This window comes from Podarcis gaigeae (genome assembly GCF_964106915.1).
Source record: "Podarcis gaigeae genome assembly, chromosome: 17".
Taxonomy (NCBI): domain Eukaryota; kingdom Metazoa; phylum Chordata; class Lepidosauria; order Squamata; family Lacertidae; genus Podarcis; species Podarcis gaigeae.
In genome coordinates, this window is record NC_139694.1 from 31,211,200 (window position 1) to 31,277,959 (window position 66,760).

The window sequence follows — 66,760 nt, forward strand, 5'->3', positions numbered from 1 at the left end:
CAAGTATAGCCCTCTATTATCTAAAAAAAAAAAGAGAGAAGTCGCTCCAATTCCTTGCTCATTTGGGTTGTCCATTTCTGATTCCCTCCCCACCCCCCAGGTCTGCAGTATGCTTTATACTGAGAGTCCTATACTGCAGGGGGTTGGACTAGATGACTCTTGGGGTCCCAACTCTACAATTCTGTAAGGTGAGGCAACCAGTACTGTATGCAGTATTCCAAGTGGTTGTTGCAACAGAAATTCGTATAACAATATTATGATATTCACATTTTAGTTTTCATCCCCTTTCCTAATAATGATCCACAACATGGAATTCTCCTGTTTCACAGTTGTATCTAAGTATTCCAGTTTGTCTTTATTTTTTAAAAAACACAAAAATCCCTTCCTGAAACAGTAAGATTCCATTGTTCAGAGAAAAATAACAGGCCACCCCAATCTCCGAGTCCAGGGATCTTGGCATGCTTCACACAGGGTCTGTGCTCCCTTTTGGACAATTATTTATTTACGTATATATGCAACTTGAGTCTACATTGGAGGGATTCCCAGCATTCACATCTCAGGAGGCGCTTGATTGCTGGCTACAGAAGCGCAGCACTGGATTCAGCGGCAGCCAAACAGTCCTCTTTGTGTCTCTTCAAAAACAGCTTGAAGAAAACAATTCTGCATCAGCCTACATCATCCAACCTTTTCTTTTCCTCAACCTTTTCTTTTCCTGCCCACTAACACGCATAAGCTGGAGAAACCACTCCTCTCTGTCAATTGATGACTTCCCTGATGCGTTGAAGACTAGGCTTAAGGGCTTATCTCCCCAGGATGCCCAGGTCCAGAAAAACCAGGTTGGCCCACATTTTTACACGGCTGAATAAAATGTCTGTCAGCTCATCTTAATTCTCAAAAGTACTGATCAAACACTGAAATATACTCCGAGTCGAGAGTGGATTTCACGCTCTTTATTCAGCTCATAGTGGTGAGGAGGAATGAAAGTTTCCCCAAAGTATCTTTCAAACACACTAACAGTTACAAAAGCAATTCTTTTTTTAAAAATCGCAATAGCGTTTTAAAAAATAGTAAAAAAAATATAAACATGCAAAAAAGCACTGTGCTACAAAGTCCATTGCTAAGGCCAGCAGGAAAAGTAAAGAGTCTCAGATAACAGACTCAAATCTCTGCCCTGCTCCCCCGGTGGGCAGCTGCTCGCATGGTCTTTTGTCCTGGGGCCTCCACAGAGCTCCTTGTCTTGGTATCATCACAAATTTCTGAATTCAGTGTATCTGAAGAAGTGTGCATGCACACGAAAGCTCATACCAAGAACTAACTTAGTTGGTCTTTAAGGTGCTACTGGAAGGATTTTTTTTTGTTTTTTCATAATAAAACAAACATTCATAAACTTCCGTATACTGGGCTGCCCTCAAATGTCTCCTAAAGGTTGTACTGTATAGTTACTTATCTCCTTGGCTCAGGGGTCACATAACTCCACACCCTCCAATATTTCTTCGATGAAGATAGGAATGTCCTAAGGAAAAGCATGATATTCCGGGATCAAATAAAAAACTGGGACGGCTTCTGTAAATCTGGGACTGTCCCTGGAAAATAAGGACACTTGGAGGGGCTGCTGGGGATCCTCTCCATCTTTCGACATCCTGGCCCAGTCCATTCACAGCCCCAAACCACAGATCAGAGTTCTGCCCCCAGTCCTGTCAGGGGGCATCTTCTTCCAAGTCCATTGGCCCAGACCCCCCTTCTCTCTCTCTCTCTCTCTCTCTCTCTCTCTCTCTCTCTCTCTCTCTGCTTAATCTCAACTTAGCTGAAGCACTTCATGGGACCCAACCAAGGCAACCAAGGTAACCCGCCCATGGACCAATTCAAGGACATTTGAAGTTCATTTTTTATAAATACCATACAGTATTAGATTAATGTCTGGTTAACTAAAACAACAATTTCCGCCTTTTTAAAACTAAGGCTCAGGGGCCGGATCCGGCCCAATTGCCTTCTAAATCTGGATGGTCCGGGAATCAGCGTGTTTTTACTTGAGTAGAACGTGTCCTTTTATTTCAAATGCATCTCTGGGTTATTTGTGGGGCATAGGAAGCTGTTCTTTTTCTCTTTTTTTCAAAATATAGTCCGGCCCTCCACATGGTCTGAGGGACGTGGACCGGCCCCCTGCTGAAAAAGTTTGCTGACCCGATCCACATCCTCCTAGCTATGGGGGCCAAGATGCTGGTCCATCTCTCCCTCTACAGTAAAAGTGGGGCTGAAGGAGTCCCAAATACCTGGCTTACATTTTGCTTGCACCTGGCTACCAATCCAAACAACAACACCAAAAACCTTGCATTTTCACTTGCCAACAGGAAAAGGATATTCAAAAAGGTGGCTCTGTTTGTTCAGTAGCAGCAAATTTACATTGGCCTATTTAGAAAGTATTGTAGCTGGTTGCTGTAATTTTTGTATTTATTATTTTCCTTGTTCTCCACCCCCCCACCCCAAATACCTTATGTGAAATCTTGCCGGGAGAACTTAAACACTTGCCACTTGGGTGGTATTTGGGTTTGTCCCAAATCAAAGTTTTGCTGAACTGAGGATTCTGACATTTTTACTGTGTATTTCCCTGTTTAGGGAAGTTCTTAATGTCTGATGTTTTATTGTGTTTTTAATATTCTGTTGAGAGCTGCCCAGAGTGGCTGGGGAAACTCAGTCAGATGGGCGGGGTATAAATAATAAATTATTATTATATTATGTTATTATTATTTTATAATTCCTTCTTTTAGAATTTTGTTGGCATGGATGGCCCTTGCTAGGGCCTAAAACATGATTCTTCAATTAAGAGGATCAATAATAATCAGTGTTGAATTGTCTTTTAATCATTGTGGTTCTCCCCCCCCCCCCCGCCCATGTTTTCAGCTGTTCTTATTTTTATCTGTAAGCTTTTGTTGGCTTCTCTCCGTGCTGCACAGGTTGGGGCAACCTTTCCCAGGTCAATTTGGGCAGTGTTGCAACTTCCTAGGATGGGGAATTGCTTATAACTCAAACATCTGTCAGAAAAGAAAGAGTGCACTTTTCTGTAGCCTCAAGATGCAAGGATTCCCAGCCCAGACTGCAAACCCATTACCATGAGGAGGGAAAGTGATGCTAAATTGTAGGTCATAGATGTATGTAGGTGCCTACTGTCCAGCTCTCGTGAGATGTGCTGTTCTGCAGAACAGAGAGAGATTGTGAAGTTAAATGAGGACCTGAAGCTTGAGATAAAGAGAGATTTGTGCTTGCCTATGAGACTTGCTTTCTCAAGAACAACCAACCCCAGAGTTCCTTGTGCATAATAGGCTGCATGAAGGAACCATCAGTGAAAGGCTGGTGAAATTGATCCCAGGGGCACAGTAGAAGACAGGGCTGCCGCTTTACAGGCCCAAAATATATGTTAGAGGTCTACTTCACACCCACGCTGGCATGGCATGCTGTAAATGCAGTTCACAGCTGTTTCTGATGAGCTTTCTCATCATTTTCCTCCCAAAAGGTTCATTTGTGTTCTTATTAACAAAAATCAGCAACGTGTGTTATGGGTTTTTTGGGCAACGCCAATAACTGGCAGAAGCCGAAAGAAGTTTCAGTAAGTGAAAATGTTGTTGGAGACTCACGATTTCATTATATCCGTGACCTGGAACATATTCCCACCCGGAGTCTATTCTGGGGTGGCCTCAGGGTATACGAGAAACCTGGCAAGTGGCTTTCTTGTATATTATGAGCTAATATAACACTTCTCAGATTGTATTATCGTAATCGCAGCATTATTTTAGACACACTTTTCTCCCACTTAGCAAAGCAACTTACAATTAAGAAACACAAACAATACTAAAAAAAAACAAGATACAAATATATAAATAAATCAGTTTAATAAAATCATAATAAAACAAAAGACATAGTTTATATGAATTAAATAGGGAACAACGGAGTTTTTCCTACACAGGCATTTAAATCTCTGGCCAAAATTATAAGACAAGTGAAAAAGGCATTCAGTAAAAAAAACAAGGTTGTTCTTGGGATCCCCAGCGTAGCTCCAAGGGCACTACAAGGCCCATTAAGACACCCCCCCCTGCCCCTACCATTTTTTAACAACGAACTAGGGTCTTTTGGCTTAGGGGAGGGTTGGCTGATACATGGAAATGGAAAGCTCCTATAGAAGAGTCCCATATGCACAGAGACTTTGCGCCTGCCCATTAGGGGAAATAGAAAGCCCCGGACATATATTTTTTAGATGTCCTTTTTATGCTGAGATTCGTAGAGACACCATTGACCTTTTGCTGAAGAGGCTCGCCGATCTTTCAGACAAGTCTAAACTTAACGGGACTTTCTCTCCTCTTAGGCAAAGATCACAAGACGACCTGGATGGTAGCCAGATTATGTGCCCAGATCATCCTATAGAATAATATAGCTTACTAGGGAAAAGCTGAAGCCGCCCTTTGGGGCGCCTCAGGGTCAGTTTTTATGGTAGCCCAAATCTCCGTTGTACATGTGTATGTATATATCTCAATTTTAACTCATGAGCTATTGCTGCAATCTGCTCTAATTGTATATCTTTATGAATGCTGTTTTTATTGTTTTTATTTATTATAAATTATCTATCTATCAACATCTCATCCTTCAAAGAGAACAGGGGATGGTTGTGTTAACGTCTTTATGGTGATTCATGTATAAATAATGCTGCGTTTTGTGTTGGGAGAAGCTTTCTGAAAACAAAGATTGTGTGTGTGTGTGTGTGTGTGTGTGTGTGTTTATATATATGAAAAAGCAACAGAAGATGGCAAATAAGTCTTTTGCACAACTGGCAACAACCTAAAGAGGCATATCCTATGTGGAGTATGGCTTCCTACTGTGGAGGAAACTTCTACTGATCTGCTTTAAATTATTCTGAAGATGACCAGCCTGCATTTCAATATGTTGGAGCAGGTGAACTCTGCGGACACAAAAATTGTTGAGCTTTTTTTGGTTGCCATATTTCAAGAGGTAAACATGCAGAACATGTATATATATTTTAAAACCCAAAATCCTGAACAATTGCTTTAAAAAGTATAATCCCCCCTGGATGGGCATGTAGGACCCCAAAAAGAGGATATTTCTGGGAAATCCTGGATATATGGCAACCCTATGCCTAGTGCCACACCTGCATGGCTGGAGGGTTGCTCTCTTCCAGTAGGTGAGGTGGTGGCTGTGATGATCTCAAAACTCTGAGGTTGTCAATTTGGCGCATTAGTGGCACAATGGTCAGTTCAGAGCAGACCAAACAAGTTGCTATGGGCAGCTGCAGAGATTCTACGGGGAGGAGAGCAGTGTGAATGGCAACGAACCACATGGCACGATGAGCATGTTATGTGGGACCAGCTCGCTTCTGAGGGCATAAATACCGATTTTGACAAGCACAGAATCTCCCTTCTTCTCTGAGCCATCCTTCCCTTTCCTCATTGCAATTTGTTGGCTTGGATTTGTCCATTGTACAGGAACATGCCCGCATGTTGCCAGTCCTCTGTGCCAACTTCTCCACAAGAGGCTGTGTGTCTGTTCACCTCCCTCCCTTTTAACTCTTGCAAGTCTGGTTCTGGTCCTGAAAGCCAGGCCAAATCTGCAGCAGCTCCTCTGGCCCGTAGTGATGCACCACCACCACCTTGGAGAACTTGCACTTCTCATACTTGACTTTGTACACGTTGAAGAGATCCAAGGAGCTGTTTGTCATGCTGATGCCCAGCTCATACAGGCAGATTCCCATGAAGGCATCTTCCATGTTAATGACCCTGATGGTCTTTGCTACCTGGTAGATCTTCTTGGCCAGATCCCCAGAGAACACATACCCTGGGCCTGCGCAGTAGGGTGGGTAGGTTTCATTGGGGTACACCTCCTGTGGCACATACCACTTGTTGGCCTTTTCACGCATAGGCTTTGCATTCCTATAGATGTGACCTGTCATGTAGTTCTTCTTGGGTGGCAGGTGAGGCTGCAGCAGGTGGGACACCATGTAGTTCACATTGAGAAAGATGTCACTGTCTGCCTTCACCACGTAGGTGGCATTGGGGCAGAACTTGCTTATCCATTCCATGCCCATCAGAGACTTCAAGGTAAGGTTGTTGTAGGTATCCAGGAAGTCCTGCTGAATAATATCTTTGTGGATGGAACTCTCCTCTTCCAAAAGGTCCTGGAGCAAGTGTCCAAATTTTGGGTGGACACCCGTCAGAAAGAGACGAAGAATGGAAACCCCAGGCACCGAGCTCTCGTTGCCCCATGTCTGCCGGATGGCCTGCCTTGTGGCAAAATCCTGGGGCTCAGTTATCACCAGCAGGATCAAGAAAGGGCTCCTCTCCCAGCATTTCTTAGGCTCATTGAGAAGGAAATTATAATCAGTGGAATAGACAACCTCCAAGGGATGCCGCTTGGCCACTGGTGGTGGTGGTGGTGGGGAAATCAGACCAGAGGGCTTTGTCTCCTTTGTCCTCTCCAGTGCAGATTCCCATTCAAATACCATGGCAGTTTTACGATCGCCTGCGAAATTTGGGCTGCCTTTGAGCTTGATGTCGGGCGGCGAGGAAATCATCACAAGAGACTCCCATTTGTTCTTCGCTACAATTAGGAAAAGTAAAATAGAGCAGAAGAGGACCACAGTGGGCAAATTCTGCAGCTTGGTCACGAGCATCTTCCTGGCACCTTCACCTGCAGACTATGTGGGTGGGGGAGAGATCCTGGCCACCTCTATCCTGTTTCCAAAGGCAACCTGCAAAAGAGAAGCCCAGTAAAAGGGAGATGAATTCTCTCTCTCTCTCTCGTTTGTGTGTGTGTGTGTGTGTGTGTGTGTGTCTGTCTGTGTGTGTGTGTGTGTGTGTGTGCACGCACACAAGGGGAGTTTTGGGGATCAGGCTGGGCGCACATAGAATCAGTCTGCCAACTGCCAACACACTCAAACCCTGCTCATAACACCTGCCTTCTTGCCCTTGCAATCTGTTTCTGGAAGGAAAATATGCACTCTTGGGGATTGGCATTATTCACTCAACCCATCTATTTACAGATGCATTGGAAGCCGAATAAAGTGTTAGATGAGTTTGTGGGTATCAGACTCCTGAATTCCTGGATCCAGTAAATGTTAAACTATAAGCCAGACCTGCTTCCTGATGAGGTAATCACCTGGGTGATGAACCATTAAAGGAAAACAAATGGAAGGGGCTCTGTCTGAGACAGCAAAAGGGTGGGGCGCCTCCCCCAGCTAGAAAGACAAAGTTAAAGTTTGGGGGGACTGTGGTGTGAACTAGAGGGAAAGCTGCAGGCTGGAAAGGCACAGAGGCAGAGCATGATGTTTAATTTCTGCTGGGATCTACAGCTGTGGCTGAAGGAAGGTGAGGAAGCCTCATAAGGCTACATGGCTACAGGAAAACAATAACTTCTTTTCTTTTTTTCACAATAATATTTATTATTTTCCATATATGAACATAACAAAAAAGAAAAAATGAGTGAAACCGAAAAAAGGAAAAAAAGACAAGGAAAAAAGAATATAAAACATACAATACAACAAATCATCACTTGACTAAAACTTAATTAATCAATTAAGATCCATCTTCATAAACATATTATTTGACTTCTTCAAATCTATTCCATCTGAATTTCTTAGTAATTATATATAGCAGTTTCCAATATCATTATTTCATAAACCATATCAGTCATAATCATATTCCCTAACTTTTCATACATTTTCTTATTTATATATTTAATTCCAATTTAATCCTAGGCCTAATTGATTCTTTCAGGTGATTACGTATCTGCAGTGATCATGGAGCCCAAGAAAGTAAAATCTCTCACTGCCTTACATGTTCCCAAATGCTTTAGTTATCAAAGGGAAACGTAGAAGCTAGCAAAGTTGCAAATCAGATTTTGCTTCGGTAGTCTAATTCTCCCCAAACTCCAGGCATCATTTCCTCTGAGTTAGACGATAAAAGCACAATTTCATGTGAGAATAAAGTGATCATCTGGACTTTAATCTTGTATATCAACACTCCAATACTTTACATTGTGTTTTTTTGGTGCTGTTAAGGGTTCAATGGAAAGAATAAATAATAGTGGATAACCTTATTGATTTATTTAATTTCTATACTGCTTTATATTTTTAATAAAAATCTCAAAGTGGTTTACAGCATATTAAATCAATAAATCAATAAAACAACAGCCGGCGATGTTCCTCCGGCCTCATGAGGAGCCTCTTCAGTGGGGCTGGGTGAGTGTGGGCCTCACCCCCTGGGCCAGGTGGAAAGGGCCTTGCAGGGAGCAGCCTTCATGCCTCACAGTGGGCGATGTTCCTCCGGCCTCATGAAGGCAGCCCTCTTTAGGAAAGTTTTTAATGACTGATGTTTCAATGTATTTTTAACCTTCTGATGGAACCCACTCAGAGTGGCTGGAAAAACCCAACCAGATGGGCGGGGTAGATATAATAAATAACAACAACAACAATTTATTTATACCCCGCCCTCCCCAGCCAGGACCAGGCTCAGGGCGGCTAACAACCAATAATAAAATCAAGTTGATTAAAATACAATTTAAAAGATTAAGTTACAACATTAAAACAATTAGGGAGCAATCTCTTCATGGGAGGAGAAAGGAAAAAGAAAGAGGGGGAGGGAATCAAACTGATTCTGAGCCAAAGGTGGATCAACTCTGTCTTACAGGCCCTGCGGAAAGAAATCAGACCCTGCAGGGCCCTGGTCTCATGAGGCAGAGCCTTCCACCAGGCCGGAGCCAGAGTTGAAAAGGCCCTGGCTCTGGTTGAAGCCAATCTAACTTCTTTAGGGCCTGGGACCACTAGGATGTTGCTATTTATGGACCTTAAGGTCCTCCGTGGGGCATACCGGGAGAGGCGGTCTTGTAGGTACGAGGGTCCTAGGCCGTGAAGGGCTTTAAAGGTCAAAAGCAGCACCTTAAATCTGACCCTGCACTCCACCGGGAGCCAGCGCAGTTTGAAAAGCACTGGGTGAATATGCTCCCATGGCAGAGACCCCGTGAGGAGCCTCGCTGCAGCATTCTGCACCCGCTGGAGTTTCTGGGTCAGCTTCAAGGGCAGCCCCGCATAGAGCAAATTACAGTAGTCAAGCCTGGAGGTGACCATCGCATGGATCACTGTTTCCATATTATAATAATAATAATTCACCTGTTCAGTATGGCTGGTGGGCCTCACCCCCTAGACCAGGTGGAAAGGGCCTTGCAGGGAGTGGCCTTCAAGCCTCACAGCTGGGTGATGTTCCTCTGGCCTCATGAAGGCAGCCCTCTTTAGGGACGTTTTTAATGACTGATGTTTTAATGTATTTTTAACCTTCTGTTGGAAACCACTTAGAGTGGCTGGGGAAACCCAGCCAGATGGGCGGTGTAGAAATAATATATTATTATTATTATTATTATTATTATTATTATTATTATTAGCCTCTTTAGTAGGGCTGGGTGAGTCTGGGCCTCACCCCCTGGACAGGTGGAAAGGGCCTTGCAGGGAGCAGCCTTCATACTTATGGCCGGGCGATATTCCTCCGGCCTCATGAAGGCAGCCCTCTTTAGGGAAATTTTTAATGACTGATATTTTAATGTATTTTTAACCTTCTGTTGGAAGCCGCTTAGAGTGGCTGGGGAAACCCAACCAGATAGGCAGGGTAGATATAATAAAAATAAATAAATAAATAAATAAATAAATAAATAAATAAATAAATAATTCACCTCTTCAGTAGGGCTGGTGAGTGTGGGCCTCACCCCCTAGGGCAGGTGGAAAGGGCCTTGTGGGGAGCAGCCTTCATGCCTCACAACCGGGCAATGTTCCTCCGGCCTCGTGAGGAGCCTCTTCAGTAGAACAGAGGAATGGGAGCTCACCCCTTCCTGTGCATTCAATCTGCCAACCTTCTGACTGGCAAGCCCAAGAGGCTCAGTGGTTTAGACCACAGCGCAACGCACATTCCTTTTCTAGACCAGATAGGAACCATCAGCCAGGATTGCCAGGCAAATGCCTTGTGTTGTCTCTATCCCAGAGAAGGTGCCTGCCTCACTTGTTCCTGCAACGTCCCAAAGATGGCTGTGGCATAGCTTCTCCCTGAAATACCCATGTGGACATCCATGAGCATATCTGTCACTGCACTTTTGTTTGAACTGCTGCAATTCAGCAACCTAAACAGAGGAAGATGGAAACATTTTCTTGATTCCCTGTTTAGCATCATTATTTGCTGCTGAAGATGTTGCACGAAGCTTCTCACACGATGGAATATTGCTATAAACACGATGGAATATTGCTGTTGAGCTGTGTGCAATGTATTTTTTAAAATCAAAACTATATTTATTATATTCTCAGCCATTTTGAAGGGCATACTGCCAAAAAGCAGCTTTTTTTTTTGTTTAACTTTAACTAAATCTCTTAGCTTGCATTTGCACCAGCTCTAGTTAGTATTACCCCTTCCCTTTTTCCAGTAAAAGAAAAGGCAAAAGTGTCAAGGTACTCAAAATGCCTGATTTTGGCACTAGGTGTTGCTATGGCATCAGAAGCTGGACTGCTCTACTCCCCTCTTTCCCCCTTTAGGAAAATGCCCTCCATCAACTCACTTCAGTTTGTCTTGGATGCCTACATTTTTTAGCCTTTGCCCCCTCTGCACCAACAAACATGGCCGAGTATGGCCAAATAAAACAAGCACTGTTCTAAAATCAAAGTCCTACAAAGTCCTTGCTGTTCTGGTTTCTGTGATGGCCTGGGATTCGGATGCTGAACCTGAGGAATCCCAGCCTGCACAGGATTCCCTGCCTCCAGAACCAGCTGAGCCGGGGCTGGGGCTTGAGCCTGTAGGGTCCTCACCTGTGCTGGATCCTCAGGTGCAGGTACCAGCTGAGTCTGCTCTGGCTCCTGAGATGATGGAGGACCCATTGCCTGCAGGTGCTCCACTCTCAGCCCCGTCAGGGGAAGCTGAGGTTGCCTCTGGGTCTTGTAACCCTCCAGCCTCTCCTGAGCTGCTGAGGCTCAGGGCAGAGAGGCGGAGGGAACTAAGTTCCCGCAGGAGGAGTGCTCGCCTCCAGGCCAGGAGAGGCGAGTCACCAGAGGATCGGGGCCACCTTGCGCATCAGGACAGATAAAAGCCAGCTAGCCCGAGTCCCAAGTTGCGGGAGCAACGTTGTTAGCAGCCTGTTCCTGACTGCACCCTGTCCTGCCTCTCTGCTGGAGCTCCTGACCTCACCTGACTCCCTGCCTTGGACCCAGCATCAGCTTTGACGGACTGCCTCCATACTGCACCTTCGACCTCGGACTGGACTCGGACCTCGCCTCTCGGTTAGCCCACGGGACCAGCACAGCACAACTTCTGGGATAGCTGCACAGCCTGCATTCGCTCCATAAGACGCACACATAATATAATGTCTCTCTCTCTCTTTTTTTTTTTTTAGGTCTGTCTTGAATCTCCTTCAGATTAGTTTTATTTTTATTTTTTTATAATATTTATTAACAGTTTTTGAATACAATACACAACAACAAAAAATATAACATATATCTTGACATAGTTTCTTGACATCTTTGGACTCCCTCACGTCTCCCGCTCCTGCGTTCCTCACAATAAAGTTTTGCCAGCAATTTATCACCTTGTTTCCAATCTTATTTATCTAGTTTTCCCATGTTGTTTCTCTAATTTTAGATATCCTTTATTCAGATCCTAAAAGTTTAATGTAATCTAATAATTATCCAAAAAAATTTCTTTTCTTAAATCTAACTTATCTTCATAATTCCATCTAAGTTAATGGTGCCAAATTATTTATGATCTAGCAACCTTCTTAACATTCATACAATTTACAGTGTTTTTGTAAATAGATCTTGAATTTCTTCCAATCTTCTTCAACCATCTCCTCTCCCAGGTCTCGGATTCTGCCGGTCATCTCGGCTAGTTCCATATAGTCTATCAGTTGCATCTGCCATTCTTCCAGAGTGGGTAGATCTTGGGTTTTCCAGTGCTTAGCGACGAGTATCCTTGCTGCCGTTGTTGCATACATGAAAAATGTTCGGTCCTTCTTTAACACTCTCTGGACGACAATACCCAGGAGGAAGGCCTCTGGTTTCTTAGGGAAGGTATACTTAAATACAGTGGTGCCTCGCAAGACGAAATTAATTCGTTCCGCAAGTTTTTTCGTCTTGCGAGTTTTTCGTCTTGCGCAGCACGGTTTCCCATAGGAATGCATTAAAAATCAATTAATGCGTTCCTATGGAAACCGCCTTCAGACCAGGTCCGGGACAGTCTGTCCCCCGACCTCTTCTGAAGGCTGGGGGGGGGGGACAAGGGCTTTTCTTCCCACCCCCAGCATTTTAAAAAACCCCGGGGCCAGCATTTAAAAATGCTGGCGGGCGGCAGCGAAGGCAATTTAAAAGCCCCCGGGAAGGCAGGCAGGGGGGACAAAGACCTCTTCTGAAGGCGGGCGGGGGGCGAAAGTCTTTGCTCCCCCCGCCTGCCTTCAAAAGCCGTCCAGGATAGCGGGAAGCGCTTCCCTGCTATCCCGGACTGCTTTTAAAATGCTGGCGGTGGGGAGCAAAGACTTTCGCCCCCCGCCCGCCTTCCTGGACCTCTTCTGAAGGCCGGAGGGGGGGGGAAGGCTTTGCTCCCCATCGCCAGCATTTAAAAGAGGTCCCCGGAGATTTCCCTATGGGCTTTCTTCTTGCGAAGCAAGCCCATAGGGAAATTCGACTTGCGAAGTGCCTCAAAAAACGGAAAACCCTTTCGTCTTGCGGGTTTTTCGTCTTGCGAGGCATTCGTCTTGCGGGGCACCACTGTTCCTTTTTCAGCTCATTATATATCATTTCCCAGAAAGCCTTCACTCTAGGGCAAGTCCACCAGAGGTGAAAAAACGTTCCTTCGCTTACTTTACAATTCCAGCATTTATTATCGGACAAATGGTATATTTTTGCGAGTTTGACTGGGGTCATGTACCATCTATATATCATTTTCATAACATTTTCTTTCAAAGCATTACATGCAGTGATTTCAGCCCAGTAGTCCACAACCTTTCCCAGTCCTCAAACATAATATTATACCCAATGTCCTGTGCCCACTTTATCATAGCCAATTTTACCATTTCATCTTGTGTATTCCATTTTAGCAGCAAGTTATACATTCTTGAAAGTACCTTGGTCTTAGGCTCTAACAATTCCGTTTCTAACTTCGATTTTTCCACCTGGAATCCTAACTTTTTGTCAAGTTTAAAAACTTCCTTAATCTGAGCATAGTGTAGCCAATCTCGCACTTTATCTTTCATTTTCTCCAAACTCTGCAATTTCCAATTGTCTCCATCTTTTTCTAATATTTCACAATATTTCGGCCAGTTGGCCTCCATATTGAGTCTTTTTCGGGCCTTAGCTTCCAACATAATATAATGTCTCTTAACTCTTGAGTTGTTTCTTAATTGTTTCATTTGATTATTTGAATTTTCTTTGTACTGGTTCTTTAATCTCAATCTCCTTGTATTTGTATTGTTACTTTGCACTGTACCTTTAAACTCAAACTCCCTGTTATTAGCATCACCTGGAGTTGGCTTTAGATGTTTCTCAAAAAATATTGTTAGTTACAGTGACTACATTATTACATGAGCACTGCTCCACAGCGTTTGATATTTTCACTCACGTATATTCATTAGAAATAAGATGGGGTATGTACTCTTTTTCATTACTGTTTGTATTACATTTTATAATTTTTGTAAAGTGATATGTCATGCAGGTCATAGTCTGTAAAATTTTATTTTCAGTTTATGAAACAATTCTATATTCTCCCACCACGCTGACAAAGATCTACGAAACAGCAGTCAGTATCTGGAATCTCTGTTCAGTGTTGGACATTATATTTGCTGAATACACAAAGATTCACAGCTTATCTTTCATAATACAAAGTTTGGTACCTCGCTTCATTTAAAGATTTTCAGAGACTTTGAGACTGAGATTGCATTTTTAAGTTGTTATTGTTTGAAGGAATGCTATAAAGATTGTCTATGAAGTATGCATGTGGTCATCGTGTTGCCTAAACATTGTTGACGTTCTCTTTTGCATGACAGGGGTTTGTTTGGATACTACACTTGGCCTAGGGGGCAGGGCCCAGACTCACCCAGCCCCACTGAAGAGGCTCCTCATGAGGCCGGAGGAACATCGCTGGGCTATTGTTCTCTCTTTCCCTCAAACCCTTAACAGCATCAATAAAACACAATGTAAAGTTTTGGAGTGTTGATATACAAGGTTAAAGTCCACACGATCACTTTCTTCCCACATGACATTGCGCTTTTATTGTTTAACCCAGAGGAAATGATGCCTGAAGTTTGGGGAGAATTAGACTAATGAAGCAAAATCTGATTGGCAACTTAGCTAGCTTCAACATTTCCCTTTGATAACTAAAGTATTTGGGAACATGTAATTGTAAGGAAAATAAATTTTGTTCTCTTGCTCTGGCAGGGCAAACAGAAAATGAAAACTAGGGGGAATCTAAATCTCTCATGCCTTGGATGCATCACCACAGTGAAGATGTCAATTCTTGCAAGGTTTCTTCCTTTTTATTCCAAGTTTTACCAATTGTGGTTGCTCCTCAGTGACAGGGTCCAATTCAGAAGTACCCTCAAGCTGTAGACCGGCTCCTTCCAGCAGTTTATAAAAATTATGCATAGCATAGAGAAAGCAGATTCAGAAAGCCTTTTCTCCCTCTAATAACTCTTGAACTTGTGGACATTCAGTGAAGCTGAATGTTGGAAGATTTAGGACAGATAAAAGTACTTCTTCACTTCAAACTATGGAACTCTCACCCCATTATGAGGCAGGACTCGTAACTGCTTCCTTTTTCATTAAGGGTATTCCGAGGCCAAATATAGCCTATGTAGCCTGACAATGAGAACAAGTACAGGAGGTTGTTGACATTTCTTCCAGCAATCTTAATTCCAGTTTGGGATTCATCCAGTCATGCATGACAGGGGTTTGTTTGGATACTACACTTGGCCTAGGGGGCAGGGCCCAGACTCACCCAGCCCCACTGAAGAGGCTCCTCATGAGGCCGGAGGAACATCACCCGGCTATTGTTTTATTGTTTATCTACCATTATATATTCAGGAAGCAAGAACAAATGTTTTATATTTTTATTGCCTTGGATGTGGTGTCTGCATAATAAACCTCACATTGGTAAACCAATGTGTTCTGGTCTGGAAGAATTATATGTTTAAATTAATCACATCTTACTTCATCTCACATTAGTGTTTTTATTCTTTCAGCCAAGCCACAGAGAAAGTGTACCCTAACTCTTGTGGGGGTGACTAGAGGTTGAAAACTGGCAGAAACCATACCCTCCAACATAATTTTACTATTTATACCCCACAAAAAACCTTCAGCTCTTTGTTCCGGAAAGTGGTTAATTGATTTTTAGTGTGCTTCAAGGTAGGGTTGGTTCCAGCTGAATCCTCATACAACCCATTTTTACCAAGTGACCTCTGAGGTGCCAGAGCACTTAGAGAAATACCCTCCAAAGGTCTCTAAGAATGCTGCAGTGTTTTGCAGACAAGTACGGATTCAAAAAATAATTGAGAAAGGTATGCAGAATAGGCCTGGGGGTGTGACGGATGAGCCCCACTGCATTTCAAGCCAGAATAAGCCCTAAATGAGGGGGAAGGGATTTGGTTCACAACAAACCTCTTATGAAGTAATTTGTTGTTTAGTCGTGTCCGACTCTTCGTGACCCCCTGGACCAGAGCACGCCAGGCACTCCTGTCTTCCACTGCCTCCCGCAGCTTGGTCAAACTCATGCTGGTAGCTTCGAGAACCTTTGGCTCTCCCCACCCCCCCACTCCGTTCCTTTTGCTGCAGCGCCATCAGTGAGACGCAGGATCCCGGGACACCCCAATGCTCCTCTTGGGGTTTTGGGGTAGGCGTATCACCCTCACACTCTTCTCCTTCACTCCACAAAGCCGAATCTGACATAGATGTCAGATTTGTGGTCCGCCTGCCATGTTGCAGAGACCTGGAAGTGGGAGGTTTTTTAATGTTTAAAGGTAAAGGGACCCCTGACCATTAGGTCCAGTCATGGCTGACTCTGGGGTTGCGACGCTCATCTCGCTTTATTGGCCGAGGGAGCCGGCATACAGCTTCCAGGTCATGTGGCCAGCATGACGAAGCTGCTTCTGGCAAACCAGAGCAGAGCATGGGAACGCCGTTTACCTTCCCTCCGGAGCGGTACCTATTTATCTACTTGTACTTTGACGTGCTTTCGAACTGCTAGAGTTAGGTGCTTCAATGGTCCTGGAAAAAAGACTCTCCTGGAAGCAGAGTCCCTGCTCCCTCCCCTCTGTGTTAGCTGGATGACGTAGGCGTTGTCTCTTCCCCTTGTGCCACACCCTCCCAGGGAAAGGTAAATTGCAGCTGAGAAAGGCAGGTGGCAACCTTGAGTGAACAGCACTTCGGGCAGGTAAGTGCTCACCTGAGATGCAGCAAAAAGCACCTCAGAAGAGAATGGGAGAGGGGTAGAAAGGCCCTCAAGGAGGGAGAGAACAAATACCTGGAGCACTGAATGAGATTTCCTTTGAAATTGATGATGGCAAAGCAGAGCAGGCTTGTATTTATTTAACCATTTGCTTGGTCACCAAAGGTGACCAGGAGATGTATGCAGGTGAGTGAGCTGGGGGCTGCTGGGGGCTGAGCACTCTGTCTCTCATATGGCAGCCCCTTGTGTTTTTATACTGTCTCTGGAGGAGACCTAGTCTAAGGTTGCCATATTTCAAACAGTGAAAATCAGGACACAAAAGTTGCTAAAGTGGCTTTGGGGGGGCGGCAGTTGTTGAATTTTTGGGGGCGGGGGCAGCTGCTGAGTTTTTGTTGAGGGGAAGTTGTTTGTTGAGCTTTTTGGCAAAATTGCAAAAAAGAAAGAAAAAAGACGTGGAACCACTAGAAACAAGCGCAGGTGTGCCTGGACCATTTCTCCATATTCAGCAGAAAGCTGTTGCTTCTTCTGGTGCAGAAGCAGAAAAGGCAAATCAGCTCATTCTGTACTGGAGCCAAGACTGAAGTCTGGAGAAGGGCAATCATAATAATTTATTTCTACCCCGCCCATCTGGCTGGGTTTCCCCAGCCACTCTGAGCAGCTTTCAACAGAAGGTTAAAAATATATTAAAATATCTGTCATTAAAAACTTTCCTAATTTAACACAAATTGAAAAGGAAGGGTTTCAAAATGAGACAGGTTTAACTGTAAAAAACTTGAATTTATTTAAAGATAATTATGAAAAATTTTGGTCAGAAGTTAAAAAAGATTTAGAAATCTGGTCAAAATTGAAGCTTTCCTTGTTGGGTCGAATTGCAGCTATGAAGATGAATGTACTGCCAAAAATGTTATTTTTGTTTCAAACTTTGCAGATTGTGGACAAGATGGATTGTTTCAAGAAGTGGCAGAGAGATATTTCTAAATTTGTCTGGCAGGGCAAAAAGCCCAGAATAAAATTTAAAATATTAACTGATGTGAAAGAAAGAGGGGGGTTTGCCCTGCCAGACTTTAAACTTTATTATGAATCAGCGGGTTTCTGCTGGTTGAAAGATTGGCTGCTTCTTGAGAACACTGACATTTTGGACTTAGAAGGTTTTAACAATGCGTTTGGATGGCATGCATATTTGTGGTACGACAAGGTTAAAGCACACAAAGTTTTTAAGCATCATATTGTCAGGAAAGCATTATTTAATGTCTGGACAAGGTATAAAGATTTACTGGAAAGCAAGACCCCAAGGTGGCTGTCACCCATGGAGGCAAAGGCCCTGAAAAGACTCAATATGGAGGCCAAATGGCCGAAATATTGGGAGATACTAGAACAAGAAGGAGATAAATTGAAACTGCAGAGTTTTGAGAAATTAAAAGATAAAGTGCGAGATTGGCTTCATTACTATCAAATAAGAGAGGCCTATAATGCGGACAAAAAATTGGGCTTCCAGGTGGAAAAATCGAAATTGGAAACAGAATTGTTAGAACCTAAAACTAAGATTCTTTCAAGAATGTATAACTTGCTGTTGAAATGGAATACTCAGGATGAAACAGTTAAATCAGCTATGATTAAATGGGCACAGGACATAGGTCATAACATTTTGTTTGCTGACTGGGAAAAGTTGTGGACCACCGGTATGAAGTTTACGGCATGTAATGCCTTAAGAGAGAATATTATGAAAATGATTTATAGGTGGTACATGACCCCAGTCAAGCTAGCTAAAATTTATCACCTGCCTGATAATAAATGTTGGAAATGTAAAGAAACTGAGGGTACATTCTTTCACCTTTGGTGGACGTGCCCGAAGATTAAGGCTTTCTGGGAGATGATATATAATGAACTGAAAAAGGTATTTAAATATACCTTCCCTAAGAAGTCAGAGGCCTTTCTCTTGGGCATAGTCAGCCAATTGGTGTTAAAGAAAGATAGAACGTTTTTATGTATGCGACAACAGCAGCAAGAATACTCATTGCAAAGTACTGGAAGACACAAGATTTGCCCACCTTGGAAGAATGGCAGATGCAAGTAATAGACTGCATGGTATTGGCAGAAATGACTGGCAGAATCCGAGACCTGGGAGAAGAAGCGGTGAAAGAGGACTGGAAGAAGTTTAAGAACTATCTGCAGAAACACTGTAAAGTGTACGAATGCTAAAATGATGTTGGATATGAAATAATATGGCATCAGTGGTACAGTGTTAAAAAATATGTAAAAAATGTAATAGAAAAAGGGTGGAAAAATAAGGTTATATTATGTCAAAGTAAACAATATGCTAAAGGTGTTTAATTATAAGGAGGAAAGATTGGAGACATAATAGAAGTGATTACAATAACCAGAAATGAGTTTTGAAGAAGGGTAAGGATTTGCTGTATCTGATTGGACAAAGAGGAATACAAAAAAGGGAGGCGTGAGGAGGTCAAGAAAGAAGGTTTTGTAAACATGAGTCTGAAAACTGGAGTTTTCGTTTTTAATTTTTTCTTTTCTTTTTACTTTTTTATGTGGTGTACTGTTTTTGCTGTTTTGTGTTGTTTTGATGTTTCCTTTGTTTTTGGAAAAATAAATAAAGGGACGCAGGTGGCGCTGTGGGTAAAAGCCTCAGTGCCTAGGGCTTGCCGATCGAAAGGTCGGCGGTTCGAATCCCTGCGGCGGGGTGCGCTCCCGTCATTCGGTCCCAGCGCCTGCCAACCTAGCAGTTCGAAAGCACCCTCGGGTGCAAGCAGATAAATAGGGACCGCTTACCAGCGGGAAGGTAAACGGCGTTTCCGTGTGCGGCTCTGGCTCTGGCTCTGGCCAGAGCAGCGATGTCACGCTGGCCACGTGACCCGGAAGTGTCTCTGGACAGCGCTGGCCCCTGGCCTCTTGAGTGAGATGGGCGCACAACCCCAGAGTCTGTCAAGACTGGCCCGTACGGGCAGGGGTACCTTTACCTTTACCTTTAATAACATTTGAACTTGTGGACGTTCAATGAAGCTGAAGGTTGGCAGATTTAGGATAGATAAAGGAAAGTACTTCTTCACTTCAAACTACGGTTCTACCTGTAGCTTCTTCTCCCACATAGAGATTTCTCAGGAGACAGATAATTTATCAGTAATTAAATAATTCCACCCAACATCTGCCATTTTAGCATCACATGTACAACATGTAAGCTATTCCTGTTTCAGATGAATAATGTAGCGCTCTAAACATGTTGAGATTTAGACTACCTGTATTGCATGTTGAGATTTAGACTACCTGTATTGCTGTGGGTAAAACCTCAGCGCCTAGGACTTGCCGATCGTATGGTCGGCGGTTCGAATCCCCACGGCGGGGTGAGCTCCTGTCGTTCGGTCCCAGCTCCTGCCCACCTAGCAGTTCAAAAGCACTCTTAAGTGCAAGTAGATAAATAGGTACCGCTTTATAGCGGGAAGGTAAACGGCGTTTCCGTGTGCTGCGCTGGTGCTGGCTCGCCAGAGCAGCTTCATCACGCTGGCCACATGACCCGGAAGTGTCTCCAGACAGCGCTGGCCCCTGGCCTCTTAAGTGAGATGGGCGCACAACCCTAGAGTCGGACACGACTGGCCCGCACGGGCAGGGGTACCTTTACCTTTATTGCTCAATTTGCCTCCTGCACCTGCTGAATTTTTGCTTATGCTTCTTGTTTTTCAGTGCTGTCCAAATTTTATGACCTAATTTGGAGGAATTCCATATAGCATTATGGCAATTGTTCCATCAGTGCAAGCTTTTCAGCTTACCAGGCACCCTGGCACACACCCAGCTGGGCACTTTACCCAGAGTTTGTGTTTCCTTTTCGAAGTGAGGCACAGTGGAGACTGTGTGGTCTTTATTTGGTTAATTGACACATACATATATACAACCTGAGCCTATGATGGAGAGGGCCGGAGCATAATCACCCCAATAAGTTATTGTTTCTCCCGTAGCCCCAGCGGTGGATCCCAGCAGAAATCAAACAGCATGCTCTGCCTCTGTGCCTTTCCAGCCTGCAGCTTTTCCTCTAGTTCACACCACAGTCCCCTCAAACTTTAACTTTGTCTTTCTAGCTGGGGGAGGCTGGGGAGGGGCCCCACCCATTTGCTGTCTCAGACAGAGCCCCTTCCCTTTCTTTTCCTTTAATGGCTCATCACCCAGGTGATTACCTCATCAGGAAGCTGGTCGGGCTTATATTTTAACACTTATTGGATCCAGGAGTTCAGGAGTCTGGCACCCACAAACACATATAACACTTTATTTGGATTCCAATGGATCTGTAAATAGATGGGTTGAGTGAATAATGCCAATCCCTGAGAGTCTATATTTTCCTTCCAGAAACAGATAGCAAGGGCAAGAAGCGTGTCGGCAGACTGATTTTATGTGCGCCCAGCCTGATCCCCAAAGCTCCCCTTGAGTGCGTGCACACACACACACAGTGAGATAGAGATAGATGATATAGATAGATATAGATAGATAGATAGATAGATATAGATATAGATAGATAGATAGATAGATAGATAGATAGATAGATAGATACGATAGATAGATGATAGATAGATAGAGAGCAGAAATCTCCTCCCTCTCACTGGACTTCTCTTTTGCAGGTTGTCATTGGAAACATGACAGAGGTGGCCAGGATCTCTCCCAGCTCACATACAGTCTGCAAGTGCCCTCCTCCTGCCCACCAAAAGTATGGAAGGTGCCAGGAAGATTCTCATGACCAAGCTGCAGCATTTGCCCACCATGGTCCTCTTCTGCTCTATTTTCCTTTTCCTACTTGTTGCAAAGATCAAATGGGAATCTGCACTGGACAGGACAAAGGAGACCCCACCACCACCAGTGGCCAAGCGGCATCCCTTGGAGGTTGTCTATTCCACTGATTATAATTTCCTTCTCAACGAGCCAAAGAAATGCCTGGAGAGGAGCCCTTTCTTGATCCTGCTGGTGATAACTGAGCCCCAGGATTTTGCCACAAGGCAGGCCATCCGGCAGACGTGGGGCAACGAGAGCTCAGTGCCTGGGGTTTCCATTCTTCGTCTTTTTCTGACGGGTGTCCACCCAAAATTTGGATACCTGCTCCAGGCTCTTTTGGAAGAGGAGAGTTCCACCCACAGAGACATTATTCAGCAGGACTTCCTGGATACCTACAACAACCTTACCCTGAAGACTCTGATGGGCATGGAATGGATAAGCAAGTTCTGCCCCAATGCCACCTACGTGGTAAAGGCAGACAGTGACATCTTTCTCAATGTGAACTTCATGGTGTCCCACCTGCTGCAGCCTCACCTGCCACCCAAGAAGAACTACATGACAGGTCGCATCTACTGGAAAACAAAGCCAGTGCGTGAAAAGGCCAACAAGTGGTATGTGCCACGGGCGGTGTACCCAAATGAGACCTACCCGCCCTACTGTGCAGGCCCAGGGTATGTGTTCTCTGGGGATCTGGCCAAGAAGATCTACCAGGTAGCAAAGACCATCAGGGTCATTAACATGGAAGATGCCTTCATGGGAATCTGCCTGCATGAGCTGGGCATCAGTGTGACAAACAGCCCCTGGGGTCTCTTCAATGTGTACAAAGTCAAGTATGAGAAGTGCCAGTTCTCCAAGGTGGTGGTGGTGCATCACTACGGGCCAGAGGAGCTGCTGCAGATTTGGCCTGGCTTTCAGGACCAGAACCAGACTTGCAAGGACCTGCCTCTTTGGGTTGTTGCCAGTTGTGCAAAAGACGTATTTGTCATCTTCTGTTGCTTTTTCATATATATAAATATATATGCACACTCTGTTTTCAAAGAGCTTCTCCCAACACACAACGCAGCATTATTTATACATGAATCACCATAAAGATGTTAACGCAGCCATTCCCTGTTCTCTTTGAAGGATGAGATAAGGTTGAAAAGGTGAATCCTCAACCAGGGAAGAGCATTCAGAAAAAGCACCGTATTTTTCACACTATAAGACGCCTTTTTCACTTGTCTTATAATTCTGGCCGGAGACTTAAATGCCTATGTAAGAAAAACCCCGTTGTTCCCTATTTAATTCATATAAACTATGTCTTTTGTTTTATTATGATTTTATTAAACTGATTTATTTATATATCTGTATCTTTTTTTTTTAGTATTGTTTTTGTTTCTTTAGTGTAAGTTGCTATGCGGGCCGCTAAGTGAGAGAAAAGTAGTAACTAAAATAATGTTGTGGTTACGATGATACAATCTGAGAAGTGTTTTATTAGCTCTTAATATATAAAAAAGCCACTTGCCAGGTTTCTCGTGTACCCTGAGGCCACCCCAGAATAGACTCCGGGTGGGAATATGTTCCAGGTCATGGATATAATGAAATTGTCAGTCTCCAACAACTTACTGAAACTTCTTCCTGAAACTTTCACTTACTGAAACTTCTTTCGGCTTCTGCCCAAATATACTCTGGTTGGCCTGTGTTATTTTCTCCTACCAATAGGGAACCCGCTTAAGGACTGTGGTGTTGCCCAAAAAACCAGTAACACACGTTGCTGATTTTTGTTAATAAGAACCCAAATGAACCTTTTGGGAGGAAAATTCTGAGAAAGCTTATCAGAAACAGCTGTGAACTGCATTTACAGCATGCCATGGCAGCGTGGGTGTCAAGTAGAACTCTAACATATATTTTGGGCCCGAAAAGCGGCAGTCCTGTCTTCTACTGTGCCCCTGGGATTAGTTTCACCAGCCTTTCACTGACGGTTCCTCCATGCAGCCTATTATGCACAAGGAACTCGGGGGTTGTTATAAACTGCTGGAAGGAGCAGGTCTACAGCTTGAGGGTACTTCTGAATTGTACCCTGTCACTGAGGAGCAATCACAATTGGTAAAACTTGGAATAAAAAGGAAGAAACCTTGCAAGAATTGACATCTTCGCTGTGGTGATGCATCCAAGGCATGAGAGATTTAGATTCCCCCTACTTTTCATTTTCTGTTTGCCCTGCCAGAGCAAGAGAGCAAAATTTATTTTCCTTACAGTTACATGTTCCCAAATATTTTAGTTATCAAAGGGAAACGTTGAAGCGAGCTAAGTTGCCAATCAGATTTTGCTTCATTAGTCTAATTCTCCCCAAACTTCAGGCATCATTTCCTCTGGGTTAGACAATAAAAGCACAATTTCATGTGAGAACAAAGTGATCATCTGGACTTTAACCTTTTATATCAACACTCCAAAAGTTTACATTGTGTTTTATTGGTGCTGTTAAGGGTTCAATGGAAAGAATAAATAATAGTGGATAACCTTATTGATTTATTTAATTTCTATACCGCTTTATATTTTTAATAAAAATCTCAAAGTGGTTTACAGCATATTAAATCAATAAAACAACAGCTGGGCGATGTTCCTCTTCAGTGGGGCTCTTCAGTGGGGCTGGTGAGTGTGGGCCTCACCCCCTAGACCAGGTGGAAAGGGCCTTGCAGGGAGCGGCCTTCATGCCTCACAGTTGGGCAATTTTCCTCCGGCCACATGAAGGCAGCCCTCTTTAGGGAACTCTTTAATGACGGATGTTTTAATATACAGTGGGACCTCAGGTTAAGTACTTAATTCGTTCTGGAGGTTTGTACTTAACCTGAAACTGTTCTTAACCTGAAGCACCACTTTAGCCAATGGGGCCTCCTGCTGCTGCCGCGCCGCTGGAGCACAATTTCTGTTCTCATCCTGAAGCAAAGTTCTTATCCCGAGGTAATATTTCTGGGTTAGCGGAGTCTGTAACCTGAAGCGTATGTAACCCGAGGTACCACTGTATTTTTAACCTTCTGTTGGAAGCCGCTTAGAGTGGCTGGGGAAACCCAGCCAGATGGGCGGTGTAGAAATAATAATAATAATAATAATAATAATAATAATAATAATAATAATTGCTATTATTATTATTATTAGCCTCTTTAGTAGGGCTGGTGAGTATGCGCCCTGCCCGCTAGGCCAGGTGGAAAGGACCTTGCAGGGAGCGGTCTTCATGCCTCACAGCCGGGCGATATTCCTCCGGCCTCATGAAGGCAGCCCTCTTTAGGGAACTTTTTAATGACTGATGTTTTAATGTATTTTTAACCTTCTGTTGGAAGCCACTCAGAGTGGCTGGGGAAACCCAACCAGATAGGCAGGGTAGATATAATAATAATAAATTAATTAATAATAATAATAATTCACCTCTTCAGTAGGGCTGGTGAGTGTGGGCCTCACCCCCTAGGGCAGGTGGAAAGGGCCTTGTGGGGAGCAGCCTTCATGCCTCACAACCGGGCAATGTTCCTCCGGCCTCATGAGGAGCCTCTTCAGTAGAACAGAGGAATGGGAGCTCACCCCTTCCTGTGCATTCAATCTGCCAACCTTCTGACTGGCAAGCCCAAGAGGCTCAGTGGTTTAGACCACAGCGCAACATACGTTCCTTTTCTAGACCTGATAGGAACCATCAGCCAGGATTGCCAGGCAAATGCCTTGTGTTGTCTCTATCCCAGAGAAGGTGCCTGCCTCACTTGTTCCTGCAACGTCCCAAAGATGGCTGTGGCATAGCTTCTCCCTGAAATACCCATGTGGACATCCATGAGCATATCTGTCACTGCACTTTTGTTTGAACTGCTGCAACTCAGCAACCTAAACAGAGGAAGATGGAAACATTTTCTGGATTCCCTGTTTAGCATCATTATTTGCCGCTGAAGATGTTGCACGAAGCTTCTCACACATTGTGACAGACTCGAAAGCTCCTTGAGGAAAAGAAACATTGGCAGTCATGGAAGAGAAGTAAACGTGCTCCCACCTATTTTCCACCCTAGCCGTTATCGCCACAGACCACCCTATTTGTGAATTTTGTTGATCCTAAGAAGAGGTTTCTCTGATGTAAGCCATTGCTTTAGATTTGGGGGAGGAGGTTGCAGAGTCAACAGTCACACATGCAATTATTCAACACCTGGAGGTCCACAGGTTCTCCACTCCCAGTACGTTTCCGAGCACAATTCAAAGTGTCGGTGCTGACCTTTAAAGCCCTAAACGGCCTCGGTCCTGTATACCTGAAGGAGCATCTCCACCCCCATCGTTCAGCCCGGACACTGAGATCCAGCGCCGAGGGCCTTCTGGCGGTTCCCTCATTGCGAGAAGTAAGGTTACAGGGAACCAGGCAGAGGGCCTTCTCGGTAGTGGCGCCTGCCCTGTGGAACGCCCTCCCAGCAGATGTCAAAGCAATAAACAACTATTTTACTTTTAAAAGACAACTGAAGGTAGCCCTCTTTAGGGAAGTTTTTAATGTCTGATGCTGTACTGTCTTTAATATTCAGTTGGAAGCTGCCCAGAGTGGCTGGGGAAACCCAGCTGGTTGGGCGGGGTATAAATAATAAATTATTATTATTACTGAAGTTTTAGATTTTCTGTTGCACCTGTTTCTTTATAAACACGTTGGAATATTGCTGTTGAGATGTGTGCAATGCATTTTTTAAAATCGAAACTATATTTACTATATTTTCAGCCATTTTGAAGGGCATACTGCCAAAAAGCAGCTTTTTTTGGTTTAACTTTAACTAAATCTCTTAGCTTGCATTTGCACCAGCTCTAGTCAGCATTACCCCTTCCCTTTTTCCAGTAAAAGAAAAGGCAAAAGTGTCAAGGTACTCAAAATGCCTGATTTTGGCACTAGGTGTTGCTATGGCATTAGAAGCTGGACAGTTCTTCTCGCCTCTTTCCCCCTTTAGGAAAATGCCCTCCATCAACTCACTTCAGTTTGTCTTGGATGCCTACATTTTTTAGCCTTTGCCCCCTCTGCACCAACGAACGTGGCCAAGTATGGCCAAATAAAACAAGGCACTGTTCTAAGATCGAAGTCCTACATTCCTTTATTGCAAGATAGAAAATGTGGGAAGGTGAGGTTGCATTGCATGTATTTAAAGCACAGATGGGGAACTTGTGATCTACAGGTGCTGGACTGTTCCATCATCCCTGACCATTGGCCCTGCTGGCTGGAGATTATGAAAGCTCCAGCCCAACAACATATTGGAGGGCATGGACATGTTTTCCATCTCTGACTTACAGCTTTGCTACTGTTGCAATGCAGATAAGAGAGTCCACAAAGAAATCATAATGTTGAGCAGGGATTTGAAGGGAGAGAGCTGAGAAAAGTAGTTCCAAGTGTAGGAGGCGGAAGATTAGCTGCATATTCATTTATATGAGCAGCAAGTCTTTTGGCCAGAAGGTGGAGCCCAGAAGCCACTATATGGTGGCAATTGTCTTGGCAGGCATGGAGGAAAACATCTGTGCAGACAACAATGGAAAAAGATGTGAAACCCAGCAACCCACACTCAGGAAACCTGATTGTTGCAGTTAGACAGCACACTGGGATGGTAAACCATGGCTTGTTCCTAGGTTTTTGTTTTTAAATAACGAGTCAGAATGACCACAATTTCTGAAGTTTCGATGTACAGTGGTACCTCAGTTTTTGAACAACTTAGTTCATGAACAACTTGGAACTCAAATGCTGCAAAATCGGAAGTAGGTGTTCCAGTTTTTGAACTTTTTTTTTGGAAGCTGAACGTCCTCCGTTTTGAGTCCGTGTTTCTTGTTGCGCTGCTAATTTGTGTCCTCCCATTGTAATTCAAGCCTTCCGTTTCTGATTGCAGTGTTCTGAGGTGATATTTGGAGTTATATTTGGTGCTTTTGTTTTTGCTATTTATTTTGGGTTTTTTGTTTTGAGGCTCTTTCAGTTAATTTTTTTTGGTGACTGTGTGGATCCCAGTTCAGCTATTGATTGATTGATTGATTGTGTGATTGCGGAAATGGATAAAAGCCACCCATTCATACAGTGACTATCATCAGTGCAGGTAAGAATATTTTTTTAAAAAAATTATCATCTACAATACTGTTTTATTTATTGTATAGTAGAGTACATTGTTTATTGCTTTCATTTTATGGATTCATGGTCCTGTTAGACAGTAAAATTCATGTTAAATTGCTGTTTTAGGGGTTGTTTTTAAAAGTCTGGAACGGATTAATCCATTTTGCATTACTTTCTATGGGAAAGCATGCCTTGGTTTTGGAACACTTTGATTTTGGAACAGACTTCCGGAACGGATTAAGTTTGAGAACCAAGGTACCACTGTAAAGGGAAGCTTGATTTATTCTTAAAGAAAAGCAGAAGCTTTCAGTTCATTCCAGCGCCATGTCCCGCTGCTGTCCCTTATTGATGGATGTCCCTTAAATGTCCCTTAAATGATGTCCCTTAAATTTCAAAGGAAGCAGCTCCTCTCCCTCTCTCCCTGCTGGCCAGGGAGGAGGCAGGCTCCAGCTGTGTTGCTTGGCTGTGTTGCTCACCCAATAAGAAGTCTAAGAATGACTGGGGGTGGAGCTTGCATGCCTTGTGTGTGGCTAGTTAATGCAAGCTGAGGGGTTTTTTGAATGCTGGACGCCATTTTGTTGCACGTGCTGCTGCAAACTTTGCAGTGCAAAACCAGGCCGGGGAGCCATCTTAAGTTGAGGCTGCATAGGCCTTGTGGTGCATGTGATTCAGATTCTGTTCAGTTGAACCTCTGGTTACAAAGTTGGTTGGACAGTGTTCTTGAAGCTACCCAGCATGAGTTTGACCAGACTGCAGGAGGACAGGAAGACTGGAGTGCCTAGATCAGGTGAGGCTGCAGGTCCCTTATCTTGGCTGCTGGTCCCTTATTTTCAAGGCTGCTGGTCCCTTATTTTCAAATCTGTAAGTTGACAGCTATGAGCTGAGGTGGTGCAAAATTTTCAAAGATGATGCTGTTAAGGTGCTACACTCAATATGCCAGCAAATTTGGAAAACTCAGCAGTGGCCAAAGGATTGGAGAAGATCAGTCTACATCCCAATTCCAAAGAAGGGCAGTGCCAAAGAATGCTCCAACTATCGTACAATTGGACTCATTTCACACGCTAGCAAGGTTATGCTTAAAATTCTACAAGGCAGGTTTAAGCAGTATGTGGACCGAGAACTCCCAGAAGTGCAAGCTGGATTTCAAAGGGGCAGAGGAACCAGAGACCAAATTGCAAACATGCGCTGGATTATGGAGAAAGCTAGAGAGTTCCAGAAAGACATCTACTTCTGCTTCATTGACTATGCAAAAGCCTTTGACTGTGTCACCCACAGCAAACTATGGCAAGTTCTTAAATGGGAGTGCCTGATCACCTCATCTGTCTCCTGAGAAATCTCTATGTGGGACAAGAAGCTACAGTTAGAACTGGATATGGAACAACTGATTGGTTAAAATTTGGGAAAGTGTTGGAGATAAGCAGTGTCCAGTGCACAGCGGAATGATGAAAAGTACGTGCCAACATGCTCTATATTACTTTATTTACACTTCAAAGCTGGTAATTTACAAAAAAACATTTTCCCTCTGCCGGAGCAGAGAAAGGCATCCTCTCTCCTCTAAAGCACGGAGAGAATCACACTGAACTGCAAAGAACAGTGAAAAACAGGAAACCAGTGTACGTCACATCCAGTCTCCTGTCCCGTGAGAAAACCCAACAGCACTTGACTGTGGAATGTAAACATTGTCTTGTGACAAGCACTTCGCTGCTCAGTGAAGGAAGCAGAAACCAACATCCTCCCCCTTTCTGTGAACATCACTGGGCAGCGTGTTCGTACAATATCAGCACAAACCCAACTTCTGCACATAGGTACAGTGTTGATCCCTTGATACAATCTTGGACAATACATCAGCAGGAATTTCATTACCTGGCATATAGGACACAGTTACGAGTCCCTTCTGAATACGTTCCCTAGCATGTTGCAACTTTAATTGCAAGTGCTTCGTGCTTTGCTTACAACCTTCAGAATTCAGCAAAGCCAAACATGCTTTGTTGTCCTGGTAAACCTGGATTGGACATTTGACAGGAATTTTTATGTCTTTGCACAATTGTAACAACCATTCACAATCCTTAAGTGAATAAGACAGTGCATTCAGTTCAGCTTCACAAGTACTTAAGCTAACTGTTGTTTGCTTCTTGCATGACCAATCAAATAGACCCTGATTGTACTTATAGCAAACTCCAGACGTACTTTTCCTGTCTGTAGTGTCACTTCCAAAACTTGCATCTGCAAATATCTCAAGACCACCAGACTTCTGATTGTTAAATCTCAGTCTGTAATGCATAGTGCCTTTCAAATACCGCGCTATGCGTTTCAGAGCTTTCCAATCCTTAATAGTAGGATTGTTGACTTGTCTGCTTAGCAAATTACAGCTAACAGCAATGTCTGGTCTTGAACATCTGGCAATGAAGTTTAGCTTGCCTAGCACACTTCTGTACAGTGTAGTATCAGAAAAAGCTTCTCCAGTGTCATCTACCTGATAACCTGTTGTCATCGGTGTGTCTACAGGGTTAGCATCCATCAGGTTTAGTTTGCTTAACACATCAGCAATTTTCCGTGACTGGTGTACTAGAATGTTACCATCTTGATCTCTCTCTATTTCCAGAGATAGGTAGTTGTTTACCTCACCAAGATCTTTCATGTCAAAGTGCTCTTTCAGTTGAGCTAGGGCGTTATTGTACATTGTGACATCCTTCCAAAAGAATAAAAGATCATCAACATAAAACAAACAATACAGTTTCTTTTGCCCCTCCTCTTTGACAAATACACATGGATCAGCTTTCCCTTGCTTAAAACCTAGAGAAAACAATACTTCAGTGAGTTTTGTGTGCCAACACCGTGCACTTTGTTTGAGACCATAAAGGGACTTCTTCAGAGCACAAACAAATCCCTGTTTTACCTGTACGCCATCAGGTGGAAGCATATAAAGTGATTCATCTAGAGATCCGTACAGAAAAGCTGTATTCACATCATGGTGACTAATGTGTAGATTCTCTTCTGCAGCTAGCTTGAGCATAAGCCTAATGCTCTCATACCTCACGGTGGGTGAGTAGGTCTCGTGATAGTCTTCACCTGGTACCTGTGCAAAACCTCTGGCTACCAATCTGGCTTTGTGTCTGACTATCTTGCCATTTTGATCTGTCTTCGCTTTGAAGACCCATTTGCTTCCAAGCAGTTTCATTCCTGGAACTACTGGAACAAGGTCCCATGTTTTGTTCCTTTCCAAGGAATCAAGCTCAGCCTTCATGGCATTTAACCATGGCTCAGCTTCCTTTGAATCCAAATCCTGGATTTCTTGGAAACTTGAAGGTTCAAACACCTTCTTGGTGCTTTTAACAGCTGTTACTGCTATCTTAGCAAACTCATCAGCAAATCTCTTTGGAGGTCTGCCTTTTGTTGCTCTCTGTGACCTACGAATTAGTCTTAAGTCTTCAACACTCTCCTCTTCCTTCTTAGGAGAAAAGTGACCTATTGTGAACAATGGTTCCTCCAATTCTTGATCAGAGCTTTCAGAGGGTCGCATAGAGGCTTTCGCACTCTTGAAATCCTCTGAATCACCCGATTCAGTTTCAGACTCAGAATCAGAACCTTCATCAGTGGGTGTGGGTTGTTGCGGTTGCTTTTGACTATCCTCAGTTTCATCACTGTCATCAGGATAACATTGGAAAATTCCCACATTCTCCCCCCACTTGGCATTGTACTCAACACTTCTTGTGAGCTTAATTGTCTTAGAGTCAGTCATCATTATTCTGTAAGACCCTTTCTGATAACCTAGAAAGATACCATGCAATCCACGCTTGTCTAACTTGGAGTTTTGTGGTGAGTGAACCCACATGTCAGAACCAAAAATTTTCATGTGTTTGATGTATGGCTTCTTGCCAAACATCTTCTCATAGGGGGTACAACCAATCGCTGAAGATAACCTGCGATTATAACTGTAAGTGAAACATGAGAGAGCTTCGGCCCAATAACTCTCTGGAAGATTGGCATCATGCAGCAAGGTTTTTAACCCTTGAAGCAATGTCTGATTTGCTCGTTCCGCAAGTCCATTCTGCCATGGCGAGCGAGGACTAGACAAATCGTGTTGAATTCCTTTCTCAGTCAGAAAAGCTTCAAACTGCTGAGAAGTGAATTCTCCCCCGCGATCACTGAAAAGAGTCTTTACCTTCTTACCATGCATATTTCCCAACCAAGCACAGAATTCCTTGAACCTTGGAAAAGCCTCTGATTTCTGCTTGAGATTGTACACATAAATATACCTGGAAAATGCATCAATGAGAACCATGAAGTACCTGTTTCCACCCAAAGAGGGCGCTAGTGGTCCAACCAAATCAGCATGAACAACCTGGTATGGTTCTGTAGCTTGCCTACTAGACACCTTACCTTTCGCAGCCATTTTTACCTTGTTTGCTGCGCATGCCTTGCACTTCATGTGGTACCTGCAGGGTTTAATAGTCATACCTTCAACCAAGGCAGGCATTTTAGATACTGCCTCAAAATGCAAATGACCAAATTTTCGATGAAAATCGTGAATACATTCTGCATGCAAACTTTTGTTAGAACCTGCAATGCAACAAGTGTCATCCTGCACAACATCATCAAAATACAAAACATACAAACGATCAACATATTCAGCATGCAATACATAATCATTTTTCTTTGTGATGATGCACCTTTTGTTCTTAAAGGAAACGTCAATTTTCCGCTCATTCAGCTGTCCAACGCTGAGCAGATTATGCTTGGCATCTGGCACATAAAGCACATCCTGTATCGATAAGTCCAAACTGTGAAGAACAACAGTTCCGTAGCCTTTACTGGGAATTGTGTGGTCATCCGCCTGGTGAATCGCACCTTCCTGCGGTGTAAAAGACACGAACAGTCGCTTATCGTTGCACATGTGATGGGTCGCCGCTGAATCAACAACGAAGAAAGATCTAGACGTCTTCTGGACCTCTGCAACCTTTGGAGTGAAGCGTGAGACCATTGCCTTGTGCTGCGTTGTCCTGGACACCGGACCTTTGCCTTTGCCTCGGCCTTTTCCACGCGATGAGCTTTCGCTGCGCTGCTCTGTCTTGGCCCTGGGATATCTGCATTCCCTCTTCATATGGCCTAGACGTCCACACGTGTAGCATTTCACTGCCTTCAAAGCTTTGGCGCCATCTGGTGGTTCCACTGCACTATGGGATGACGTCTGTGAAGTCTCCCCCTTGCCCATGCAGCTATCACCCTGGCGGTCTGCTTCATTCTGAATCATGGCAGTATCACAGGCTACTCTGAGCTGAGCATGTGGCTGATTGGCATCAAATTCCCCACTTGCCTCATCCAGCCTTCTGCAGCTAGCCATCATGACTTTGGCATTAGCCTTCTGCGTCATCTCTGCTGCTTTAAATCAGGCTGCTTCATACAAGCTGTGTCTGTGTACAGCTGCTTCAATCCAAAAGCAAATTCAAAAGTACTTTCGATTTCCAGCCTCTACCTGTGAGCCTGTGCCTTTCTGCTTAACTGCTTTGCTTATCTGCAGCTGCTTCAAACCGCATTCCAAAGGCAAGTTCAAAAGTGAAAGTTCTCTCTGCTGTCTTAAATTCATGCTGCGACACTGCTGCAGCTGCTTTACTTTCGATTTCCCCCAGCATAGGAAAAATTTATCCTTCTAGCCTTTTGCCTGTGCCACGGCAAAACCGGCTATAAAAGTTCAAAGTCCAGCCATAAAGCCATTAATTAGAAGCTGGCAGGCTGCCCGGAGCTGTAGCACATACCTCATCAAATCATCTTGACGCGCAGAGATATCGTCCGATCCGGCCCTCTGCATTCCGATCCTTTGCCGGCACTCCAATTCTTTGCTCCTTTGTTCCTTTGCCAGGAGCCCGACTTCTGGAGTCCATTCTCAAAACACTGCGTTTTTCTGGGCCCGGAACCAAATGTTGGAGATAAGCAGTGTCCAGTGCACAGCGGAATGATGAAAAGTACGTGCCAACATGCTCTATATTACTTTATTTACACTTCAAAGCTGGTAATTTACAAAAAAACATTTTCCCTCTGCCGGAGCAGAGAAAGGCATCCTCTCTCCTCTAAAGCACGGAGAGAATCACACTGAACTGCAAAGAACAGTGAAAAACAGGAAACCAGTGTACGTCACATCCAGTCTCCTGTCCCGTGAGAAAACCCAACAGCACTTGACTGTGGAATGTAAACATTGTCTTGTGACAAGCACTTCGCTGCTCAGTGAAGGAAGCAGAAACCAACAGAAAGGAGTACGACAAGGCTGCATATTGTCTCCCTGCTTATTTAACTTATATGCAGAATTCATCATGCGAAAGGCTGGGCTGGATGAATCCCAAGCCAGAATTAAGATTGCCGGAAGAAATATCAACAACCTCAGATATGCAGATGACACAACCTTGATGGCAGAAAGTGAGGAGGAATTAAAGAACCTTTTAATGAGGGTGAAAGAGGAGAACGCAAAATATGGTCTGAAGCTCAGCATCAAAAAAACGAAGATCATGGCCACTGGGCCCATCACCTCCTGGCAAATAGAAGGGGAAGAAATGGATGCAGTGAGAGATTTTACTTTCTTGCGCTCCATGATCACTGCAGATGGTGACAGCAGTCATGAAATTAAAAGATGCCTGCTCCTTGGGAGAAAAGCAATGACAAACATAGACAGCATCTTAAAAAGCAGACATCACCTTGCCAACAAAGGTCCGTATAGTTCAGGGGTCTGCAACCTTTAAGACAAAAAGAGCCACTTGGACCTGTTTCCGAAGAAAAAAAACTGGGAGCCGCAAAACTCGTCATTATAAAAATAACTTATTTGTCACTTTTTTATTATTTATTTGTTTGACCCCTCAGAATTACTCCTCCTCATAGAAATAAACATTAAATTAACAAGTTACCTTTTTTGTGTGTGTGCTCTTCACTCCCCTTCAAAACAGTGACCAGCGTACATGCCCCCTTTCAATGCAGTGACCAGCGTACATGCCCCTTACAATGTAGCGGGCGGGCGGGAAGGTGACGTCGGGACGGTGCAGGACTAACGCACGTACCGCCCCCATGCGACGTCACAGCCAGTACAGCGCCCGCCACAGTGGGGAGTGTTGGGGCGCACAATGCGCCTCCTCTCCTCGCTAGTATCTGCCCCGGAGCCGCGGCAAAGGTGTAAAAGAGCCACATGCGGCTCCGGAGCCGCGGGTTGCAGACCCCTGGTATAGTTAAAGCTATGGTTTTCCCAGTAGTGATGTATGGAAGTGAGAGCTGGACCATAAAGAAGGCTGATCGCTGAAGAATTGATGCTTTTGAATTATGGTGCTGGAGGAGACTCTTGAGAATCCCATGGACTGCAAGAAGATCAAACCTCTCCATTCTTAAGGATATCAGCCCTGAGTGCTCACTGGAAGGACAGATCCTGAAGCTGAGGCTCCAATACTTTGGCCACCTCATGAGAAGAGAAGACTCTCTGGAAAAGACCCTGATGTTGGGAAAGATGGAGGGCACAAGGAGAAGGGGACGACAGAGGACGAGATGGTTGGATAGTGTTCTCGAAGCTACTAACATGAGTCTGACCAAGCTGCGGGAGGCAGTGGAAGACAGGAGTGCCTGGCATGCTCTGGTCCATGGGGTCACAAAGAGTCAGACACGACTAAACGACTAAACAAACAACACCATCAAACAAACCTATATTTATAGGTTTTATTTATTTATCTTGACTGTGTTGCTATCTCTAAATACAATATTGAGCGGAGATGGTATTGTCACACACAGATTTAGACATGGAGACTCTGCAACAAATAAATTGGAATAGCCCAATGATTGTCTGTTCTGTCTCATGAGCTCCATTATCCGTTGTATATCAAAGGGATAGGCTTACCTCGCTCCCCACCCCCAATATTTTATTCAAGTTGGCATCCCTGCCCCCTTGGTCATCCTAATATGAGATCCAAATGTCACCTCCATTCTCCTTCCTGCCCTCACATATTAGACTGGTCCTGTTTGTCGTAGCCCAGTGTTGCCAAGGTGAGAGAACTTTTGTTTGTCCTGTGGAAAACTCTATGGCATCAAGCTGGAATAACAGAGGATAAGTTACTTAGCAACCAAGGAAGCATTAGGACAATCTGATTTAACTAAGGTTAGATCACCCCACATGCGTGACATGAGTGCTCCTCACCGAAATTGTAATGTTTTAGACCAGTGTTTCCCAAACTTGGGTCTCCAGCTGTTTTTGGACTACATCTCCCATCAATCCCTGGCCACTGGTCCTGCTAGCTAGGGATGATGGGTGTTGTAGAGGCTTGCTGGTTTAGAGGCTTGTTGTGGGCAATACATAGCCCCATGCCTAGTATCCTCCACAAATTTGTGGGGTCCGATTATCACGCTTGGGGTGGATGTGATTGCAGAATGAAGCGCTGGAAGGGATCTGGACAAACATTTGTTCCAGGAAAGATGCCACCAAGGGGTTTTGCAACCTCCCATCTACACTGAAGTAAAAAGCCCCCAGTGTTGTAACCTTTTCTCATAGAGAAGTCGCTCCAGTTCCTGCTGAAACAATTAACAGAAGTGGAATACAAAAAGGGAGGTGTGAGGAGGTTGTTGAAATAAGCGAATGAAGGATAGGATGATGAAAATGTATGATGTGTTTTAAATTGTTTTTATTTTGTTGTGTTAGTTTAATGTGTTAGTGTTGTGTGGTGTTTTTGTATTGTATTGTATTGTCTATTTTGTTTTGTAATGTTTGTAATGTTTAAATTGTTGGAAAAGTAATAAATATTATTTTATTTACAGCCCTTTGGGGAAGAGAAGTGGTGTGATCACCACATTCTATTCCTGCCGTATACACGTGCCTGTCTCTTCCAAGTATAGCCCTCTATTATCTAAAAAAAAAAGAGAGAAGTCGCTCCAATTCCTTGCTCATTTGGGTTGTCCATTTCTGATTCCCTCCCCACCCCCCAGGTCTGCAGTATGCTTTATACTGAGAGTCCTATACTGCAGGGGGTTGGACTAGATGACTCTTGGGGTCCCAACTCTACAATTCTGTAAGGTGAGGCAACCAGTACTGTATGCAGTATTCCAAGTGGTTGTTGCAACAGAAATTCGTATAACAATATTATGATATTCACATTTTAGTTTTCATCCCCTTTCCTAATAATGATCCACAACATGGAATTCTCCTGTTTCACAGTTGTATCTAAGTATTCCAGTTTGTCTTTATTTTTTAAAAAACACAAAAATCCCTTCCTGAAACAGTAAGATTCCATTGTTCAGAGAAAAATAACAGGCCACCCCAATCTCCGAGTCCAGGGATCTTGGCATGCTTCACACAGGGTCTGTGCTCCCTTTTGGACAATTATTTATTTACGTATATATGCAACTTGAGTCTACATTGGAGGGATTCCCAGCATTCACATCTCAGGAGGCGCTTGATTGCTTGCTACAGAAGCGCAGCACTGGATTCAGCGGCAGCCAAACAGTCCTCTTTGTGTCTCTTCAAAAACAGCTTGAAGAAAACAATTCTGCATCAGCCTACATCATCCAACCTTTTCTTTTCCTCAACCTTTTCTTTTCCTGCCCACTAACACGCATAAGCTGGAGAAACCACTCCTCTCTGTCAATTGATGACTTCCCTGATGAGTTGATGACTGGGCTTAAGGGCTTATCTCCCCAGGATGCCCAGGTCCAGAAAAACCAGGTTGGCCCACATTTTTACACGGCTGAATAAAATGTCTGTCAGCTCATCTTAATTCTCAAAAGTACTGATCAAACACTGAAATATACTCCGAGTCGAGAGTGGATTTCATGCTCTTTATTCAGCTCATAGTGGTGAGGAGGAATGAAAGTTTCCCCAAAGTATCTTTCAAACACACTAACAGTTACAAAAGCAATTCTTTTTTTAAAAATCGCAATAGCGTTTTAAAAAATAGTAAAAAAAATATAAACATGCAAAAGAGCACTGTGCTACAAAGTCCATTGCTAAGGCCAGCAGGAAAAGTAAAGAGTCTCAGATAACAGACTCAAACCTCTGCCCTGCTCCCCCGGTGGGCAGCTGCTCGCATGGTCTTTTGTCCTGGGGCCTCCACAGAGCTCCTTGTCTTGGTTTCGTCACAAATTTCTGAATTCAGTGTATCTGAAGAAGTGTGCATGCACACGAAAGCTCATACCAAGAACTAACTTAGTTGGTCTTTAAGGTGCTACTGGAAGGATTTTTTTTTGTTTTTTCATAATAAAACAAACATTCATAAACTTCCGTATACTGGGCTGCCCTCAAATGTCTCCTAAAGGTTGTACTGTATAGTTACTTATCTCCTTGGCTCAGGGGTCACATAACTCCACACCCTCCAATATTTCTTCGATGAAGATAGGAATGTCCTAAGGAAAAGCATGATATTCCGGGATCAAATAAAAAACTGGGACGGCTTCTGTAAATCTGGGACTGTCCCTGGAAAATAAGGACACTTGGAGGGGCTGCTGGGGATCCTCTCCATCTTTCGACATCCTGGCCCAGTCCATCCACAGCCCCAAACCACAGATCAGAGTCCTGCCCCCAGTCCCTGCCAGGGGGCATCTTCTTCCGAGTCCATTGGCCCAGACCCCCCTTCTCTCTCTCTCTCTCTCTCTCTCTCTCTCTCTCTCTCTCTCTCTGCTTAATCTCAACTTAGCTGAAGCACTTCATGGGACCCAACCAAGGCAACCAAGGTAACCCGCCCATGGACCAATTCAAGGACATTTGAAGTTCATTTTTTATAAATACCATACAGTATTAGATTAATGTCTGGTTAACTAAAACAACAATTTCCGCCTTTTTAAAACTAAGGCTCAGGGGCCGGATCCGGCCCAATTGCCTTCTAAATCTGGATGGTCCGGGAATCAGCGTGTTTTTACTTGAGTAGAACGTGTCCTTTTATTTCAAATGCATCTCTGGGTTATTTGTGGGGCATAGGAAGTTGTTCTTTTTCTCTTTTTTTCAAAATATAGTCCGGCCCTCCACATGGTCTGAGGGACGTGGACCGGCCCCCTGCTGAAAAAGTTTGCTGACCCGATCCACATCCTCCTAGCTATGGGGGCCAAGATGCTGGTCCATCTCTCCCTCTACAGTAAAAGTGGGGCTGAAGGAGTCCCAAATACCTGGCTTACATTTTGCTTGCACCTGGCTACCAATCCAAACAACAACACCAAAAACCTTGCATTTTCACTTGCCAACAGGAAAAGGATATTCAAAAAGGTGGCTCTGTTTGTTCAGTAGCAGCAAATTTACATTGGCCTATTTAGAAAGTATTGTAGCTGGTTGCTGTAATTTTTGTATTTATTATTTTCCTTGTTCTCCACCCCCCCACCCCAAATACCTTATGTGAAATCTTGCCGGGAGAACTTAAACACTTGCCACTTGGGTGGTATTTGGGTTTGTCCCAAATCAAAGTTTTGCTGAACTGAGGATTCTGACATTTTTACTGTGTATTTCCCTGTTTAGGGAAGTTCTTAATGTCTGATGTTTTATTGTGTTTTTAATATTCTGTTGAGAGCTGCCCAGAGTGGCTGGGGAAACTCAGTCAGATGGGCGGGGTATAAATAATAAATTATTATTATATTATGTTATTATTATTTTATAATTCCTTCTTTTAGAATTTTGTTGGCATGGATGGCCCTTGCTAGGGCCTAAAACATGATTCTTCAATTAAGAGGATCAATAATAATCAGTGTTGAATTGTCTTTTAATCATTGTGGTTCTCCCCCCCCCCCGCGCCCATGTTTTCAGCTGTTCTTATTTTTATCTGTAAGCTTTTGTTGGCTTCTCTCCGTGCTGCACAGGTTGGGGCAACCTTTCCCAGGTCAATTTGGGCAGTGTTGCAACTTCCTAGGATGGGGAATTGCTTATAACTCAAGCATCTGTCAGAAAAGAAAGAGTGCACTTTTCTGTAGCCTCAAGATGCAAGGATTCCCAGCCCAGACTGCAAACCCATTACCATGAGGAGGGAAAGTGATGCTAAATTGTAGGTCATAGATGTATGTAGGTGCCTACTGTCCAGCTCTCGTGAGATGTGCTGTTCTGCAGAACAGAGAGAGATTGTGAAGTTAAATGAGGACCTGAAGCTTGAGATAAAGAGAGATTTGTGCTTGCCTATGAGACTTGCTTTCTCAAGAACAACCAACCCCAGAGTTCCTTGTGCATAATAGGCTGCATGAAGGAACCATCAGTGAAAGGCTGGTGAAATTGATCCCAGGGGCACAGTAGAAGACAGGGCTGCCGCTTTACAGGCCCAAAATATATGTTAGAGGTCTACTTCACACCCACGCTGCCATGGCATGCTGTAAATGCAGTTCACAGCTGTTTCTGATGAGCTTTCTCATCATTTTCCTCCCAAAAGGTTCATTTGTGTTCTTATTAACAAAAATCAGCAACGTGTGTTATGGGTTTTTTGGGCAACGCCAATAACTGGCAGAAGCCGAAAGAAGTTTCAGTAAGTGAAAATGTTGTTGGAGACTCACGATTTCATTATATCCGTGACCTGGAACATATTCCCACCCGGAGTCTATTCTGGGGTGGCCTCAGGGTATACGAGAAACCTGCAAGTGGCTTTCTTGTATATTATGAGCTAATATAACACTTCTCAGATTGTATTATCGTAATCGCAGCATTATTTTAGACACACTTTTCTCCCACTTAGCAAAGCAACTTACAATTAAGAAACACAAACAATACTAAAAAAAAAACAAGATACAAATATATAAATAAATCAGTTTAATAAAATCATAATAAAACAAAAGACATAGTTTATATGAATTAAATAGGGAACAACGGAGTTTTTCCTACACAGGCATTTAAATCTCTGGCCAAAATTATAAGACAAGTGAAAAAGGCATTCAGTAAAAAAAACAAGGTTGTTCTTGGGATCCCCAGCGTAGCTCCAAGGGCACTACAAGGCCCATTAAGACCCCCCCCCCTGCCCCTACCATTTTTTAACAACGAACTAGGGTCTTTTGGCTTAGGGGAGGGTTGGCTGATACATGCTGCCTGCTTTTTAATGTTTTTTATTTGTTTTGCGGGATGTAGGTGTTTTAGGGTTGGGGGGAGGTTCTGGGCATTCCCATTTTTTCTTCAGTGAAGTGGGTTCAGTGGAGCATGAAAAATTTTTGGACTTGTATAATGATACTTCAGTTACCTTTTCTGAATCCTATTCCCTGGTTTAGGATTCACCTTTTCCTTCCTTTTCATCCTTATCTCCGTCTTCCCTCCTTGTTCATTCCCCTTGAATGAGTGCAATCCAAACTCCTCAGGGCCTTCTACAAGTTCCTAGATGCATTTCAAATGCATGGGTCAGACTAGAAACAGGGGTGATGAAAGTCGAAGCTCATATTAGTCTAACATTAATATATAAGTGGCTAACTCTGAAACTGCTCCCCCAAGGAATAGCCCCATTGATTCTGAGTGACCAGTTTCAGTCTGGCTGAAGTTTAAGCAGTCTTAAACACTCTTCAGAAACTGGGCTCCCCAAACCCTCATAACTATTGGCCTGGGCCAAGCTAGATCTGTGGTTAGGCAAAGAATCATGGACATAGAGAGACAACGGGATTGTACAAGGGTCCCCAATTATAAAATCATAGAAAACAGGAGATATGTAGCCACTCCAGCAAGATATCTCTATTGCATCACATCCAGAAACGCAAGAAGGGCTTTCACTCTTGCTAGAAGCTCAGCATTGCCCTCACCTGTTCTGGAAAGCTCCTATAGAAGAGTCCCATATGCACAGAGACTTTGCGCCTGCCCATTAGGGGAAATAGAAAGCCCCGGACATATATTTTTTAGATGTCCTTTTTATGCTGAGATTCGTAGAGACACCATTGACCTTTTGCTGAAGAGGCTCGCCGATCTTTCAGACAAGTCTAAACTTAACGGGACTTTCTCTCCTCTTAGGCAAAGATCACAAGACGACCTGGATGGTAGCCAGATTATGTGCCCAGATCATCCTATAGAATAATATAGCTTACTAGGGAAAAGCTGAAGCCGCCCTTTGGGGCGCCTCAGGGTCAGTTTTTATGGTAGCCCAAATCTCCGTGGTACATGTGTATGTATATATCTCAATTTTAACTCATGAGCTATTGCTGCAATCTGCTCTAATTGTATATTTTATCTTTATGAATGCTGTTTTTATTGTTTTTATTTATTATAAATTATCTATCTATCAACATCTCATCCTTCAAAGAGAACAGGGGATGGTTGTGTTAACGTCTTTATGGTGATTCATGTATAAATAATGCTGCGTTGTGTGTTGGGAGAAGCTTTCTGAAAACAAAGATTGTGTGTGTGTGTGTTTATATATATGAAAAAGCAACAGAAGATGGCAAATAAGTCTTTTGCACAACTGGCAACAACCTAAAGAGGCATATCCTATGTGGAGTATGGCTTCCTACTGTGGAGGAAACTTCTACTGATCTGCTTTAAATTATTCTGAAGATGACCAGCCTGCATTTCAATATGTTGGAGCAGGTGAACTCTGCGGACACAAAAATTGTTGAGCTTTTTTTGGTTGCCATATTTCAAGAGGTAAACATGCAGAACATGTATATATATTTTAAAACCCAAAATCCTGAACAATTGCTTTAAAAAGTATAATCCCCCCTGGATGGGCATGTAGGACCCCAAAAAGAGGATATTTCTGGGAAATCCTGGATATATGGCAACCCTATGCCTAGTGCCACACCTGCATGGCCTGAGGGTTGCTCTCTTCCAGTAGGTGAGGTGGTGGCTGTGATGATCTCAAAACTCTGAGGTTGTCAATTTGGCGCATTAGTGGCACAGTGGTCAGTTCAGAGCAGACCAAACAAGTTGCTATGGGCAGCTGCAGAGATTCTACGGGGAGGAGAGCAGTGTGAATGGCAACGAACCACATGGCACGATGAGCATGTTATGTGGGACCAGCTCGCTTCTGAGGGCATAAATACCGATTTTGATAAGCACAGAATCTTCCTTCTTCTCTGAGCCATCCTTCCCTTTCCTCATTGCAATTTGTTGGCATGGATTTGTCCATTGTACAGAAACATGCCAGTCCTCTGTGCCAACTTCTCCACAAGAGGCTGTGTGTCTGTTCACCTCCCTCCCTTTTAACTCTTGCAAGTCTGGTTCTGGTCCTGAAAGCCAGGCCAAATCTGCAGCAGCTCCTCTGGCCCGTAGTGATGCACCACCACCACCTTGGAGAACTTGCACTTCTCATACTTGACTTTGTACACGTTGAAGAGACCCCAGGGGCTATTTGTCACACTGATGCCCAGCTCATGCAGGCAGATTCCCATGAAGACATCTTCATTGTTAATGACCCTGATGGTCTTTGCTACCTGGTAGATCTTCTTGGCCAGATCCGCAGAGAACACATACCCTGGGCCTGCGCAGAAGGGCGGGTAGGTCTCATTGGGGTACACCTCCCGTGGCACATACCACTTGTTGGCCTTTTCACGCATAGGCTTTGCATTCCTATAGATGTGACCTGTCATGTAGTTCTTCTTGGGTGGCAGGTGAGGCTGCAGCAGGTGGGACACCATGTAGTTCACATTGAGAAAGATGTCACTGTCTGCCTTCACCACGTAGGTGGCATTGGGGCAGAACTTGCTTATCCACTCCATGCCCATCAGAGTCTTCAGGGTAAGGTTGTTGTAGGTATCCAGGAAGTCCTGCTGAATAATGTCTTTGTGGATGGAACTCTCCTCTTCCAAAAGGTCCTGGAGCAAGTGTCCAAATTTTGGGTGTACACCCGTCAGAAAGAGACGAAGAATGGAAACCCCAGGCACTGAGCTCTCGTTGCCCCATGTCTGCCGGATGGCCTGCCTCGTGGCAAAATCCTGGGGCTCAGTTATCACCAGCAGGATCAAGAAAGGGCTCCTCTCCCGGCATTTGTTTGGCTCGTTGAGAAGGAACTTATAATCAGTGGAATAGACAACCTCCAAGGGATGCCGCTTGGCCACTGGTGGTGGTGGGGAAATCAGACCAGAGGGCTTGGTCTCCTTTGTCCTCTCCAGTGCAGATTCCCATTCAAATACCATGGCATTTTTAGGATCGCCTGTGGAATCTGGGCCGCCCTTGAGCTTGATGTCGTGCGGTGAGGAAAGCGTCTCAAGAGACTCCCATTTGCTCTTCGCAACAAGTAGGAAAAGGAAAATAGAGCAGAAGAGGACCACAGTGGGCAAATTCTGCAGCTTGGTCACGAGCATCTTCCTGGCACCTTCACTTGCAGACTATGTGGGTGGGGGAGAGATCCTGGCCACCTCTATCCTGTTTCCAAAGACAACCTGCAAAAGAGAAGCCCAGTGAAAGGAAGATGAATTCTGTTCTCTCTCTCTCTCTCTCTCTCTCTCTCTCTCTCTCTCTGTGTGTGTGTGTGTGTGTGTTTGCACGCAGACAAGGGGAGCTTTAGGGATCAGGGTGGGTGCCTGGAGAATCAGTCTGCCAACTGCCAACACACTCAAACCCTGCTCATAACACCTGCCTTCTTGCCCTTGCAGTCTGTTTCTGGAAGGAAAATATGCACTCTCAGGGACTGACATTAATCACTCAACCCATCTATTTACAGTAACTGGATACAGTAAGTGTTAAACTATAAGCCAGACCAGCTTCCTGATGAGGTAATCACCTGGGTGATGAGCCATTAAAGGAAAACAAAGGGAAGGGGCTCTGTCTGAGACAGCAAATGGGTGGGGCCCCTCAATCAGCCTCCCCCAACTAGAAAGTCAAAGTTTGGGGGACTGTGGTGTGAACTAGAGGAAAAGCTGCAGGCTGGAAAGGCACAGAGGCTGAACATGATGTTTGATTTCTGCTGGGATCCACAGCTGTGGCTACTGGAAAAACAATAACTCCATCTTAGGCTCAGGTTATATATATATGTATGTGTCAATTAAGCAAATAAAGACCACACAGTCTCCACTGTGCCTCACTTCCAAAAGGAAACACAAACTCTGGGTAAAGTGCCCAACTGGGTGTGTGCCAGGGTGTCTGGTAAGCTGAAGAGCTTGCACTGATGGAACAATTGCCATTGTGCTACATGGAATTCCTCCCTGTATTTCCAAATTAGGCCAAATTATTATTATTATTATTATTATTATTATTATTATTATTATTATTCCTCTACAATCGTTATCTTGACATACATATTCTGGGTGGGAATAGGACACTCTTAATTTTACTTGCACTGGTGTAGTGATCAGGTGGGATTGCTATGAGGAATTATAACAAATAAAGATTAAGCCATCTGTGTCAGCAATGAAAGCATTGCATTGACTGCGTTTAAACTATTTTGATATGATTCTTGATCAATCTACACCTCTGCATCCCTGTTCCATTTCTCTCTCTTCACAAGTCACGTACACACTTAGACCGGCAGGCGTCCTGGGTCCTCAAAGATAATGGGCAGTTTCGTCAATGTAGCTTTCTTATATATTAATCTTAGGATGTTAATCTTAGGGCCAGGAAACAGGTTTCACATTAAGGTGATAATGGTCACTGTCCTCCTGCCCATCCTTCTTATCATGTGTACTGATTGTTTATAACCTCCGGGGTTGCTGAATATGCTCCTTTGTTGTTTTCATTCATTTACTCCAAAGTATGCATGCCTAACTAGTGTTTATAGTTTAACTTTGTCCCCACTTGGAGTTTGTTTAAATGCTCAGAGGAAATCTGATTGGTTCTTACAGCACTGTGTAAAGGATTCTTTTGCTAATAAAATGGCCTGGTGAGGGGTGTGGGGTACGCACTTCCTCCAAGAGCCTTGTGTTTTATTTTAATCAGGGTCCAGTCCTTTCCTTTGGCCTCAGAACGCAACACACTGGCAAAGCCTGAAAGTGTATTAGCATAGTGGTTCTACCATCCTTGTGCTGGTGCAGCCCCTGTGTTGATGGCTCAAAGGGGTGGAGGTGGAGACATGGTGGAGTTGGCGCAAAGCTCAGTCATGGAGTTACGCTTGCTCAGAGCTTTCTCCCTCCCCCTGCCTTGCTGGCATAAAGCTACAAAAGGTCGGGTACCTGTTAGAACATTCTCTTTAAAATCAATGGGCTGCTCTCCTCTCCATCTCAGGACAGGAGTCCAAATAGTAATAGTTCAATCAATCCCCACCCCTTTCCCTTTTCTTTTTGGTTAATATCCACCCTGAAGAGAAGAATTCTGATGAGCTTAGAAGCTTGCTCATTACTTTCAATCCATCTTAATAAAGGAGCTTTGCTGCTGTCGCTCTTTGGGTTTTATCTCGTGGGCTGCCATGGACCAATAGGTTTGCCTGTATTGCTTTCAGATTCATAGTGATTAATATGTTCTCTTCTCTGGTACCTTGGGTTACGTACGCTTCAGGTTACATACGCTTCAGGTTAAAGACTCCACTAACCCAGAAATACTACCTCCGGTTAAGAACATTGCTTCAGGATGAGAACAGAAATCTTGCTCCGGCAGCACGGCAGCAGCAGGAGGCCCCATTAGCTAAAGTGGTGCTTCAGGTTAAGAACAGTTTCAGGTTAAGAACGGACCTCAGGAACGAATTAAGTACTTAATCCGAGGTATCACTGTATTCATGTTATTTGTTTAAAAGGTTGGGGTTTTTTTGCAGGTCAGTAACCTGGAGGCTCTACTCTTGCTTCAAGAACTTGTTAACCCTATTGTTAAATATAGTTTTTGATAAACTACTTATAGGTCTTAATTACTTGTGAGTGTTTTGCTGAGATCCTTTGCTGCCCTTGCCCTTCTCCAGACTTCATTCTTGGCTTCAGTACAGATTGAGCTGACTTGCCTGTTCTGCTTCTCCACCAGAAGAAGAAACAGCTTTTTGCTGAATATGGAGAAATGGTCCAGGCACACCTGCGCTTTCTTTTGGGTGGTTCCACGTCTTTTTTCTTTCTTTTTTTGCAATTTTGCCAAAAAGCTCAACAAACAACTTCCCCTCAACAAAAACTCAACAACGTTTCCCTCCCCGCAAAATTCAACAACTGCCGCCCCCCAAAGCCACTTCAGCAACTTTTGTGTCCTGATTTCCACTGTTTGAAATATGGCAACCTTAGACTAGGTCTCCTCCAGAGACAGTATAAAAACACAAGGGGCTGTGATATGAGAGACAGAGTGATCAGCCCCCAGCCCACTCACCTGCATACATCTCCTTGTCACCTTTGGTGACCAAGCAGATGGTTAAATAAATACATGCCTGCTCTATGAAACACCTTTGCCATCATCAATTTCAAAGGAAATCTCATTCAGTGCTCCAGGTATTTGTTCTCTCCCTCCTTGAGGGCCTTTCTACCCCTCTCCCATTCTTTTCTCTCAGGTGAGCACTTACCTGCCTGAGGTGCTGTTCACTCAAGGTCACCAGCTGAATACTCCAACTGCATGTCAGCTGCAATTTACCTTTCCCCAGGGAGGGTGTGGCACAAACGGAAGGGACAATGCCTACGTTATCCAGCTAACACAGAGGGGAGGGAGCAGGGACTCTGCTTCTAGGAGAGTCTTTTTTCCAGGACCATTGAGGCACCTGGAAGGACTCAACACTTGCATGCCAATCCCATGCTGAATCTCTCTCTCTCTCTCTCTCTCTCACACACACACACACCCTCAGAACCCAAAGCCAAACACAAGAACAAGATGAAAGGGATACATCCATTTTATACAAATGTATTTTATATAAATGATTATTTTATATAAATTATATACATGTGCCAATGGGTGTTATCATAATGCATATCCTCCTTCATTTCTCCAAATAGGGATGCCCTGTTCATTTATTTATTTATTTATTTATTTACCATTATTATTATTATTATTATTATTATTATTATTATTACTACTACTACTATTCTATTTATACCCTGATCTGGGTGGTTTCCAAATAATAATAATAATAATAATAATAATAATAATAAACATTAAACACAAAATATATGTGTGGATGAAATTTACTTTGGAAGAGAAGTTACCGGTAACTAATGAACAATTAGGATTAAAAGACTGCACCCAGCTTCCGTTTATGCCAATTTCAAGTTTTTAAAAAATAATGATCTTGACCTGAACTCTAGTTGAACTTCGACATAGCACACAGTGAGATTGAACTAGACTTAAAATGGAGGTTAAACCTGAGAAGATTAAAACAAAAAAAATTCCTTCCAGTAGCACCTTAAAGACCAACTAAGTCAGTTCTTGGTATGAGCTATCGTGTGCATGCACACTTCTTATCTGAAGAAGTGTATCTGAAGAAGTGTGCATGCACACGATAGCTCATACCAAGAACTGACTTAGTTGGTCTTTAAGGTGCTACTGGAAGGAATTTTTTTTGTTTTGACTATGGCAGACCAACACGGCTACCTATCTGTACCTGAGAAGATTATAAGGTTAAGAGTAGTTTAAATTTTCCTTCTGGGGAAAAAGACTGGACTGACTCTCTGGAAACTATCTCACTTCTGTGAAAGAGTTTCAGGATCTATTTGACTGTTGAAGACGTTCAACTTAATGTGTGACAACCATGCTCAGGGAAAATATATATTTCTTTGCCTTATTGTCTTATTACTGTGCTACATGTGTCCTGTTGCTAAGAAAGCATGTTGCTATGTGCCTTTTCGCTATGTGTCTTAAGAAAATACAATTACTGCTGTGTTTGCATTCTGAGGTTGGAAATGACAGAAGAAAAAATCTCATTGTTTAAGCAAACCAGCCAGGCCACAATGCAAGAGGATATAATATATGAATTGTATGATTTGTTGTTAGATTTTAAAAGAGAACTGTTTGATCAGTTGAAGTGAGGCCTCTGATCAAGACTTGTATTTTAAAATGAGCTTAAAAAATATATTTGCAGATGCTTCTGTGTTTCATGCCAGGCATAAAGCAGCTGGCTGGGTGCTTTGGTAGTTGTTTGTCTTCCTGCTCAGAGGCCCCTCTGATTTATAACAGTAGCAGGAGACACGTTTCTCTAAGTTGTAAAAGGAAATTACAGGCTGGGAGCAAAAGGTCATACTGACCATAAATATTACAGAATACAATCAAGCTGCAAAAACACAATTAAGAGTTGAAAAATAGTGAGATTTATTGGTTAACAGAAAACAATACTAGGTGCCTCCCATTAGACTTGAGCCATATTTTCATAAGGTTAAAGGGCAAGAGCTAATAGAAAAAGCAGCTGGCTTGAAAGGGGGGTATAAATTTAAGGGGTTGCTTTTGGAAAGTGTTTTTACTAAGTTCCTTTTTACTTTGAAAAGGCCTTTGCTTCTAAAATCTATATATGTTATGTACGAAATATATTGGCTTAAATGTAATTATGCAAAGGATTTAGAAAGTAAGAACTGTTAGATTCTTATGTTAGATTCTTATTTCATTGATGGTGTGTGAGAAGGTGAACCCAAGATCTCTGTTTAAGATAAAAATTTAAAACCATTAGCCATCTGTTTTGGAGTGAATAGGGCAATAGGGCAAAGATGATCTGATAATTAAGGTGCCTTGTTGAGGCAAATGTAAGATATTTGTCTTACCATTTATTGTCTGCCATTTATGGATAGAAGGAAATATAGCTCTTTGTCTCCCATAAAAGGTAATAGGAAATGGGTGTATCTTTTATGATTGGTTCTAGCAAACAGCCAATAGGAATTTCAACCAGGCTGATTGGACAGAGGCAGCCAAAGGAGGAGCAAGGGGGCTGGGCTGAGGAAATATAAGTGCTGGCCATCAGGGCTAGAGTGGGCAGAGCTTTGGTAACCATATACCACTGTGTCTCTCATTTATTTGTCTGACAAATAAATTATTATTTTAATTTCTCTATTGCTGGATTGAATATTTCATTCCAGCTAAGCGTTAACCACAAGCAGGGTGCTACAGAAGGAAGGTGTTAACAAAGCAGCTGTTAAAATTTGGGAAAATACTAATTTAATGTCAGATGCTGTGGGACAATTAATAGAAGCGAATGCACAAAATACCAAGGCAGGAAGGGTAGAGGGACAAAGCTTGAGGAAAATGCAAGGGAAGGTAAGAGTGCTCCAAAATAAAAATGGTACCTCATGTGAAATGATCTGGGAGGCTCTGACTGTGATAGAGAAGAAACAGGAAGGGAGGGCAAAAAGGATAAAAGGTTTATGTAGTTGCAATGTAAAATAATTAAGTAGGCCTGGGAAAAGATTGGAAAGGAATGTGTAAAATGATTGTTGTTAAAAAAAAACCCCTGAAGTTATGATATTGAGATGTATAGGTTTTGATGGACTTATTCAACGAAAGTCTTTGTTCCTGTACTTAAGAGTGGACGCCAGGCCAAGACCAGTCAGTTCCTACAGGAAGAAGCCTCTGCCTAAGAAGATAAAGAAGATTGGCAAAATAAACTACTGAACTAAGCAGGACAAATCAGTTAACTTGAAACCCTAGAAAGAAAAGAAGACTTTGAATTAAAAGGGGAGGGGCAAATGTTTAATGCATATTTTTTAAGCTTGGTGTATAGATTTTTGGAGGGACGCGGGTGGTGCTGTGGGTTAAACCACAGAGCCTAGGACTTGCCGATCAAAAGGTCGGCGGTTTGAATCCCCGCGACGGAGTGAGCTCCCGTTGCTCGGTCCCTGCTCCTGCCCACCAAGCAGTACGAAAGCATGTCAAAGTGCAAGTAGATAAATAGGTACTGCTCCAGCAGGAAGGTAAACAGCGTTTCCATGCGCTGCTCTGGTTCGCCAGAAGCGGCTTAGTAATGCTGTACACCAGCTCCCTTGGCCAGTAAAGTGAGATGAGTGCTGCAACCCCAGAGTTGGCCACGACTGGACCTAATGGTCAGGGGTCCCTTTACCTTTACCTATAGATTTTTACGTTAGCATAACTTCTAAAAGTTCTAAACTTCTAAAAGTCACTTGTAACAAGATGAAGAAGGTTTAAAATTGGATTATTAAGAATATAAGGTTTTTAAGGACGTGCGTGAACGAGTACTAAACAATGGAAGCAAGAGGGGGAGTGGAGGGAAGTCAGGCAAAATCATGGTTAAAAAATATGTTTATTGTTATTTTTATTTATTTTTGGAAAATTAATAAAACGTTACCCTCCCCAAAAAAACTTCCCTATACTTAGCTGCCTTCAGATGTCTTCTAAAGGTTGTCAGTTACAGTGGTACCTTGGTTTTTGAGTGTCTCGGAAGCAGAACGTTTCGGTTTTTGAATGCCGAAAACTCAGAAGTAAATGCTTCCCTTTTCGAACGCGCCTCGGAAGTCAAACGGCTTCCACTGTGTTTTTTAAATTTTCTCCATTGACTTTGCAGACTGCAAAGTCTGCAACCTTAGCACCTCAGTTGTCAAACATTTCGGAAGTTGAACGGTCTTCCGAAAAGGATTGCCTTCAACAACTGAACTACCACTGTACTTATCTCCTTGGCTCAGGGGTCGCATAACTCCATACCCTCCAACATTTCTCTGATGAAAATAGGGATGTCTTAAGGAAAAGGGGGACATTCCAAGATCAAATCAGAAACCAGGATGGCTTCTGTAAATCCAGGACTCTCCCTGGAAAATATGAACATAGTTGAGGGTCTGCATAATGCTGTATCCCAAAGCAATCATAATATGAAATATGCATTCCAAACAAGTTGTGCTTGAAAAGACCAGGATAGGTAACAGAACTGGAGGTGCCCATTACTCAGCAACAAAACAAATATGACGTTATCCAAGCAATGAAAATTTCCCATGAAAATCAAGGGGATTTTCTGCCTGAAGCAAAGGGCAAGAAGATGCCATCTTCCACTTCATGTATAAAAGCTCAGCAGACCATTGAATCTGATTTACACATCCTCCATTGCACCTTGAGGTCAGTGGCCCAGTTTAGTGGGTGCAGGACAGGCAGCCCAGCATAGAAACACAGAGAACTTTCTCCACTAACAGACCCTCCATATTTCCGCCTGAGGCAGCTGCCTCACTCTTTCCTCATGGCAGGGCCGGACTTACTTTTGAGTCAGATGTGCAATATACAACAAAGGGGTAAATAAGCCCACCTGTTTATTCCCTCCCCCCAGTAGATTTTATTAAAGCTTAAAGGAACATATACAAATGTTAATATCAACTTCAAAATAACTTTTTACAATGCAAAAAAGCATGAAAAACACTAATATAAATAAAAACAAAAATAAAGGAAGAAGAAAGAAAAAGAGAGAGAAAGTGAAGGGGAAGGATTCTGATTCTTCATATGTCAGGTATATGTATATATAGTATATTCAAAACATGCGCTCCAAAGTAACCCCCAACTATTCCACTTATAAAACAATATTTTATTTGTTCCACAACCCAGATATCACAAATTCAAGCCTACCAACCTCTGGCTAGAATAATGTGGAACTTTACTTCATAAGCTATCCATTCTTAAGGAAATCAGCCCTGAGTGTTCACTGGAAGGACAGATCGTGAAGCTGAGGCTCCAAGACTTTGGCCACCTCACGAGAAGAGAAGACTTCCTGGAAAAGACCCTGATGTTGGGAAAGATGGAGGGCACAAAGAGAAGGGGACAACAGAGGACGAGATGGTTGGACAGTGTTCTCGAAGCTACCAGCATGAGTTTAACCAAACTGTGGGAGGCAGTGGAAGACAGGAGTGCCTGGCGTGCTCTGGTCCATGGGGTCACGAAGAGTTGGACACGACTAAACAACAAATTATTTCATAAGAAGTTTGTTGTGAACCAAATCCCTCCCCCCTCATTTAGGGCTTATTCTGGCTTGAATTTCATTGGGGCTCATCCATCACACAGCCCAGGCCTATTTTGCACACCTTTCTCAATTATTTTTTGAATCCGTACTTTTCTGCAAAACACTGCAGCATTCTTAGAGTCCTTTGGAGGGTATTTCTCTAAGTGCTCTGACACCTCAGAGGTCACTTGGTAAAAATGGGTTGGTTGAGGATTCAGCTGAAACCAATCCTACCTTGAAGCACACTAAAAATCAATTAACCACCACTTTCCAGAACAAAGAGCTGCCCAGTTTTAAATATTGAGGATGAGAGACTGCATCAAGTGGAGAAACTGGAGCATCATCTGAGTTTCTCAGACCCTCCAAGTGTCCCTATGTTCCAGGGACGTCCCTGATTTAGAAAAGCCATCCTGGTTTCTGATTTTATCCCAGAATGTCCTGCTTTTCCTTAGGATGTCCCTATTTTCATTGTAGATATGTTGGAGGGGATGGAGTTATCCGACCACTGAGCCATCTGAAGGCAATTCTGTATATGGAAGGTTTTTTGTGGGGTATAAATAGTAAAATTATCGTTATGGAATGGGACGTCCCTATTTTCATCAGAGAAATGTTGGAAGGTATGGTTTCTGCCAGTTTTCAACTTCTAGTCACCCCCACAAGAGTTAGGGTACACTTTCTCTGTGGCTTGGCTGAAAGAATAAAGACACTAATGTGAGATTAAGTAAGATGTGATTCATTTAAACATATACCAGTAATTCTCCCGGACCAGAACACATTCGTTTAACGATGTGAGGTTTATTATGCAGACACCACATTCAAGACAATAAAAATAAAATAAAACATTTGTTCTTGCTTCCTGTACTTGCCCTAATTGGCAGACTATATTTGGCCACAGAATACCTTTAACGCAAAACGAAGCAATTACGAGTCCTGCCTCATAATGGGGTGAGAGTTCCATAGTTTGAAGTGAAGAAGTACTTTCTTTTATCTGTCCTAAATCTTCCAACATTCAGCTTCACTGAAAGTCCACAAGTTCAAATGTTATTAGAGAGGCATAAAAGGCTTTGTCAATCTGCTTTCTCTATGCTATGCATAATTTTTATAAACTGCTGGAAGGAGCAGGTCTACAGCTTGAGGGTACTTCTGAATTGGACCCTGTCACTCAGGAGCAATCACAATTGGTAAAACTTGGAATAAAAAGGAAGAAACCTTGCAAGAATTGACATCTTCGCTGTGGTGATGCATCCAAGGCATGAGAGATTTAGATTCCCCCTAGTTTAGTGGTGGACATGTGAAAAGATGGGGGGGGGGGGAAGGGATATGATTTATAACGAATTGAAAAAAATATTTAAATATACCTTCGCAAAAAAACAAGAAGCTTTTCTGCTGGGGATGACAGGTGATGAATTAAGAAAGGCAGATCATAGACTATTTATGTACACTATGACTGCTGCCAGAATCTTAGTAGCCCAAAAATGGAAATACCAACACTAATGGAGTGGCAGACAAAAATGGTTGAATATGTAGAATTAGCAAAACTGACCCACAGGATCCGTAACCAGAGGAAACAAAGTTCAAAAAGGAATGGAGTAAATATATGTTGAATATATAGGTAATAACTGTAGAAGTTTAAAGACTGTAGCAGGATTAAAATAAGTCTTGTAGAATGTAATTAAAAATCTGTGAAAGAGAAAATTAAATACGAAAGCCAGATGAAGGGAGGGAGGGAAGTCCATGTGGGATAGAGCGTGTAGTAAATAAGTAGAAATGTGATTGTTTGAACTTTAGAGTATTAATTTTGTTTGTATATGTTATAGAAAATTCAATAAAAATGATTTTTTTTAAAAAATATTTCCCCTAGTTTTCATTTTCTGTTTGCTCTGCCAGAGCAAGAGAGCAAAATTTATTTTCTTTACAGATACATGATACTTCAATTATCAAAGGGAGACGTTGAAGCTAGCTAAGTTGCAAATCAGATTTTGCTTCATTAGTCTAATTCTCCCCAAACTTCAGGCATCATTTCCTCTGGGTTGGACAAGAAAAGCACAATTTCATGTGGGAACAAAGTGATTGTGTGGACTTTAACCTTGTATATCAACACTCCAAAACTTTACGTTGTGTTTTATTGATGCTGTTTAGGGTTCGATGGGAAGAGCAAATAATAGTTCGATGGGAAGAGCAAATAATAGTGGATAAACAATAAAACAGTAGCCGGGTGATGTTGCTCCGGCCTCATGAGGAGCCTCTTCAGTGGGGCTGGTGAGTGTGGGCCTCACCCCCTAGGCTACATGGACAGGGCCTTGCAGGGAACGGCCTCCATGCCTCACAGCCAGGCGATGTTCCTCTGGCCTCATGAAGGCAGCCTTGTTTAGGGAAGTTTTTCATGCCTGTTGTTTTAATATATTTTTAACCTTCTGTTGGAAGCTGCTCAGAGTGACTTGGGCAACCCAGCCAGATGGGTGGGGTAGGTAGGTAGGTAGGTAGGTAGGTAGAAATAAATAAATAAATAAACAAATAAATAAATAAATAAATAAATAAATAAATTCTACCCAGCCGGATGGGCAGGGTAGAAATAATAAATTATTATTATTATTATTATTATTATTATTATTATTATTAGCCTCTTCAATAGGGCTGGTGAGTGTGGGCCCTGCCCCTAGGCCAGGTGGAGAGGACCTTGCAGGGAGTGGCCTTCACACACACAGCCAGGCGATGTTCTTCTGGCCTCATGAGGGGCCTCTTCAGTAGGGCTGGTGAGTTTGGGCCTCGCCCCCTAGGCCAAGTGGAAAGGGCTTTGCCGGGAGCGGCCTTCATGTATCACAGCCAGGCGATAGTTAAACGTTCGGAAAAAGTCAGAAGCCCAAGACAGTATAAGTTCCTTAACAACGTTTATTCAACATGGTCAGTGACAATGGCTCACTCATAGGAAAACAAAACCCAAACGCACAGGACTACACAATAAAAGCCCCCACATGAACTGACCGTTGACAGTTGACAGTTGAAAGTTGAAAGTGCATGCGCTTACTTGCCATTAGAACGTTGGTCTACCAACGCTTATACGATTGGTTAGAAAGCGCCTTGTAACATAAAAAGTGTTAAACCCAATACATAACAGTGATGTTCCTCTGGCCCCATGAGGAGCGTCTTTTATAGGGCTGGGTGAGTGTGGGCCTTACCCCCTAGACCAGGTGGAAAGGGCCTTGTGGGGAGCAGCCTTCATGCCTCACAACCGGGCGATGTTCCTCTGGCCTCGTGAGGAGCCTCTTCAGTAGAACAGAGGAATGGGAGCTCACCCCTTCATGTGCATTCAATCTGCCAACCTTCTGACCGGAAGCCCAAGAGGCTCAGTGGTTTAGACTGTAGCCTTTCTAGGCCCTTTTAACCATGGGTAGGAAAGTGTTGCACCTGGGTAGGGACGAAAAGAGTCAAAACAACACCAAGTGGTTAAATCCAGAGAAAGAGCTTTATTCTGCCATCCTGGGGGAGGGGGGCAGAGGAGCAAGTGTGATAGATTCACAAAACAAGCACAAGTTCACAGCCATTTGCACAGAGTATATATTCCCCCTCCAGTTCCCTCCCCTTTCTCCTCCTTCTGAAAAGTTCTGCCCCATGTGTCTCCTGAGCATGAACAGAAAGTTCCTGTCTCGGGACTATTTTGGACTCCTCCCAGGAAAGGGGGTGAGAAACCAAAGGGGGTAGGTGTTGGGATACTGCCAGGGAGACAAAGGCCATCATGTCCCCACGCTGCCTCCGGACGATCAATCGACCTCCCGTAGAAACGCAGTATCAGTCAATTAGCGACAAAAGCCTCAGAAACAGCTTTCCACATTCCAAGGACTGATGCACGCTCTATCAGCAGAGTTCGTACAACGAAAGGTGCACCCAGGAGAGCATTATTTACAACTTTATTCAGTGTTGGTCAGAACAAAGAAAAAACATGACTGCCTGCTTCGATGTCCAGGCGCAGAGAGAGAAAATGAAAGCATATACAAAACATAAACTTCCTGTGAACAGGAAATACGCAGGCTGTGACACAACAAACTGCTCCCTTTTTAAGGTGGAACGGAAATATCCTAACAGTAGGAACCTTGTGATTCAGGACATTTCTTTTTCTCTTTCTCCATTGGCATAGTTTCTGGAAAGAAAGTTGCAATCTGTTTTAACAAGGCCACTGGCCTGAGAAACAAAAGACACTGTTCACAAAGACACTGTTCTCCACCTTGTTGCACAGAAAGATGCTGAACTAGAAACTTTAGTCCTGGGGGGGGGGGGGACTTTGAGAATGCAGTTTGAAAAGTGCTTGAGGCGAGGCTTTGAGGCCTGGCTGGGGGGGGGATTCACAAACGGTTTTAGGGTAACCCCTGCAGCGGGGTGCGCTCCCGCTGCTCGGTCCCAGCGCCTGTCAACCTAGCAGTTCGAAAGCACCTCCGGGTGCAAGTAGATAAATAGGGACCGCTTACCAGCGGGAAGGTAAACGGCGTTTCCATGTGCGGCTCTGGCTCGCCAGATGCAGCTTTGTCACGCTGGCCACGTGACCCGGAAGTGTCTTCGGACAGCGCTGGCCCCTGGCCTCTTAAGTGAGATGGGCGCACAACCCCAGAGTCTGGCAAGACTGGCCCGTACGGGCAGGGGTACCTTTACCTTTTAACTGTTCCCACAGTGCAACGCATCTTCCTTTTCTAGACCAGATAGGAACCATCAGCCAGGATTGCCAGGCAAATGCCTTCTGTTGTCTCTATCCCAGAGAAGGTGCCTGCCTCAATTGTTCCTGCAACGTCCCAAAGATGGCTGTGGCATAGCTTCTCCCTGAAATACCCATGTGGACATCCATGAACATATATGTCACTGCACTTTTGTTTGAAGTGCTGCAACTCAGCAACCTAAACAGAGGAAGATGGAAACATTTTCTAGATTCCCTGTTTAGCATCATTATTTGCCGCTGAAGATGTTTCATGAAGCTTCTCACACATTGTGACGGACTTGAAAGCTCCTTGAGGAAAAGAAACATTGGCAGTCATGGAAGAGAAGTAAACGTGCTCCCACCTGATGCCTGATTTTGCCACTAGGTGTTGCTATGGCATCAGAAAATAGACTGCTCTTCTCGCCTCTTTCCCCCTTTAGGAAAATGCCCTCCATCAACTTACTTCAGTTTGTCTTGGATGCCTACATTTTTTAGGAAAGTGGTGGTTAATTGATTTTTAGTGTGCTTCAAGGTAGGGTTGGTTCCAGCTGAATCCTCATCCAACCAATTTTTACCAAGTGACCTCTGAGGTGCCAGAGCACTTAGAGAAATAACCTCCAAAGGTCTCTAAGAATGCTGCAGTGTTTTGCAGACAAGCACGGATTCAAAAAATAATTGAGAAAGGTGTGCAAAATAGGCCTGGGCTGTGTGATGGATGAGCCCCAATGTATTTCAAGCCAGAATAAGCCCTAAATGAGGGGGGAGGGATTTGGTTCACAACAAACTTCTTATGAAGTAATTTGTTGTTTAGTCGTGTCCGACTCTTCGTGACCCCATGGACGACAGTACGCCAGGCACTCCTGTCTTCCACTGCCTCCCGCAGTTAGGTCAAACTCATGCTGGTAGCTTCGAGAACACTGTCCAACCATCTTGTCCTCTGTCGTCCCCTTCTCCTTGTGCCCTCAATCTTTCCCAACATCAGGGTCTTTTCCAGGGAGTCTTCTCTTCTCGTGAGGTGGCCAAAGTATTGGAGCCTCAGCTTCAGGATCTGTCCTTCCAGTGAGCACTCAGGGCTGATTTCCTTAAGAATGGATAGCTTATGAAGTAAAGTTCCCCATTATAAGGAACTTATTCTAGCCGGAAGTTGGTGGGCTTGAATTTGTGATATCTGGGTTTGTGGACCGAATAAAATATTGTTTTATAAGTGGAATAGTTGGGGGTTACCTTGGAGCGCATGTTTTGAATATTTTTTTTATATAGCTGACAGACGAATAATAATAATAATAATAATAATAACAATTTATTATTTATACCCGCCCATCTGGCTGGGTTTCTCCAGACACTCGGGGCGGCTTCCAACAAAACACTAAAATACAATAACCTATTAAACATTAAAAGCTTCCCTAAACAGGGCTGCCTTCAGATGTCTTCTAAAAGTTTGGCAGTTATTTTTCTCTTTGACATCTGGTGGGAGGGCATTCCACAGGGCGGGTGCCACTACCAAGAAGGCCCTCTGCCTGGTTCCCTGTAACTTGGCTTCTCACAGCGAGGGAACCGCCAGTAGAATCAGAATCTCTCCCCTTCACTCTCTCTCTCTTTTTCTTTTTCTTTCTTCTTCCTTTGTTTTTTGTTTTAATTTAGATTAGAGTTTTTCATGCTTTTTTGCATTGTAAAAAGTTATTTTGTGGTTGATATTAACATTTGTACATGTTCTTTTAAGCTTTAATAAAATCTACTGGGGGTGGGGAATAAATGGGTGGGCTTATTTACCCCTTTGTTGTATTTTGCACATCTGACTCAACAGTAATCAAGACCCGCCCTGCCATAAGGAAAGAGTGAGGATTTATTGTCTTTATTGCCCAGTAAAGTTGACTCAGAGGAATCAGTTCCAAATTCTGAGCAGTGCTTACAGAGCAGGCGCTCTCTGATATACAATTCTTAAGGCATGAATACGCATAAGCTTCTGTCCAATCCTAGAATTACACATTCTACTAATTATACATTCTACTACTACTCTAATTGCATATGCATTAGAGGCAGAACAAAGACTCTTAGTATCACCTTGCAGCATTTGAAGGAAAGTGGGCCTTATTATGCATACACTCTGGTTTGTGGTAAACAAGATAAGGAGTAAGGCATTTCCGGGTACCTTAAGGACAGAATTTTTCCTGATACAATGGGGCAATCTTTATTGCAAAGGAAATTGGCTAGAGGCCTTTGCTTCAATTGTAACTTTTATTTTGAGTCTATTCTGAGTCTAATTTAGGCCAATATTAGCAATGGATAGCCCTCTTCCTTTAGTCTTGATTTTTAACCAGCTGGTGTCTTTCAATAAAGCAAGTCCATAATTGTAATTCCATTAAGTTGAACGTCTTCAACAGTCAAATTCTGAAACTCTTTCACAGAAGTGAGATAGTTTCCAGAGAGTCAGTCCAGTCTTTTTCCCCAGAAGGGAAAATTTAAAGTACTCTTGTAGCAAGGATTTTTAAAGTACCTGTGACCCACTCAAATTGTGTCCAAGAATTGACAGACGCAGCAGTGGTATTTTATTGCTGAGCAATAATGACCCAGTGGAATGGTTTCCAAAGGCGTCGTAGCTCTAGCGCCCTGAGGCTTTATAGCGCCCTGAGTACATACATCATAAAACATGACATAATCATATACAATCGCATATTGCAGCAAAAATAAAACCAATGAGCACATGCATAAATCTTGCCCTTGACCATGTAAAGAATTCCTCCCAACTTCTGCTTTCCCCAGATGGTACATCAGCCTGACCTTTCCCCTGATTTATAGTAAGAAAGGAGAAAAGAAACTTATTCGCCCCTTACTGTATTGATAACCCTCCTACACAACATCTGTTATAAACGGGGACATTGTGGTTAGTGTTTTCCTGTTTTTAGCGGCTGAGGAGCTTGCCTGGACGGAGGAAATGGCCAGCACACCAGATTTATTGCTTCCTACTATGTTTGGGTGCATTAGAAGAACAAGGGGAGAGAAATGAGGCAGAGGTCATTTTGGAGTTCTAAATTCTAAGCATTTCGCTCTTAGCTCTGCAGAAGCCTTCATGATTCAAACACCCTTCGTATACATGAATATATAGAAATCATCGGAGGGCCCCTAGGGGTGCATTGGAAGATGGCCGACAATACCATCTCTCCGGCTCACATGAGGTAATTAAGCGGCTGATATGGGAGTATGCAACCTCCCTTGTTACCCCAAGGGAATGGGGAACACTGCCTCACCTGCGGTTGCCATAAATCACCCCCAAGTTCGAAAGAAGGGGGTGAGGGCACAAGGCGCACAGCACCCGTGTGGGTCGGCTCTCCCGGACGCTGTCTCTGATCGCAGCAGCTCAAAATAAACAATTAGAGAGAAGCAAATGCACATATTTCGAGTGAAGAACGGGAGTATAGACTGCTAATTAAAGTGACCTCTGTGAAGTGGAGCGACGGGTTGGATTCAACAGGAATAAATCAAGAAGAAGACACATCAAAGGTTCGGTATGTCGGAACGGGACGGAATGGGGGGACTTTTCTTTTTTTACCTTATGTGATTACCTAACAATCCCCCCCCCGAAGAATCGTTGCAATTACTGATTATAAGCGGGAGGATTAAGAACTGTGTGGAAATGAATTACTAATCAAAGACATGGCTTGTGAAATATTTGGAAAGGAATGAAAGGCCTTTGGAATGATGCAGTTATAAAAGGAGACTCATTAGGAGGCAGGCCTGGCGGCAAGATTTACGATCGAGGGGGAGGAGACCATGGTTTTGTTATTATATCGGACTGTGAGTTTCACCTGGCAGAACCCCCTAAGAGAGGAGAGAGTGCAGGCCTGTGAGGATTAAAGGGCAGACTTTAAGAATGTTTTGTACGGAAGTGCTGAAATGGCGTCTGTCTGTTTGAATATGGCTCTTGGAGGAACGGAAAATTCACACAGGATATAACAACATTTGTTTTCAACCCGCTTGGGAGACTATCAGAGGTCACAAAGAAAGGAATATATGATAATGTCAGGGTTTCAGGGACAGAGAGCGAGGGGGAGGGGTCCCAGGGCGACGAGGAAGAGGACGACGATGACCCGAGGTTGTCAGTGAGTCCGTCAAGTGAATCCGAGGATTCCCAAAAGGGAGCCCCCCTGGTCAGGCCAAGGGGCAGTAGAGAGGGAAGCAGTCAGAAGCAGGGGAACGAAGAGGGAATCCCCAGTGGGGGTTGGAGATCGGGACCGGCCTCTCCGTCGGAACGGAGTGAAGGGGGTGGAGTTACCAGTGTGTCAGAAAGAGCAGAACAGGGAGCAGAGAGGGGAAGGAGTTCGGAGCAGAACGTCCTGCCGGAAGGGGAGGAGTGTAGTACCGAGAGTAGCGTAACGGTCGAAAGGAAGGTCAGAGGCAACGTACGCGCGCCAAGTTCAAATGTGGAGGCGCGCGGAAATGAGGAGAGCCCTGAGGAGGAGCCTGGTCCCAAAGCACGAAGGAGGGGGGAGCAGGCGTCAGAAGACTCAGCCTCGGGGGAGTCCCGAAGGGAGGGAGCACAGGGGGGCAGGAAGACCCTGCGGAAAAGGAAGGAGAGGAAAAGGTGGAGCAGTACAAGCCTCTTAAGCTGGTGCAGGGGCGGGACTGACTCAGAGGGGACTTCTAACATCTAAGGGTAACAGATGCTGAGCCACGGAGCTTGGATGTAACGACAACAATGTTCTTCAATAAAACCTTTTGTATATAACTTGGACTGGATTTTGGTCTCTTGTGAGCTGGGACCTCGGGTGGCTCTGACAGTAAGTCCCCTCCCAAAGAACGCAAATTTTTTTTTTTTTGCAAAGCTCACAAACGGTGACAGCCATGAGTGCGGAGGATCAGCTGACAGCACTGCGAACTACAGTTTCCGAACTCACCGCTGCAGTCCTTGCGTCTCAGAAGAAGCATGACGAAATGGAGAAGCGCTGCCAGGACCTGCAAACAAGGTGGGAGCGTGCAAACAGGGAAGGGTTCCCAGGGTCCAGATCAGAGGGCATTGGACTTGGAAGGTGGGGGGGCAGCCTAGTCACCCACTTCGATGGGAACCTGAAGCACTACCCCAGTTTCAGAGCAGACGTTTTGTATGCATTACACTTGCTTCGTCATGACTTTAAAGATGAGGAGGAGAAAGTGGGGTTTATTGTTTCTCACTTGCATGGGCCGGCCAGAGACTGGTTGCGCAATTTGTGGCGTGAAGATGGCCCTGCCCGCCGCGATTCTGATGAATTCATTAAAGCGATGGATGCCTGCTTCCAGTCAACCGTAGATTTGGATCTTGCACGCAGGGAGATATTTGGACTGCGGCAAGGCAAAGCCACTGTGCGTCAGTACCATTCCAGATTTTTTGCTTTACTGACTGCGTTACGCTGGGAGAAAGACTGCACACCTGTGAGGGATTTGTTCTGGGAGGGTCTCAGCGGTCCCATAAAGGACGAACTTGCCAGGGGAGACAGACCTCAGACCCTGGAGGAGGTGGTGCAGAGGGCTCTGGCGATTGGGATACGTCACGAGGGACGTCCTTGGCACAATGAGGAAGAACATCAGGTGCGTCCACCAGCGAGGACGTCTTCTTTCATCCCCAGGGAGTTCAGTCAGTCACATCCCTCGCCGCTGGGGAGGCAGGGGGAGGAGCCGATGGAACTTGGTGGTGCTAAGGCTCAAGCAACAGCCAGAGCCCCAGTTTCCGGTGCAGTAAAGGCGAAGCCTCTTAGAGGGACCAGGAAGTGTTACATCTGCGACAGTGCACTGCACATGGCGAAAGAGTGCCCCCAGAGGCTCCAGAAACACACTGCAGCTTTAGCGACGGTAGCTGCAGAAGTGATCCAGGAAGAGGAACCTCAGGGAAACGACAATGCCTGGCTGCAAGCAGAATTGCTGGGGCTCAGCCAGGCGAATCTGTAGAACAGTCCCCAGCGTCTTTGCAACCCACAGACCCTTTACCACCCAAGCCAGCGGTGCAGCTCACTGCAACACTTCAGTTGCCAAATGGGACCACCCTAGAAGTGCCCCTCACGATCGATTCGGGGAGCAACGCCGATTTCGTGGGGATGCAATTCGTCAAGCAGCATCGCATAGCGCTTCTGCCCGCCACAACGCCTCTGAACGTAGTCACGGTGGATGGCAGGAAATTGCTAGGAGGGCAAGTTGTGCAACAGACACCTCCCATGGTGATGCGGATAGGAGATCACCGAGAAGTCATTAGCTTCAATGTCACCCAACTGTCTGACACGCCTATAGTATTAGGCATGAGTTGGCTGGAGAGACACAGTCCTGCTGTAGCGTGGTACCAACGCCAGATCACCTTTTGCTCATCGTACTGTGCTCAAAATTGCATCCAGTCCTGCCAGGAGGAGGGGGCTGAGCACCAGCTGCGACTTGGCATGGTGCAGGCAGTACCTAGCAAGTACGAAGGGTTCCTGGAGGTTTTCTGCGAGAAGGAAGCTGACCAGTTGCCGCCCCACAGACCTTATGATTGTGCCATCGACCTGGTGCCGGGGGCGCAGTTGCCGACTGCAAAACTGTATTCCATGTCTGAGGACGAGATGCAAGAGCTCAGGGAGTTCATAGAGCACAATTTGAAGCGTGGATTCATCCGGGAATCGAAAGCAGTGGGGGGCAGTCCTGTGTTCTTTGTAAAGAAGAAGGACACGTCCCAAAAAAGACTCATTGTGGATTACAGGTTCATAAACAGTATGACCAAGCCCAAGGCCTTCCCCATGCCCAAGATAGATGATCTCCTAGCAACCGTGAGGAAGGGGAAGATCTTCACCAAATTGGATCTGCGAGGAGCGTATAACCTCATACGCATCCGGGAGGGCGATGAGTGGAAAACGGCCATGTTCACGCCTCTGGGCACGTATGAATACAGAGTTATGCCGTTTGGTCTCCAAAATGGATCTCACGTATTCCAAGCCTTTATGCATCACGTGCTAGCGGGACTCCTCTACAAGAAATGTGTGTGTTTCCTCGACGACATCCTGATCTTTTCGGAGACGGAAGAGGCCCACGAGAGGGACGTAAAGGAAGTCCTGCACAGACTACGGGAGAACAGGCTCTACGCCAAGTTAGAGAAGTGCCAGTTTGATGTGACGGAGGTGGATTTCCTGGGCTACAAGCTGTCTGACAAGGGGCTGGCCATGGACAGCGTCAAGGTCCGCGCGGTGTTGGACTGGAAGAGCCCACGCAATCGGAAGGAAGTCCAGAGATTCGTCGGCTTCGCCAACTTCTACCGCAAATTCATCAGAGGTTTTGCAAAGGAGACAGCAGCGATCACGGACACTCTGAGTTCCAAGAAGAAGAGGTTCGTGTGGACGGAACAGGCGGAGCGCTCTTTTCGGAAGCTTAAAAGCCTTTTCGCCTCCGAAGAGCAGCTGCTGCACGTGGATCCAGGCAGGCCCATGCGAGTAGAGACCGACGCGTCAGACAGGGCGGTTGGAGCCGTGCTCCTGCAAGAAGATCCACATGGGAACTGGAGACCCGGTGCCTTTTACTCCCGATAGCTCAGCAAGGCGGAGCAAAACTACACCATATGGGACAGAGAGCTGTTGGCCATTCACGCAGCGTTCAAAGCATGGCGACACTTCCTCATAGGAGCCAAGCACACAGTACAGGTCCGCACGGATCACAAGAACCTAGAGTATTGGCGCACGGCGAAGCTCCAAAGCCAGAGACACATGCGCTGGGCGGAATTCTTCGCGGATTTCGACTTCTGGATAGAGTACATCCCCGGAGATTCCAACGTTATAGCCGATGCGCTATCCAGGAAACCGCAATATCTCGATGAAGCGACACCAGTAGCAGCCAGGCACATTTTCGCACCGCAGGCGTGGTCGTGCGCTGCCATCACAGTAGATCTGGACGCGGTGCGACACGCGTTGCAAGTGGATCAGTTCGCACAGTCCAAAATGGAGGAGTTGCGCAGAGGTGTGCAGAGTGGCGAAGATTTCCAACTACGCGACGGGCTGCTAACTCGCAAAGGTGCCCTCTACGTGCCAAGCGACGAGCTTCGCGCAAAGGTTCTGCAGCAGTTGCACGACGCCCCCAGTGCGGGCCACTTCGGCAAGGAGAAGACAATAGAACTGGTGGCAAGGGACTTTTGGTGGCCTCGGATGCGTGGAGAGGTAGCGGATTACGTCGCCAGGTGTGACACTTGTCAAAGGTCCAAGCCAGTACACCAGAAGCCAGCGGGGCTGTTGGAACCGCTGGAAACGCCACAGCAACCGTGGGAGAGGGTAGCCCTGGACTTCGTTACTGACCTGCCCAGCTCCAGAGGGAAGACGGCGGTACTGGTGGTTGTGGACCTGTTCACCAAGATGGCGCACTTCATTCCGTGCGCAAAGGTGGCAACGGCGGAACAGACTGCCAAACTCTTCATTGATCACGTGTTCAAGGTGCATGGGCTGCCGCAGTCCATCCTGTCCGACAGGGGGCGCCAGTTTGTTTCCAATTTTTGGCAGAAGCTTTTAGGTATCCTGAACGTCAAGATCAACCTTACGTCGGCGAGACACCCACAGACCAACGGCCAAGCTGAGAGGGTCAACGCGATCATGCAGCAGTACCTGAGATGTTACGCCAATCAGCGACCCGCAGCTTGGGTGGACTACCTGCCGATGGCAGAGTTTGCCTATAACAACACGAAGCACGCGTCCACGGGGGTGACGCCGTTCTTCGCGAACAACGGTCGTCATCCCAGAACCTTCCCGGGGTTCGGGGCACCGAGAGAGGGGGTGCCGCAAGAAGCCGACCAGTTTGCAGCGGAGCTGCAGGAGGTGCACGAAGAGTTGCGGAGACATTTGGAGCTGGCCAAGCAAGCATATAAGGTGCAGGCAGACAAAAACAGGAGAGCGGGGGAGGAGATCCAGGTGGGGGACTGGGTGTGGTTAGCGGCCCAAGCGATGCCAGCCAAGTCGTTGGCCAAGAAGAAGCTAGGGCACAGGCAGTTAGGGCCGTACCAGGTGTTGGATTCAACAGGAATAAATCAAGAAGAAGACACATCAAAGGGTCGGTATGTCGGAACGGGACGGAATGGGGGGACTTTTCTTTTTTTACCTTATGTGATTACCTAACAATCCCCCCCCCCCCCGAAGAATCGTTGCAATTACTGATTATAAGCGGGAGGATTAAGAACTGTGTGGAAATGAATTACTAATCAAAGACATGGCTTGTGAAATATTTGGAAAGGAATGAAAGGCCTTTGGAATGATGCAGTTATAAAAGGAGACTCATTAGGAGGCAGGCCTGGCGGCAAGATTTACGATCGAGGGGGAGGAGACCATGGTTTTGTTATTATATCGGACTGTGAGTTTCACCTGGCAGAACCCCCTAAGAGAGGAGAGAGTGCAGGCCTGTGAGGATTAAAGGGCAGACTTTAAGAATGTTTTGTACGGAAGTGCTGAAATGGCGTCTGTCTGTTTGAATATGGCTCTTGGAGGAACGGAAAATTCACACAGGATATAACAACATTTGTTTTCAACCCGCTTGGGAGACTATCAGAGGTCACAAAGAAAGGAATATATGATAATGTCAGGGTTTCAGGGACAGAGAGCGAGGGGGAGGGGTCCCAGGGCGACGAGGAAGAGGACGACGATGACCCGAGGTTGTCAGTGAGTCCGTCAAGTGAATCCGAGGATTCCCAAAAGGGAGCCCCCCTGGTCAGGCCAAGGGGCAGTAGAGAGGGAAGCAGTCAGAAGCAGGGGAACGAAGAGGGAATCCCCAGTGGGGGTTGGAGATCGGGACCGGCCTCTCCGTCGGAACGGAGTGAAGGGGGTGGAGTTACCAGTGTGTCAGAAAGAGCAGAACAGGGAGCAGAGAGGGGAAGGAGTTCGGAGCAGAACGTCCTGCCGGAAGGGGAGGAGTGTAGTACCGAGAGTAGCGTAACGGTCGAAAGGAAGGTCAGAGGCAACGTACGCGCGCCAAGTTCAAATGTGGAGGCGCGCGGAAATGAGGAGAGCCCTGAGGAGGAGCCTGGTCCCAAAGCACGAAGGAGGGGGGAGCAGGCGTCAGAAGACTCAGCCTCGGGGGAGTCCCGAAGGGAGGGAGCACAGGGGGGCAGGAAGACCCTGCGGAAAAGGAAGGAGAGGAAAAGGTGGAGCAGTACAAGCCTCTTAAGCTGGTGCAGGGGCGGGACTGACTCAGAGGGGACTTCTAACATCTAAGGGTAACAGAT

The 66,760-nt window shown here is 44.5% G+C and overlaps 3 pseudogenes across 7 annotated transcripts; 1 reads left to right on the forward strand and 2 right to left on the reverse strand.

Moving 5' to 3' along the window:
* Positions 1–4,582: 4,582 nt before the first annotated feature.
* LOC310834958 (beta-1,3-galactosyltransferase 2 pseudogene) lies at positions 4,583–45,546 on the reverse strand (annotated as a pseudogene). 4 transcript variants are annotated; one of them, XR_014568631.1, is made up of 3 exons: positions 9,718–10,006; positions 9,164–9,278; positions 4,583–6,748 (listed from the first exon to the last, which is right to left on the reverse strand). The product of XR_014568631.1 is annotated as a beta-1,3-galactosyltransferase 2 pseudogene (transcript). The 4 variants fall into 4 exon arrangements; XR_014568628.1 differs by lacking the exons at positions 9,164–9,278; positions 9,718–10,006 and adding an exon at positions 45,435–45,546; XR_014568629.1 differs by lacking the exons at positions 9,164–9,278; positions 9,718–10,006 and adding an exon at positions 23,329–23,757.
* LOC310834492 (beta-1,3-galactosyltransferase 1 pseudogene) lies at positions 21,080–22,415 on the forward strand (annotated as a pseudogene). Its single transcript has one exon. The product of its transcript is annotated as a beta-1,3-galactosyltransferase 1 pseudogene (transcript).
* Positions 42,309–55,224, reverse strand: LOC310834960 (beta-1,3-galactosyltransferase 1 pseudogene; annotated as a pseudogene). Of its 2 annotated transcripts, none has more exons than XR_014568632.1 (2): positions 54,637–55,224; positions 42,309–43,542 (listed from the first exon to the last, which is right to left on the reverse strand). The product of XR_014568632.1 is annotated as a beta-1,3-galactosyltransferase 1 pseudogene (transcript). The 2 variants fall into 2 exon arrangements; XR_014568633.1 differs by lacking the exon at positions 54,637–55,224 and adding an exon at positions 46,563–46,598.
* Between the last annotated feature and the right edge of the window lie 11,536 nt (positions 55,225–66,760).